At 43.7% G+C, this 72,089-nt stretch overlaps 1 long non-coding RNA gene across 1 annotated transcript; it reads left to right on the plus strand.

Moving 5' to 3' along the window:
• Window positions 1-7,896: 7,896 nt before the first annotated feature.
• LOC134947641 (uncharacterized) lies at window positions 7,897-32,126 on the plus strand. The gene is made up of 3 exons (XR_010182675.1): window positions 7,897-7,989; window positions 23,346-23,499; window positions 31,996-32,126. It is a non-coding gene; the product is annotated as an uncharacterized LOC134947641 (long non-coding RNA).
• The last annotated feature ends 39,963 nt before the right edge of the window (window positions 32,127-72,089 follow it).

The raw sequence follows: 72,089 nt of genomic DNA on the forward strand, positions 1-72,089 counted from the left end.
TCCAAATTGTCCAGCCAGGTGGAGGAATATAAGGTCAGACTGCTGAAGTTTAAAAGAGAAAAATTAAATAAGTCCAAATGGACTATGCATACCACAGAGTATGCCTCTGGTTAGGGGGACCGAATAAACAAGGCAGGAAGGACAACACAAAAAAGTTTTTCAAGCGAAGACCTGGTCTGAGCTTTCAAAGCACATCAGCCAGTGACTCCGATTATTTAAGTAGCTCCAGCAGAGCCTCCAAACTTTTAGGGGTGAAAACACGGACAAAAACAGGGGCCTGCAACGCAAAGTGACAGGAAGAGGAGGACAAAACAAAAGGAAAAGGGGGGAGCAAATCCCAGAAGGGGAGGAAACACTGATATTCAATTAATCATCAAGCCCCCTTTCCAGGCCCGGCGCTTACCGCTCAGCAAAGGGATGTAAAGCAGGTATGCACCAGGCTGGGAGAGGCGCTTTCCCTGCTCTGCATCCCAGCACTGAGTTCCCCTGCTGATGCCGGCTGCTGCGCCTGTCACACTCTATGACAGGCAGCGGTACCGGCATCAAGAAGCCTCCTCACCCCCTCCTCTGTCACATACTCACAGCGCAGTGTGCTGGCTGGATCTAAATGGGGCAGAGCTACATGGGAATAAGGGGCGGAGCTACATGGGAATAATGGGCGGAGCTACACTGGGCCAGGCTGCTGCCTGCAACACAGAAGGATGAGTTGCCAGACTTCTTTATGTAAGTGGCTGGAAAGTGAGTGAAAGTGTGTGTGAGAGTGTATATGTACACAGTATTTGTGTGTGTGTGTGTGTGTATACAGTATCTATGTATATGTATGTGTGATTGTACTGTATGTGTGCAATGTATGCATAGTATGTGTATGTATATGTGTGTGTGACTGTGCAGCGTAATGTGTGTGTAAGCGTCACTGGTACAGGGGGCATTGTGTGTGTAAGCGTCACTGGTACACGGGGCGTTACACGTGTAAGCGTCACTGGTACAGGGGGCGTTACGGGTGTAACCATCACTCGTACATTGGGCGTTACGTGTGTAAGCGTCACTGCTGCAGGGGGCGTTATGTGTGTAGGCATCACTGTTGCAGGGGGCATTACATGTGAAAGCATCACTGCCTCTTGTATAAGAGTCACTGGTATAGCGGGCGTTACGTGTGTAAGCATCACTACTGCAGGGGGCGTTACGTGTAAAAGCATTATGTGCGCTGTCCCTTTGTAAAGTATGGATGGGGCACAAACTTATAGTTTGCAGGGGGGCACCAAATACCCTAGCACCGTCCCTGCCCCTTTCTCTGGCTGAGACAAAAGTATTGAGCAAGGGCTTTCATATGTACCACAAACCATTGTAACGCCTTTAAATGGAAAGTGGATATGTACAAATTCAATCGTACATTGAAAATTAAGGAACATTTTAGTAAATTGACACCGCAAAGCTCTACGTCCTTAGTTCCGTCAGGAGTTCAGAAACTGGGAACAAAATCCAAGATTATTAGACAGTGAAGGGGAAAAGCACGAAAAGAACATTTATCCCAATCTTATGTGGGAAGAGAGACATGCACGTAAACAACTTGGGGATTGACAGGACATTATTATCCACAGTGCGGACAAAGGGGGATCCATAGTGATCCAGGCCATTGGCGACTATAGAACAGAATGTCTTAGACAGTTGTTTTATGGTGGGATCTATATTCTTCTAGATGATGACCCCACACAAAGGTATTATAAAGAACTGGCAGTGTTATTACTTGATGCCAAAAAAGAGGGCATTATTTCAGCTGAGATCCATAATAAATTGCTGACCGAACTTCCTATTACACCCATTTTTTACACAATTCCCAAGATGTACAAAAATGCTCACAAACCACCAGGGAGACCCATTGTGTCAGCCCAAGGGTCGTTATGTGAACAGTTAGCAATTTGTTTGGATTCATATCTTCAACCGTGCATACAAAACACGTATACCTATCTGGCAGATTCCAACATGTTGCTTAGAAAATTTAATGCCATGGCTCATGTCCCAGACAATACTTTACTGGCTACATTAGATTTAGCCAGTTTAAATACTTGTATCCCGCATACTGAGGGGTTAATGGCAGTGAGACTTCTCCTTGTGGGAAATCCATTGTACTCTGGGTCAGACATAGAGTTTTTTCTGCAGTTATTAAGTTTCACTTTAACGTACAATTACTTTATGTTTGACGCCAAGTTTTTCATACAGACAATGGGGTGTGCGATGGGGTCCACAGTGGCTCCATCTTTTGCGAACACCTACATGTGGGATGTTGAGCGGGTGTTGTTTTTGAAGATCAGGAGATTGCACAGAAACTGTTGATCTATTTCAGGTACATTGATGATCTGATTTTAATGTGGATTGGCACCACAGAATCATTGGATAGAATAGCGCAGACATACAATAATTCTGGTAGTCCTATCCTACTGACCCTCCTTCACAATAGATATGAAATATGATTCTTAGACATTATCATCAGAGTACAATATGGCCAGATCAAGACTAGTCTATATAAGAAACCCACTGATCGTAACACCCTCTTAAACATGACCGTTTCCATCCGGCGCCAACAGTGAAATGGTTACCGTATTCCCAATTCCTGCGAGTTTGCAGAGTTAACAACGAAGAGGATGAAAAGAACAGACAGTTAGATGAGATGGAGGCAAAATTCAGCAGGAGGGGGTTATCCGTCTAAATTACTAAAATCAGCCAAAAACAAGGCGTCAGCACAGAACAGGGAGGAATTATTGAACCCTAATAAAAGTGGCAAGTCTGTCAATGTTATACCATGGGTAAATGAATACAATTCCAGCAGTCAGAAGATAAGCCAGAAAGCCAAACAACTGTGGCCCATAGTCACCACAGATCCAGAGCTTCTTTTTGCACGTAATAAGAAACTTATGCCTAGTTACACCAGAGGCAGAAACATTTATGATATAGTAAAAACAGACATCACCAAGTTTAAGAAAACACCTACACATTTTTTTGACCAAATGGAATGGTTGTCACAAATGTCTGGATTGTACCACATGCAGTGGCGGAACTACCACCAGTGCAAGCGGTGCCTTGCACTGGGACCCACCGCTGTCAAGGGGCCCAAAGCCAGCGGCATGTAATGAGTCAAACTGACTCATTACATCCTGCTTGCCGCTGTGGGCCCAGAAACCCCCCCTGACAGACCAATTTTTTTTTGTTATGGGAAGGAAACACTGCCGCGTCCCGCGATTTAAGCCTCACCCACTCCGGCACTTGGCTCCACCCCCTTTTAGAGACCCGCGGGTCATACACTTGTCCTGGGTTGGCTGTCACTGTGTCTTGGCAGCTGCTACAGTCCCTCCATTCCATGCTGCTGTTTCCTAATACTCAGCCTAGTGCCCACTGTCTGATTCTCTTCCTGGAGGAAGGTATTGTTTTAATATATTATAGTGTATCTATATATAATATATTATATATACTGCATATATATATATATATACACACACACACACACACACACACACACACACAATATATGTGTATATATATGCAAGGACACACACACAGATATACATCTGCGTATATATACACACAAACACATGCACACATATCTCTGTGTGTGTATGTATATATATATATATATATATATATATATATTAGTGACGTGCTGTGAGGGCACCGACTGGTGAGGCACGGAGGCACCTTCCCCTCTCCCCCCCCCCCCCCCCCCCCCCCAACCAAATACAATCTGTGTGAGAAGGGGCGGCCAGGGCAATATGTATCTTGCACTGTGGGGTAATTGTGTATCTGGCACTGTGTATCTGACAGGGGGGGAGCTGTTGGGGGGCTGTGTGAGGAGGAGAGAGCTTTGTGTGGCACTGGCGCGGCATCATCATCTTCACCATTTGGGACACACACACGCACTACACAGCATTGTATATACACATAAACACACACACTTTGTATAGCAGCACCCACATGGGACCAAGCAGCAGGTAGATGAGGGCAGCAGGCGGGCAGACTGTACACAAGTCCCCTGGGAGCTGAAGCAGCAGCGGCCGTGACACTGCAGCAGCGCCTCCGTCACACAGGCAGGAGCAGGGGCTCCATACTCCCACCGCCTAGGCACATCCATCACCGCTCTTCTGGCTCTTACCTTCAGCAGGGAGAGCTGGTCCAGGGCGAACCGGGGAGGCCCCTTGTCATCCACGCCGCTGTTCTCGGTCCTCTCCTGTCCAGCAGTAACTTCCGGGTCCCGCCGCCGCTTCTCCCCGCCGCTTATGTGTGATTGGACCAGCGGATCCAGTGCTGGATCCGCTGTCCAATCACATGTGCCTCGCTGGCAGGGGCGTTCTTTCCCTGTCAGCGAGGCACTTGTATAAGTGCCGCATTCGCCATCATTTCTAATGGGCTTTTACAGCCCAGAGCTTGGCCCCGCCCCCTGCTTTGTCCCCATTCCCACAGTCTACGGGAGGCACTAGCTATCAGTGCCTCCCAAACTATTTAAACAGATTAAAATGATTATAATAATATAAAGAGCATACATATGACACAGAATATGTCTTATGTATCTTTTTATTATTTTAATCATTTTGACAGGGGAGGCACTGCTTCCCCTGACTGCACGTCCCTGATATATATATATATATATATGTACATTTATAGTATGTGTGTGGATATATATATGTACATATATAGTATGTGTGTGGATATATATATATATATATATATATATATAGTACTATCTCCACGTGCGGCACTCCTGGGCATAAAGTAATAAGTTCTATTCAGGCAATTAGGGTAACGTTTCAGTGCCCCCTTTATTATATCGGCACTTTCATCAGACAAATGAATACAGAATAAAATCTTACCTAAATAAGTGCTCCCATCACCAAGACGCCAATCACCGGAAGCCAGACAATCCGGCACACCCGGTCTCATCAGAAGTGATGTGATTCCCAGACACGCCTCACTCGGACGCTCCGGTCTCAGTCACCACCCAGTGAACTGATAAAAACAATACAAAGTACAAAACATCATATAGGCTTCACAATTCCTTACAAGTTTCATACTTGTATCAATAATGTTACAAAGTCCAACATATGGCAGTTATGACTGATATCATTATTAAACTGGAGACTTAGTTCAACAATTAGCCAAACTTCTAGCTATGTAGTAAATGCAGAGAATACTATATGATACCTCAAATCATCCAATTTTATTATCCTGCAGTAACAATAATATTTGAGATATATATTATAAGAAACAATTCAGGCCCAGCTGTTCGTTTAACCCCTTGGGACTAAGCGTGTCTAACCTGAATATCCACTCTGACTCACGTTGAAGTAGTTTGAGTGATCTGTTGCCCCCCCGTTTTAGTGGTGCGGGATGAAAGCTCCTACCATGAAGTAAATTATTTCTATCTGTCAACTTCGAGTACAAGGAGGTAGAGATCTTTCCCCCGTGTTTCTCAATCATGACATCTAAATAATGTACCTCGGTTCTGCTAATGGTGTATGTAAATTTCACCGGATGCTCACGCTCATTATGTTGTTCAATTACAGATACAAATGCCTCCTTAGACCCCTGGCAAAAAAATCAGCAGGTCGTCTATGTATCTGGTATAAAATAATATATTTTCAGCCACCTCTGGTCTAGAAATAATTTACTTCATGGTAGGAGCTTTCATCCCGCACCACTAAAACGTGGCTTACCATTTTCTCAGTTGCTCCGCATTCGTCGGATCACATCTGATCCGATTAGAGCGGAAGAACAAATGGACACTATGATCGGTAGATTCCTCAGTAGAGGATATAATTTGGAAGCACTACAGTTAGCAAAGGAGAAAGTCCTTAGACTTGATAGAGATACATTAATTAAGCAAAGTAAAAATAAAAAGGAGATGAACATGATCCCCTGGGTACAGGAATTTAATCAGCATAGTGCTAGCATAAGCAAAGTCTCCAAAAACTTGTGGCCCATAATTCAAACAGATGGTGATTTGAAACTCAGTAACACTAGACTTTTGAATTGTTACACTAGAAGTAGAAATTTAAAAGACATGTTGGTGCGGACGGATGTAAGATCAGAAGCCATTACTAGAGAAACCTTTCTCAAGAAAAAAGTGGGTTGTATGAGATGTGCTTGTACCACCTGTCAATTTTTAATTGCAGGTGATACATTCTACCACCCTGGGTCAGGTAAAAAGTATAAGATCCGACATGCTCTGACATGTAATTCTAAATTTACTATCTATCAAATCATCTGCCCCTGTGGGAAATCGTACATAGGCAAAACCGAAAGAGCCTTCAAAGAGCGTATGGCTGCGCACCGTAGCGCCATTAAGGCAGCCATTACCAAAGGGGGCAGTGAGCAGCCTGTTGCCCGTCACTTTTCCATGGCAGCACATCCATTGAGCACCTTACGATATCGTATGATCGATCATGTACCCCCGATGATACAGGGGGGCAACAGATCACTCAAACTACTTCAACGTGAGTCAGAGTGGATATTCAGGTTAGACACGCTTAGTCCCAAGGGGTTAAACGAACAGCTGGGCCTGAATTGTTTCTTATAATATATATCTCAAATATTATTGTTACTGCAGGATAATAAAATTGGATGATTTTAGGTATCATATAGTATTCTTTGCATTTACTACATAGCTAGAAGTTTGGCTAATTGTTGAACTAAGTCTCCAGTTTAATAATGATATCAGTCATAACTGCCATATGTTGGACTTTGTAACATTATTGATACAAGTATGAAACTTGTAAGGAATTGTGAAGCCTATATGATGTTTTGTACTTTGTATTGTTTTTATCAGTTCACTGGGTGGTGACTTTGAGACCGGAGCGTCCGAGTGAGGCGTGTCTGGGAATCACATCACTTCTGATGAGACCGGGTGTGCCGGATTGTCTGGCTTCCGGTGATTGGCGTCTTGGTGATGGGAGCACTTATTTAGGTAAGATTTTATTCTGTATTCATTTGTCTGATGAAAGTGCCGATATAATAAAGGGGGCACTGAAATGTTACCCTAATTGCCTGAATAGAACTTATTACTTTATGCCCAGGAGTGCCGCACGTGGAGACAGTACTATTGTGAGAGGAGTGGGGGCACCCGGGCTGGCAATATTTGTATATGGAGAGCCGGACCACCGTTGGAGATATATATATATATATATATATATATACACACGCACACACAGATATACATCTATATGTAATGCCCTAACCTCGGGCACACCAGACAAACTGGTAGCCTGTCATTTTCTAGAACAAAAGCATAGCATTAAGGAATAGAATTATAGACCATGCCCCTGACAATATTAGGGGAGGCAACCGCAGCAAAAAGCTGTTACAAATGGAGTCACAATAGTTTTTTAAACTGCAAACAATGCGCCCGAAGGTTTTCAATGACTTCCTAGGGTTAATCCATTTTCTATAGTCCTAAGTCTTTCCAAGGTTGTCACAAGTGAGAAAAGTTTTTATAACACAGGTACTAAAACCTTTATCTATCCGCTGTTCATAGCAACATGAATACTAATAAATATTACTATTTGGGTATGATGTCATATTGAAGTTGAGGTAACGGTAATATAGATACAATATAAGATGATGGATGGCATTCCAATGAGAGTATGATATCCCCTTTATGCTTTATGTTTTTTAATGTAATGTCTTAATGTGATTTTTTTTATGTCTCTTAGATGTGGCATATTATGCACTTTACCACATTATTATTTTTATAGCGCTTGAATATTGTTAAGTCACATATATGTTGCTTCTAGTTATGGCAACATTCTTAAAGTATACACTTTAAGTTGTTCTTATTGTTTTGAGATACGTTGTAACAACTGTATGCTGTGTTGTTTACAGCGTTACCTCGGTCACGCAGCTGGGACCTGCAACGTCACTTCCGCCTGTCAGAGAGATGCAGGAAGTGTCTGGACGGTGCTGCGGGCAGCGTGACTAAGGAAAACTCCGGTGGCGGAGGTCTATGGAGTAAGTGTGGGTATTTATTGCATTTCTTGTCACTTGTGTGTTGGTCTGAAGAACGTTACCGCTTGAAATACACTTTTTTGTTTACAAGTTACAAAGTCTCTAAGCGTCGCCTCATTCATTTGGATATGTATATATGTGTGTGTGTATGTATGTATGTATGTATGTATGTGTGTATATATATATATATATATATATATATAAAATGACTTGTAAGGCAGCACTCAGGAGACTGGATAGATGGCAAAAAGTTTATTTATTGTGTCACACTCCAACTGTGACGCAATAAAGAAACTTTTTGCCATCTATCCAGTCTCCTGAGTGCCACCTTACAAGTCGTTCTACATAGGTGACCAAACCGCGGAGGGCACCGGAGTAAGTAATTCGTGAGAACAAGGGGTGAGTGCCGGGCCAAGTACAAATATATATATATATATATATATATTTAATATATGGGGGGGGGAAAGGAAATACGGCGCCACTTGTGATACAAAATTACCAACGAAAAGTCACTATAGTGACAAGGTTAATTAAATGACAATACATATACACATCCCCCTAGTATATGGGTGTCGGCCAGCCGCTAAGGTAAATAACATCACTGGTAGAGAGCTGTAAATGTGAAATTTGGATATAGAGAGAGAGGGGTACGGCGACCATGTTTAATATAAATGAATGCTCTATGTGACTTAAAAATAGAAAGCTAAAAGCCAGTATCAATAAAAAATATACGTACATTTAATAACATGCTATAAAAGAACTGAGCAACATTACAAATATAATTAAAAACATATATATATATATGTTTTACAAAAATGGGGGTAATAAAATATGCATAAAAACAATAAATACAATAAATGACTGTGTCTGAAGGATAAAGGGACTTATCTCAATGCAAAGTGGAGGTGGATTCTGGGGATCCCAATGCGTTTCGTCCTAGCAGGAATTCATCATATATATGTGAGGTTCCACAAACGTAGAAGGTGCACTCTCACAGAAAACCAGTCTTCACATAAATTCACATGAAAAGATGTAGCCCAAAAGTCATCTGACGTTTCGATTCCAACATGGAATCTTTTTCAAGGAAGGCCATACAGATTACACCATATATAAATATATCCAGTCATATACATCTAGGAAAAAAGAAAACAAAAATGGACTCAGTCTCCAAGGCCCCAATGTGGTAATATCAACAGGTTTAAAGGTGCAACTAAAATGTACCATTCCTGCTCACCACAGGTAGGCGAACATATGAAGATAATATATGTAAACCCACTAGATTACCACAGCAGCTGGAAGGGGTTTGTCAGACCCCAAGAAAAATAAACAATAATTAGGAAATTACCAGCGCTATGAGTTGTATCTCTAAAATAATAAATCCAATGGATCAGTTATATAAAAGATTTTTAATAATAAAAATTAATAATATAAAAACACATAAATGACTAGATAGTTAATTTACATACATATAAACTGAATAAAAAAATATATTGTAAATCACTGGCTCTGAGATAGTGGTGTTTTCAATCTGCTGATAGGAACCAAACCATTCATTTGTGATCCCGGACTTAGTATGGATAGAAATTCACTCCTCCTTATAGATTATTTGCACAGTCAGCTGGTAATACCCTGATAATACCTCATACACAGTTCTACAAGGTGATAGCTGTAATTACTCGTCTGCGTTCAAGGGGTTTCCATATCTTGCTGGATGTACTGAAGAAAGGACCTTTTAAAATGTGTCAGTGAGTAATTAATACACCTGTGCACCTGCTGGGTTACCTGCAAAACATGCACTGTTTGGGCCCCCGAGGACCGAGTTTGAGAACCTCTGGCTTATCATAATATTTTTCATCATCCAATTGTTTTAAAGACTCCACAATATAGTCTTTCCTATTGAGAATTACTAAACCCCGCCCCCCCTTATTAGCCTCTTTTATAACCAAAGAGGTATCCTGCATCAACAGTTTTAATGCTTGTCTTTCTTTTTGGATAGGTTAGATTGTCTACTATTCTGATTAGTCTGTTGTGTATGACAATTTTTTTTAAATCCTCAAGGGTAATCTTATAAAAGGATTCTATACTGTTACTTTTTGATGTAGTGGGATAAAATTCTGACTTTTTCTTGAATAGTTCCACATTTTTAATATCATATCTTTTCTTTGGACTATTTGGATATATCCCATTTTCTTGAATGAGTCCTTCAAGTGTTGCAAGTGCTAATTCATCTGAACTGTCTGATATTATTGAACAGATAAGTCATGCTTTTGTTGTAAAGGCTTATTGGCAAAATAACGTTTTCTGCACATTGTGCGGATGTATCTATTCAAATCGACATATAAATCAAATATGTTTGGTATACACGTAGGAGAGAATTTGTCTTTTTGCAAGGAGGGACAGTTCAGAGTGGTTCAATTCCTTGGATGAAAGATTAAATAAATTAGTGGGATCAATTTTAGCAACAAAAGGTTAAGAGAACACAATGGAGAAGAGATAGGGGATGCAGATCGGGAAGGAGACAATAGATAAAACTCAAATTGATCCCACTAATATATTTAATCTTTCAATCCAAGGAATTGAACCACTCTGAACTGTCCCTCCTTGCAAAAGGGCTAAAATTCCCTCCTACGTGTATAGGAGTATAAATTATTCATTAGTGAGGTATAAAAATGCCTCCCAGTGACTCTGAGATTTACTTCTGAAGAAGCTGAGCAACCTAGCTCAGAGAAATATGTTCAGGTACTGCTGAGGAACCCCAACTTTTGTACCATTTGAGACTGATCCAGATAAGGACTTTTTTGCTTTGACTTGGATTTCCAAGGACCAGGAAATAAACCTCCCCTTTCTTCAGTGCATCCAGCAAGATATGGAAACCCCTTGAACTATCTACGCAGACGAGTCATTACAGCTATCACCTCGTGGAACTGTGTGTGAGCTATCATCAGCTGACTGTGGTATTTCAAGCTGACTGTGCAAATAATCTATAAGGAGGAGTGAATTTCTATCCATACTAAGTCCGGGATCACAAATTAATGGTTTGGTTCCTATCAGCAGATTGAAAACACCACTATCTCAGAGCCAGTGATTTACAATATATTTTTTTATTCAGCTTATATGTATGTAAATTAACTATCTAGTCATTTATGTGTTTATATTATTAATTTTAATTATTAAAAATCTTTTATATAAATGATCCATTGGATTTATTATTTTAGAGATACAACTCATAGCGCTGGTAATTTCTTAATTATTGAACATACGAAGATACCTCATTAAACCTCCTAAACAAACAACACACCCTATAAAATTTAAGGTATCATATGAACCCAGAAACCATAACAACACATTACCCTCAACCCGTGAATGTAACCAACTAAGGACAATCACCACAATAGTGGATAAAATATATACAATTTACCTGGATTGGTGGTTAGCAATTTCCAGTGTAGTGCAATGAATATTCATTATAATTCATATACACTTTGCAAAACTACATCAAAACAAACATAATATGTACACTATGTATCAATCCCCACAAAATATTCTAATAGAGACATCAAACAGAGATTACCTATGCATCGGAAGGGCAGACACAGGGGCAGCCTCCTACAGACGAAATCACGGCAATTGTTTCAAAACAACTACATCAAAGAAACAAATATTTCACTAAATAAATAGGACACAACTAACATCAATACCAATCCAATTAGAGAAAAACTTACTCAGTCAAAACGTCACATCATGTATTAGGGGCTGCTCACCCATGCCTGACTCACTTCTGAACATTTATACTACCTGCAACCGGAAGTAATGGGTGGGACCAGAGAAAAATATACACAGGATCTAATAATACCTCACAAAACCCACATGAAATGTGGGACCTTCAAACCAACATCACAGAAAGCCACAACCGTCCAATTCAGTTCTCACTCTGCCAGTATAATTCACCGCCATCGGTGGCCTCAACTCCGCCGTGATCACTATGTTAACAATGTAGAATATTCCTCATTGTGGATATAAATGTTGTTTTATTTTTTTTCCTCTTCATTATACCAGCTGCGAATTGATTTCCCCTAATGAAGTCCTTATAAGGATGAAATGCGTCAGAAACATAGACTAATTCTCTTCTTAAAGGACAACAAGCACCAGAAAAATCAGACTTGTAGGGGTCAATATACTTGTCCAATTTGTCATGATATTGTGATTCAATAAATATTAATTTAATTTTATGTAATAGATTGCTGGCTGGATTCTATTTTAAGTATATCACTGGTTTTAATTACTCATTGTGCGCCCTCTGAATTTGCTTTATATATATATATATATATATATATATATATATATATAATCAACAACTGGACCCCGGCACTCCGGACTGACGCAAATACTGCTCCGGTGCCTTCCCTTCAGGGCTTACCACCTCTGTTAGCATATATTACCTTGGAGAGGGCGGCACTCAAAGACTTGGCAAAATGATGTAGGTGAAGAAAAAACCCCGCAGGGCAACCTTTATTGTGACGTTTCGGGGACTAACCCCTTCCTCAGACAACACATGTGAGCAAAAAACAGTGTTTAAATAGACAAAACAATTAAGACATCTTACCCTCCTCTCCAGTGTGTTCCCAGGCGTGCCCGGCCGCCGTCCTGCAGGAACACACTGGAGAGGAGGGTAAGATGTCTTAATTGTTTTGTCTATTTAAACACTGTTTTTTGCTCACATGTGTTGTCTGAGGAAGGGGTTAGTCCCCGAAACGTCACAATAAAGGTTGCCCTGCTGGGTTTTTTCTTCACCTACATCATTTTGCCAAGTCTTTGAGTGCCGCCCTCTCCAAGGGTTCACTACGGCTGGCCGGCAGTCGAGCTCCCGGCGACCAGCATACCGGCCCCGGGAGGCCGACCGCCGGCTTACCGACAGTGTGGCGAGCGCAAATGAGCCCCTTGCGGGCTCGCTGCGCTCGCCACGCGATGGGCACGGTGGCGCGCTATGCGCGCCACACTATTTTATTCTCCCTCTATGGGGGTCGTGGACCCCCACGAGGGAAAATAAGTGTTGGTATGCTGGCTGTCGGGCTCCCGGCGCCGGTATACTGAGCGCCGGGAGCCCGACCGCCGGCATACAGAAGACCACCCCCTCTCCAAGGTAATATATATATATATATATATATATAAAATCCACACTGTGTAGCAGCTCTCACAAAATTCCTACACACATATGGCTGGGGTGCAAAAAATCTCAAGCGTTCCACAGAGTTCCTCCATAGTCAGCCATAATATATCCAAATACTTCAGAGTAAGCACTCACCAGTCTTCTTTAGAAAATTCAAGAATAGAGTTTAATTCACATACATTACATCACAGAAGTGCATGGCAACGTTTCGGGCCTGGCACAGCCCTTTCTCAAGACCCAACAACCAGAGTGAAGAAGCATAACCACCACAGTCACAAACTGGTCTATATATACCCCAAAACCAGCAAGGGGCTCCACCCCCACACTACAGAGTGTAGGAAGTAGGCCATAAAATCAATAAGTGTATTACAATCCAATCTAACAGTATAATCAATCATACTCTCTATATCAATAATAATATTCAGGCCAATGCCCAGAGACTTATATTCATATATCAAGGAAATCTTACAGAAAACACCTGATTATCTCAAAACCACGCTGCTATCGCATATACTATTACTGGAAGTACCCACAGCTGAGGAACATCTCATCTACCACAATAGTCCGCCCGGGTATCAAATCCTATTCAGATCATTCCACTGATGCTGCAACAGACGCGCCGTGTCGCTACCATTGCTGGTGCCCTGCGCGATCGTATGCTTTTGCATTATGGCCAGGCGCTAGAGGCTAAAAGCTTCCTCTAGTAACCAGTTTTGCGTTGTACTCGTTTACCATTGGAACGCATGCACCGGGCAGCAGCAGCACTATCAAATAGGTTAACTCATCTTGCTGGTTTGTTCAGGGCATACGTACACCAATCGTGTCACAAAACATATAACCGAACAATACAAACACTAACAAAGTTTAAAACAATACCTATGGAGCCATGGAATATATACACTGAAGACACAGAGAGCACGCACATCCACACATCCAACAATATAGATATGTGAGTGTCCCCCATGCCACCGTGTATTAAAAATGAAATAAGATGATGGCGACCCATCATCTCAGCCAAGGGGGTCTTTGCTGCAGCCCCTGGCAAGGTTTATTGATTATTATTTACAACCGATAGTTAAAACATGTGTGCTTACCTTAAGGACACAGGTTAATTTCTGAATGATCTTAAGTTGGTTGGTTTGCTTCCCCCAAATTGTGTATTATGTACTATGGACATATGCTCCCTCTACACTGTGATCCCTCATGAGGGAGGGATCCAGGCAGTATGGAAAGCACTAGAGTTGGGCCCTTACGATGGTCCACCGAGTGAGTTCCTGTTGTCCATGTTACGTCTGGTGTTAGAAAAAGTAATTTTATGTACCAAGATGAATGGTATATTCAATTAGCAGGGAATGCCATGTGTTCGAATGTGGCGCCCTCATATGCTAACTTACACATGGACCAGTATGAGCAGAAATACATCTTTGGGAGTTTTTCAGATAAATTATTTTTTAGGAGATTTATAGACAATATTTTTATTATCTGGAATAGGGATGCTGTATCTTTTTTAGATATGGTTAATTTTTTTAATAAGTTGGATAGCCCTATCCATTTCACAGCAACGTTGTAGGATTCCTCTCTAAATTTCCTGGATGTCACCATAATGAAAAATGGACCGTGTTTGGACTATACGTTGTACAGGAAGGAAACTGACAGAAACACACTATTTTGGGCGACGAGTCATCATGCGGACGCTTTAAAGTCTAACCTCCCCATATCACAATTTGTTCATATTTTGAGAAACAACTCTATTCCTGAACGTGCAGAGGATCAAGTAGCTGAATGCAGGGAGAGATTTGTCACAAGACGATATAAAGTGAGAGAGATTGAGAGATGCCTCACCAGGGCCAGAAATTTGGTGGAAGACCCACAGAGGGATATGCGGCAAAAGCCAAGTGATCAAGTGATATTGAATCTTTGCTGCAATACAGCATTGAATCCCATTAAGAAGGATATTAAGCGTTATTGGCCTCTTATTATGACTGACCCATCGTTCAAAAGACTGAATCATAACCCTCCATTGCTAAGTGTGACGAGAGGTCAAAATTTGAAAGATGTTTTGCGAAGACCAGATATGCAACCAGAGAGAGGGGCAGTGGTGTCTAAAAACTGGCTGGCGCAGTCCAGTGGATGTTTTAAATGTCTTGGATGCACCATCTGCAGAGCAATGATAACTGGACGATTCTTTTGTCATCCACACAGTGGACGGAAGATATATCTTAAACAAAGGTTCACATGTCAGCTGGATCATGTCGTTTATTTCCTCATGTGCCTGTGCGGGCTTATGTTCATGGGGAAAACCATAAGGACATTTAAAGAACGTATGTCCCAGCATAGATACACGATTCGCTTGGCGTATGAAACTATGACATCGCACAAACCGGTAGCTATCCATTTTCTAAAGGAACGTCACCAATTGGCCACCTTGCGCTATATGATTATAGACTCTGTCCCGCCCCTCCCTAGAAGTGGTGACAGAGGCTGTCTATTCTTGAAGAAAGAAGCAAGATGGATCCATGAATTGGATACTGTTGCACCAAAGGGGTTAAACAAAATCAATCCTTTAAATATTTTTATAAGAAATTGTTCTTTGTGACGCCCGGTTCTGGAGCACACATATACAGTGGGACAAAAAAGTATTTGGACAGCCACCGATTGTGCAGGTTGACCCACTTAAAAAGATGAGAGAGGTTCTTTAATTTCCATCATAGGTACACCTCAACTGTGAGAGACAGAATCTGAAAAAACCCAGGAAATCACATTGTATGATTTTTAAACAATTTACTTGTATATTCTTGAAGAAAATAAATATTTGGACACCTACCAAGCAGCAAGATTTCTGGCTCTCACAGACCTGTTACTTCTTCTTTTAAGAAGCTCTTCTATCCTCCACTCGTTACCTGTATTAATGGCACATGTTTGAACTGATTATCTGTATAAAAGACATCTGTCCACACCCCCAAACAGTCAGACTGCTACCTCTCCACCATGGCCAAGACCAGAGAGCTGTCTAAGGACACCAGGGACAAAATTTTAGAGCTGCACAAGGCTGGGATGAGCTACTCGACAATAGGCAAGCAGCTTGGTGAGAAGAGATCAACTGTTGGCGCAATTATTAAAAAATGAAAGAAATACAAGATCACTGACCGTTTCCCTTGACCTGGGGCTCCATGCAAGATCTCACCTCATGGGGTATCAAAGATCTTGATAACGGTGAGAAATCAGCCTAGAACTACATGGGGTGACCTGGTCAATGACCTCAAGAGAGATGGGACCACAGTCACAAAGGTTACCATTAGTAACACACTACGTCGTTATGGATTGAAATCCTGCAGCGCCCGAAAGGTCCCCCTGCTTAAACCAGCAATTGTCCAGGCCCGTCTAAAGTTTGCCAGTGACCATCTGGATGATCCAGAGGAGGATTGGGAGAATGTAAGGTGGTCAGATGAGAGCAAAATCAAACTTTTTGGTATAAACTCCACTCGCCGTGTTTGGAAGGAGAATAATAATGAATGGCATCCAAAGAATACCATACCCACTGTGAAGCATGGGGGTGGAAACAACATGCTTTTCTGCAAAGGGGACAGGACGACTGATCCATATTAAGGAGAGGATGAATGGGGCCATGTAGCGTGAGATTTTGGGCAAAAACCTCCTTCCCTCAGCAAGAGCATTGAAGATGGAATGCAGCTGGGTCTTCCAGCATGACAATGACCCCAAACACACCGCCCGAGCAACTAAGGAGTGGCTCTGTAAGAAGCATTTCAAGGTCCTGGAGTGGCCTAGCTCGTCTCCAGACCTCAAACCAATAGAAAATCTGTGGAGGGAGTTGAAAGTCCGTGTTGCCCGGGGATAGACCCAAACCATGACAGATCTAGAGAAGATCTGCATGGAGGAGTGCTCCAAAATACCTGCTACAGTGTGTGCAAACCTGGTCAAGAACTACAGGAAACGTTAGACCTCTGTAATTGCCAACCGAGGTTATATTACGAAGTATTGAGTTAAACTTTTTGATTTGTCCAAATATTTATTTTCTGCAAGAATATACAAATAAATTGTGTAAAAATCATACAATGTGATTTCCTAGGTTTTTTTTTCAGATTCTGTCTCTCACAGTTGAAGTGTACCTGTGATGGAAATTACAGACCTCTCTCATCTTTTTAAGTTTGTCAACTTGCACAATCGGTGGCTGTCCAAATACTTTTTTGCCCCACTGTATGAATTTATTCTACCTTGGATTGGATAGATGAAAGGGTATTGGGCTATAAAGGTCAGCATCCTTCATTTAATTTTTAATACACGGTGGCATGGGGGCCAATTTTTGTCCGAGTATTATTGAAAGAAATGCATCCCGAGGGGATCAGAGTTAACAACACGCCCACCATAGGTCACAGAAATCCTGAGTTCTGTGTCCGCTGGTGTGGCATGCTGAACAAGTGTTCTTTTGATTTAATTGCACTGGTTATAGAAGAGGTTGGGAAAGAATTGGAAAAAATAAAGGTCGATATAAAGACCATTGAGAAAGAATCATTGTCTATTTTGAAAACTGATAAATCTGACAACTGGCTTAAGTGGTTACAATCGCAAATTGAGAAATATAAATTAGATTTGATTGCCTTTAAAAGGAAGAAATTGGATATAGTAGAAGGTGACTACCAGAGACATTCAGTCTACTGGTGGCTCTCCGGAGATGGGAGTGGATCAAGGCCTAGATTTAATTCTAGGTTTAGACAAGGTGGTAGATTTGTTAAAGGCGATCAGTATTCTTCATCTGAAATGGAGTCTTCAGAAGGTCTGCCCCCCTCAGGTTCTTCTTTTTTAGAAGCAGAGATAAGAACCACAAGAAGTGGTATAGGCCGAAGACAGCGCGCCCGCACCCACGAAAAGAGAGGAAGGGGTCGCTCAAGGGGCGGAAGGGGTCAGAAGAATTGATATTTAACCTATTATCTTGTGTACTCACTACTGCCGAGGTGTCATTATTATCTAAGGGTTTAACTTTTATTCCCACAAATCCCTTTGACTGGTCGGTGGACCAATTAAAGATTGGCAGAAAGCTTCGCCTCAGGGAATTTTTTGACAATACAGTGAATACTAATGTACAGAGTACTAGTCCTATTTTTAAAAAAAATCAAGTAATTTTGACCCCATATCAAACAATTCTAGTTTAAAAACGTTCCTCCAGATGATTGATAAAGTCGGGGGGCAATGAAGAAAGAGAGACCTTTTGATAACCTAACATCTGATGAAAGAATGGCTTTACAGGCCTTACATAAAGATTGTTTAGTGGTTATTAGAAACGCTGATAAAGGAGGAGCGGTGGTCCTCCAGTATTTCACTCAGTATGATAGAGAGATAAGGAACCAGTTGTCAGATGTGGACACTTATCAGAGGGTAGAGTTTAGCCCTGTGGCAAGGTTCAAAAAGCAAGTGGATAACTTGCTAAAGAGGGGCCTTACCCAGGGGTTGCTCAGTGAGGATGTTCTATTGTTTTTGACGGTGAAGTTTCCAATTTGCCCTATAATTTACACATTACCTAAACTGCATAAAACACTCACTGACCCCCCTGGGTGACTCAACATCTCAGCCAGGGGGTCTTTGCTGCAGCCCCTGGCAAGGTTTATTGATTATTATTTACAACCGATAGTTAAAACACGTGTGCTTACCTTAAGGACACAGGTCAATTTCTGAATGATATTAAGTTGGTTTACTTCCCCCAAATTATGTATTATGTACTATGGACGTATGCTCCCTCTACACTGTGATCCCACATGAGGGAGGGATCCAGGCAGTAGGGAAAGCACTAGAGTTGGGCCCTTACGATGGTCCACCGAGTGAGTTCCTCTTGTCCATGTTACGTCTGGTGTTAGAAAAAAAATAATTTTATGTACCAAGATGAAGGGTATATTCAATTAGCAGGACCGGCCATGGGTTCGAATTTGGTGCCCTCATATGCTAACTTATACATGGACCAGTACGAGCAGAAATATATCTTTGGGAGTTTTTCAGTTAAATTTCAGTTAAATTGTTATTTTTTAGGAGATTTATAGACAATATTTTTAATATCTGGAATGGGGATGCTGTATCTTTTTTAGATATGGTTATTTTTTTGAATCAGTTGGATAGCTCTATCCATTTCACAGCAATAGTGGATGATTCCTCTATAAATTTCCTGGATGTCACCATAATGAAAAATGGACTGTGTTTGGACTATACGTTGTACAGGAAGGAAACTGACAGAAACACACTATTTTGGGCGATGAATCATCATCCGGACGCTTTAAAGTCTAACCTCCCCATATCACAATTTGTTTGTATTTTGAGAAACAACTCTAACCCTGAACGTGCAGAGGATCAAGTAGCTGAATGCAGGGAGAGATTTGTCACAAGAGGATATAAAGTGAGAGATTGAGAGATGCCTCACCAGGGCCAGAAATTTGGTGGAAGACCCACAGAGGGATATGCGGCAAAAGCCAAGTGATCAAGTGATATTGAATCTTCGCTGCAATGCAGCATTGAATCCCACCAAGAAGGCTATTAAGTGTTATTGGCCTCTTATTACGACTGACCCAGCATTCAAAAGACTGAATCATAACCCTCCATTGCTAAGTGTGACAAGAGGTCGAAATTTGAAAGATGTTTTGCTAAGACCAGATATTCGACCAGAGAGAGGGGCAGTGGTGTCTAAAAACTGGCTGGCGCAGTCCAGTGGATGTTTTAAATGTCTTGGATGCACCATCTGCAGAGCAATGATAACTGGGCGATTCTTTTGTCATCCACACAGTGGATGGAAGATATATCTTAAACAAAGGTTCACATGTCAGCTGGATCATGACGTTTATTTCCTCATGTGCCCGTGCGGGCTTATGTACATGGGGAAAACCATAAGGACATTTAAAGAACGTATGTCCCAGCATAGATACACGATTCGCTTGGCGTATGAAACTGGGACATCGGACAAACCGGTAGCTATCCATTTTCTAAAGGAACGTCACCAATTGGCCACATTGCGCTAAATGATTATAGACTGTGTCCCGCCCCTCCCTAGAGGTGGTGACAAAGGCCATCTACTCTTGAAGAAAGAAGCGTGATGGATCCACAAATTGGATACTGTTGCACCAAAGGGGTTAAATGAAATCAATCCTTTAAATATTTTTCTATGAAATTGTTGATGCCCGGTTCTGGAGCACACAAATATATGAATTTATACTACCTTGGATTGGGTAGATGAAAGTGTATTGGGCTATAAAGATCAGCATTCTTCACTTCATTTTTAATACACAGTGGCATGGGGGACACTTGTATATCTATATTGTTGGATGTGGGGATGTGCGTGCTCTCTGTGTCTTCAGTGTATATATTCCATGGCTCCGTAGGTATTTTTTTAAACTTTGTGTTTGTATTGTTCTGTTATATGTTTTGTGACACGATTGGTGTACGTATGCCCTGAACAAACCAGCAAGATGAGTTAACCTATTTGATAGCGCTGCTGCTGCCCAGTGCATGTGTTCCAATGGTAAACGAGTGGAACGCAGAACTGGTCACTAGAAGAAGCTTTTAGCCTCTAGTGCCTGGCCATAATGTGGAAGCATACGATCGCGCAGGGCGCCAGCAATGGTAGCGGGATGGCAACATCAGCGGAATGATCTGAATCGGATGTGATCCCCGGGGGGACTGTTGTAGTAGATGAGATGTTCCTCAGCTGTGGGTACTTCCGGTATTAGTATATGCGATAGCAGTGTGGTTTTGAGATAATCAGGTGTTTTCTGTAAGGTTTCCTTGATATATGAATATAAGTCTCTGGGCATCGGCCTTAATACTATTACTGATACAGAGAGTATGATTGATTATACTGTTAGATTGGATTGTAATACACTTATTGATTTTATGGACTACTTCCTACACTCTGTAGTGTGGGGGTGGAGCCTCTTGCTGGTTTTGGGGTATATACAGACCAGTTTGTGACTGTGGTGGTTATGCCTCTTCACTCTGGTTGTTGGATCTTGAGAAAGGGCCATGCCAGGCCTGAAACATCGACATGCACTTCTGTGATGTAATGTATGTGAACTAAACTCTATTCTTGAATTTCTCTCTGAAGTATTTGGATATATATATATATATATATATATATATAGTTGCTAATCCTGTGTACTATACTATTATTTTTTGTGACACTGCTGGTCAGACCGCAGTGTATAATCATACACTTATTGTGACACTGTAGGTGGTCTGTGCTTTGTTGTACATAAAGTGGTCCTCTGCCAATCTATAGGTGCTCTGTGTATTAGGATTAGGGTAACCCAAACCATATATAATTTTTAAAAATATTTATTTTTTTGGTGCTAAACCCCAGCGTACTATACTATTATTTTTTTGTGACACTGCTGGTCAGACCGCAGTGTATAATCATACATGTATTGAATTTGTGACACTGTAGGTGAAATTAAACTGCAGTGTTAGATTACTATTTCTAACTCATACACATATTGTGTGACACTGTAGGTGAAAGTGAACAGCATTTTTATGATTTTTGATTCATACATCTATTTGTGTGACACTGTAGGTGAAAGTGATCCGCAGCATTATTATTTCTAAATCGTGCACATATTGTGTGACACTGTAGATTAAATTAAAACACAGTGTATTATATATTCGGTCTCATACACATACTGTGTGACACTGTAGGCAGTACATATTTTGAACAAATTATGGTTTGTGCTGTACCCCACTTGGTTTGTGTTTGTTGATAGATATTGAGGATGAACAATTGAGAGGAGAGCAAGAAGCACATACTAGTACTGCAGGTGATGATACAAGTCATCTACTAAGGCCTATGTCCAAGGTATAGAGGGCTTAAGTCAGTGCATGTAAAATGATAGAAGCCATTTTTACAGTGGTAAAGATAAAAACATCAAAAGGAAAGTTAGCTGCAGAGAAACATGAATGTGGCAAGGAAAGACTCAAGTCTTGGTCTTTAAGTTGTGGTTCTACAGCTGTCAGTGAGGCATCCTATTCTGTATCTCATGGTGATGCAAGGACTCTAGAAAGTTGTCACAAATACAAAAACCACTAAGGTAGTAGAACAAACTGTGCATTCAGAACCATCACACATTCATGAGGAATGTTTAGGGGTGTCCACGTCAGTTATGCATGAGTCTGACATTTCTCACGCTATCCTCATAGAGAAGCCTCTTTCACCTCCTTCCACCAATTCTGTACCATCTGCACATGTGGGAGCAGAACAAGTAAAGATGGTGATATTGAGGGCATAATAGAAATTGAGGATCCGTTGTGATAGTGAAACTGGATGAGGGGGATATGTGTGTATTACTCTGAGACACTGAGGATGTTAATGATGATGATGTTGTTTATGTAAGTCAGCCACCAGTGGCTGCAGTTCTTGCCAATGATAAAAAGAAAGCCATTGTGATACCTGGGCATAAGACCAAAAAAAGCCACTACTTAAGTGTGGGATTATTTTTTACCTAAATCCTGACAATGTTTGTGAAGGCATCTTCTCTATTTGTGAGGCCAAAGTTGGTAGAGGTAGGGATGTTAGCCATCTAGGTACCTCTGCGGCAAGTTCCTGAAATGTATTGTACAAGATTATAATGTCAATAACACCCTCCTTATTAGCCTCCTCAGTAGTGATCAGAGGTAGTCCTTACAAAAAAATTTTTTTGTGGGGGGCCCAAACAAAGCAAGCACTTCAGCAACAAAAGTGTCAGACCCCACCGAAGTGCATGGTTTGTTAAACTGTGCATGTCCTTTTTAATATCCAACATAATGGTGGGTGGGAGGCCCCAAGGACAATTCTATCTTGCATTACTTTTAATTTTTGCACTGCTGTGTGGCAATGTGTCATAGATGTGCTATAAACTGCTGTGTGTTTGTGCCGCTGTTGTGTCGGTTAGTAACCTGCTGGCTCGCAGCAGCCTTTGGCCTAAAATGGATGAAAACAATATTGTGAGCAGTGATGTGGTCAAAATTGACTGGAAATGAATGTTATTGAGGTTTATAATACTGTAGTAACATAAACAGGCACAAATTCTGTGATTTTAGCAGTTTTTATGATTTTTTTACATTTGTATTCCCTCTCTTGAATATCTCATCAGTCAATCTCCAATGTCATCTTTATACTGATGACACTTAATCTACCCCTCTTCCAATAATCTCTCTCTTTCCATCATCCTAGATGTCTTTCTGCCATTTCCTCCTGGATGGACCAGCATTTTTTGAAATGTAACATGGCCAAGACCAAGCTTATGTTCCTCTACCACATCCTCTTTTTACATTGACAACATCATAAAATGAAGGGAGGCCAAATAAGGATAAACACAGCAATTATGGTAAGAAGGTGGTCAGCAGGGGTATGGGGCACAAGACTATCCATTTGTATATTACAAGAGACTTCTATCCATTTGTTTCAAGTTAATATTAGACCTGCTGTATAGCAAACCAGGACTGGCTGATAGTTCTGACTCGCAGAGATACATGGGATTATTCAAATTAGATTGCTATTTTGAAAAAATTGCAAATGAACGACTTTCTCAAAACTGCGCATGCACTGTGGCAGCACAGCGCATCCGCTAGCAGTCACAGTGCTTTCTCAACCTGGAGGGCTGCGATCACACTTTGAGTGACAGCGGTGGGCATGATGGGGGCAGCGTTTCAGTGTTGCGAGGGGGTGGTTTGACGAATGCAGGCTAGCTGTACCATTTTTGGGGTGGCAGCGTGACGTCACATGCAGCAGCTCTGATTGAAAAAATGACGGCGGACCACCTGCAAACTCATCCTAGCTGCTGGGGATTGTCATAATTGCTGCAACCGCAATCCTATTGCAATAACATCACTTTTAGGTTGCAATCGCAGCCACGGGGTGGGAGTTATCATGCTGGGTGGCCTTGTCCTGCTAGATTGCTTAGAAATTAGCTGAACATCACTCCATGTGTAATGGTGCCGGCGACAGCAATGCACGATCCTGCGCGTCGCTATCACCAGTGTTAGATTGCATGCAGGCACAGTCTTGCAGGTCGCTGGGTGAAATGAGCGGCCTCTCTGTCCCCCTCCCCCCTCACTCTGAACGGGGAGAGAGATGTGTGCTGAGCGGTCTGTGCTAGACTGCTCAGTACACATCTCTGGGGAAATCTCCCCATCAGTACGGACCTTAATAAAGTGAAAAATCAGTGTGTGATCATATCTGCTCAACATCTGGAATGAAGTACAGCATACAATAAAATCAGATTATCTAAGGAAATAAATGCCTTGGAGAAACACATCTTAAAGGTAAATATAGTAATTCCCACAAAACAAAATAAAGTGGTTAAAGAAGGAGAGTATAGGCCCTTTAAAAGATAAGTTGGGAGTCTTACTAAAAAATTATAATGACATAGCGGACACACTAAATGAGTTTTTTTTAACGGTATTTACCAGAGAAGACCAAATGCAGGGTCTAACACACAATCTCAACAAAAATAATGTCCCACTGCTAAATGCTTATTTAAGTGAGGAGGTAGTCTGTGACCGATTAAAAAATGTAAAGATTAATAAGTCACCTGGTCCCGATGGAATTCACCCAAGGGTTCTCATGGAGCTTCATTCTGAACTAGCAAGACCACTATTTTTGATTTTCAAAGATTCAGTTATATCAGGTATGGTTCCCAAGGACTGGCGTATAGCGGAGGTGGCGCCAATATTCAAAAAGGGAAGTAAAGCCGAACCGGGTAATTATAGACCAGTTAGTCTTACATCTATAGTGGGGAAAGTATTGGAAGGTATTCTAAGGGATAATAATCAGAAGTTCCTTGATGCCAATAAGATCATTAAAAAGAACCAACATGGATTTGTTAAGGATAGATCATGCCAAACCAACTTACTTGGCTTTTATGAAACCGTAAGTGCGAACCTTGATCAGGGTAAGGAGATGGATATAATCTTTTTAGACTTTGCCAAAGCTTTTGAAACAGTACCACACATGTGACTTATCTATAAGCTACAAGAAATAGGGCTAGGTAGCACAATATGCACTTGGGTCAGAAATTGGTTAGATAATAGGGAGCAGCGTGTTGTGGTTAATGGATCATTTTCAAATTGGACTGAAGTGCTAAGTGGTGTGCCACAAGGGTCTGTACTAGGACCACTATTGTTTAACATTTTCATTAATGACCTAACAGTAGGTCTAGAGAGCATGGTGTCTATCTTTGCAGATGATACAAAATTGTGTAAGGTTATAAATACGGAGGGGGATGCCAAGTCTCTTCAGAATGACTTAGTGAAACTAGACACATGGGCAGCTAAATGGAGAATGAGATTCAATACCGACAAGTGTAAGGTAATGCATTGTGGTAGCAAGAACAAAAACAACACCTACATGCTAAATGGGGTAATATTAGGGGATTCTGTACTGGAAAAAGACTTGGGTGTTCTCATAGAAAGCAAACTAAGTAACAGTACCCAAAGTAGGATTGCAGCAAAGAAGGCTAATAAGATATTAGAATGCATAAAACGGGGAATTGATGCAAGAGACGAAAGTGTTATACTACCATTATATCAATCATTAGTGAGGCCACATCTAGAATACTGTGTAAAATTTTGGGCACCATACTTCAAAAAGGATATCCTGGAGCTTGAAAAGGTTCAGAGGCGGGCGACCAAACTAATTAAGGGAATGGAGACGCTGGAATACGAGGAAAGGCTTGAAAGGCTAGGCATGTTAACACTGGAAAAGAGGAGACTAAGAGGGGACATGATCAACATCTATAAATATATAAGGGGACAATACACAGAGCTTGCGCGGGACCTGTTTTTTTTATAAGATCATCTCATAAGACACGTGGGCACTCGCTTAGGCTAGAGGAGAGAAGATTCCGCACAATGCGGCGAAATAGTTTTTTCACAGTAAGGACAATACGTGTTTGGAATACCCTGCCTGATGAAGTAGTAACGGCGGACTTAGTCAACACCTTTAAGAATGGGTTCGATAAATTCCTAATGGATAAGGATATTCAGGGTTATGGTGCTTAGTCACGCACTATAGTTATTAAAACAAAACGTTTGACATCAGCATGAGGCAAAATTAGTCCTAAAAGAAAACTGCATAGGAGACCACCAATAAGTTGAACTGGATGGACAAATTGTCTTTTTTCAACCTTAGATACTATGTTACTATGGTAAATGAAATGCTTAATAAAGGGTGGACAGCAGTCTACAAAAAATTTTTTTTAACTATGCATTGATTTTGACTGTTATGTGAACTGCTGATCCGACAGAAATACCACCATCAATCTTCAGCAGATTGAGTGGGAGTGGGACCTCATTTGCAGTGGCACTGAGAGGGGGTGGGGCAGGTACTAATTGTCTGTGCATGGGTTTGTTGAGCATTTCAGATTACCTGGAATCTGAATCACTCCAAACTTCTGGAATCTAAGTTCGACTTGGGTGTTTTCACCAAATTCTGATTCCAGATCAAGGCTAAACGTCATAGCATCGGTTTCCCACAGATTTTGGATTATTTTTAAGGGACCCGTGTCAGTGACTTGGCACCATTTCACTCTGACTCGGCACGCTGCTGTATGCTGCTCTGTACTCTGCTGGTTCAAGTAGCTGTGCTGTGTTCAGACTCATTAAGTGGCTGCTGTGTCTAGACTCAATACTAGTGGCTTTGCTGTGTCCATTAAGTGACTATGCTGTGTCCACCCAGAACCTATCCACTGTCCATCAGCTCCAGTGCTGCTGATGCACCTACCCAGTGTCCATCTGCTCCAGTGCTGCCTACAATCCTGACAATTGTCCAGACATCTGTAGTGTTTGTAAAACCACAGTAAGTAGAGGTAGGGAAGTTCACCATCTAGGAACTCCTTCCTGTTACGTCATTTGCAGCAAGCTCATGAAAAGTTTTTGACAACATCAGAAACTTTGGCAATTTTTTTTTTAACAACAACCAGTCTAGCATCAGTAGCTCCCTTCTCTCAACTAGATCCCAACATCTGCAATCTCCACCACCAATACCTTCATCCTCAATATCCTCAGTAATGATCGGAAGTAGTCCTGCATCCAATTTGTTAAGGCTATGTGACTTCTCCCCTATCCAGGAATCCTCAGAAGAATCCTTCAACGCTAGGCTTACTGCTGGTGGGGATAGATCTTCAACCCAGAAGGAGACCTAGAAGACTATTAGTAGTATTGTTAAAAAACAATTGACTGTGAAACAATCCTTTGCAAGGCTAAGCAAGTATGACCACTCTCAGTCAATCACACTGTGGATCACTGATTCCATCGAGGCTATGCTACTATTAGAGCTGCATCCTATATCCGCTATTAATACAGTGGGTTTTACACAGCTAAGTGAGGTCCTGTGTCCCTGGTATCAAATTCCATCTCTGTTCCATTTTACCCTAAATGCTGTTCCTCAGTTGAACCAGGACATTAAAATAAAATAAATTATTGGCTTACAAAATGCCATTGTTCTTACTATCCACTTAACCACAGACGTGGACTAGTGATAGTGGGAAAGTAAAGATTACATGACTGGGACAGACCACTGGGTGGGTGAATCATCATCAGCAGCAACAGTATCTAACAAACAACACCAGCTTATTCAGAGGCAGCAGAGCCGGCCCTAACCAATATGATGCCCTAGGCAAGATTTTGGCTGGTGCCCCCTAGCACCCCTGCTGGTTCTGCCTCTGACCTTGCACCTCTTTCCCAGCACCATCACCCCTCACCCATAGCAGTCCTTGTACCCCCTATATTTTACATAGGAACAGTTCGCACATTTGACGCACAGCCCAAAAAGGGGTGTGTTTTTGCTGGCAAAGGGCATGGCCACACAATAGTAACCCCAATTCCAATTACGCGACACAGTACTGCAACTTTATTCACATTTTATCTTGCGATAATGTCCATAATGCATATTACATCCCACAGTAGTATCACTTTACCTTATAAACATTACTCCTCACAGTAGAGCCCCTTATTCACATTACATCACACTGAATTGCTCTTTATTCACATTAGACACAGTAGTGCCCTTTCTATATGCAACGCCACATAGTAGAGCACCTTATACACATAATGCCCCACATTAGTAATGCATTTATACACAATTCCACACAGTAATGCCCCTTACACATATGAGACACATTAATGTCCTTATAAACATAATGCGCCTTACACATTATGACAACCTTTATAAATGCCCTTTTACACATAATGTCCCTTACATATTGCACACATTATTAATGTCATTATACACATAATGACACACATAGTGCCCGCTACACATTTGCTGCACATTATTAGTGCCCCTATACACATAATGACACACATACAGTAGTACCCTGTTACACATATGCCGCACATTATTAATGCCCTTATACACATAATGACACACATAGTGCCCCCTACACATTTGCTGCACATTATTAGTGCCCCTATACACATAATCACACACATACAGTAGTACCCTGCTACACATATGCCGCACATTATTAATGCCCTTATACACATGACACACATAGTGGCCCTTTACACATATGTTGCACATTATTAATGCATTTTTACATGACACACATAATGCTCCTTACACATATTCCGAACACTACTGAACAACCAACCCACTCATATGCACACAGCACTCACACTGCCACTAACACTGTGACCTCTGCCTCTGCTTAGATACAGATGTGTCCTCACAAATCTTGCATCAATGCTAATGTCGGGCACCTTTTTTTAATGAAAATGCATCTTATTTGCATTGCTATGTGTCTAGGATGCACAAGCAGCTTCTGGTGATTAAACTGATATGCAGCATGCCTATATACTGTGTGAGACTGTGGCTGTATCTGCATATGAAATGCTACATACAGAATATAGGCATGCCGCATATCATTTTAATCAGCAGAAGCTGCTGATGCCCCTAGGCATATCAAATGCCCTAGGCAATTGCCTAGGTTGCCTATGCCTATGGCCGGCTCTGAGAGGCAGGCTACTCTGTGTTTCACCAGCTTCACTAAGAGGCATATCACTGACAACCTCTTAGAAAAACTAAGGGATGTCATAGAAACATGGCTTACCCCACTTTGACTTTCCTCAGGATTTGTGATTTCTGATAACACCACAAATATTGTGAAAGCATTACAGCTGGGTAAATTCCAACACATCCGATGTTTTGCTCACACAATCAAGTTGGTGGTACAGGTTGTTGTTTTTTTTTTTAAATGAAAGAGGAATGCAGGAGATACTGTCTGTGGCATATTTTCTGCATTCAGCCACAGCATGCAGGAGATTGCAGAACTTGCAAGAACAGTTTAATTTGCCCCGGCGACAACTGAAGCAAGAGGGGTAACCAGGTGAAATTCCACCCTTTATATGCTTCAACAGAAGCAAAAGGTCATTCATAGTTATACAATAAGCCATGACATTGGGAGAGAAATGGGAGTGTTCCTTAGCCCAATGCAGTGGGGAATACTTTCCTTCTTTTTTAGGTTCTTAAACCCTCCAAAGTAGCCACCTGTGAAGTGAGTTCTAACACTGCTAGCTTGTGTCAGGTGATTCCCCTAGATAAACATAAGAATATCAGCTGGAGAAATTGAAGGAGGAAATGAAACAAAGCTATTCCACAAAGCATGTCAGATTTGTAGATCGAGTCCTTTATTTGCTTCGCCAGGATGTAAGGGTTGCGAATATCTTGAAATCGGATCACTGCATTTTAGCAACCGTGCATGTTCCTAGGTTTACATCATGTCTTTCTTACCAACTGACCCAGATTTAAGAGATGCAAAAAGCTCCTAGTGAGCAAGTTGGCTGCTCAAGTGGTACACAACACGATAAAATCTCCTCCTTCAGTTTCTCCAGAAGCTGCCAGTAAAAAAAACCTCAGCTTTCCAAAAGACCCAGTGGTGATGCAGAGGAGTCAACACAACATTTTGACATCTGGTTGGATCTAAAAGCATGGTCTTAAATTAGTGACCCCTCTACTGTAACTCCATCTGATGCGGTCACCATCCAAATGATGGTGGAGGATTATTTTCATTACACCATACAAAAAGGCATGTCAGTGAGTCCCTTTGGCTACTGGACAGAAATAAGGCAATTTGGAGGGCATTTTTCAATCTGGCTTTGCATTACTTAAGCTGCCCACCCTCTAATGTGTACTCAGAGTTTTCAGCACAGCCAGAAACTTTATCAGCGATTGGTATAAGAGGCTACTTCCTCAAAATGTGGAAAAGTTGATGTTCATCAAAATAAACTACAAATTCCATGAGATAGAACTTTTCCGGCAATTACAGTATGTCAAAGTACAGAGATTTCTATAATGGTGTATTCCAGCGTGGATGAAGTAATATTGTTTGTAGAATGATGTTACACTGATGAGGATGGTAGTGATGATGACATATTGCCACTGTAGAGCTGTTAGCATTGCTGCCTTAAACCCATTTGTAGCTTGTTTTGTGGTAGCTCAAACAAAATCAGCACTTCAGCCACAAAAGTGTCAGTCCCTATTGCTGAAGTGCTTGAAATGTTAAACTGTGCATGTCATTTTTAAAATCCAACATAGGACAATTCCATCTTTCACCACTTTTCATTTCTGCAATTATGTGTGGCAATTTTCCTTAGATGTGCTATAAACTGCCATGTATTTGTGCCGTTGCACTGTTGCTTAGTAACCAGCAAGCTCGCTGCAGGCTTTGGCCTAAAGCAGATCAAAATAATAATAAGAATTGTGAGGTGGTCAAAATTGTCTGAAAATGTATTTTATTTAGGTTAATAATACTCTAGGAACAAAAAAGGTCCAACCTAAGTGATTTTAGCTTTTTTTTGTAAATTTTGGGGGGAAAAGCAATACCAAACCCAGTCACGGCTGAAAACCAAAACTGGACGACGAATTAAAACCAAAACCAGCAAAAATGGTTCTGCGCCCATCTCTGGTTCTACAGTATTTTGTTCTAAAGTCAGGCGTTTGGTTGGTTTTTCATTTGTTTGGCATTTATTAATGTGTGGATTTCAGATCTAACTAAAAAAAAACACCCATATACTACCTTTAGTGAATACACCACGAAGAATGAAAAACAGAATAAAGTAGTTAGAAACACCGAAATGTCTCAGATCAAGGACCAATTGTAGTAGGGTCCAAGTTTTCAAAATGTGTGAGTTTTAAAAAAAAATGTATATAGGGATTAAAAGTATATGCTCTAAATTAATAATGATTTTACACATATTTTGTCCATAAAGAAGTTAAAGAATTATCAGTTGACACTCATTTAGGTTGTTATAGTTGAAATGGAATATTTACACTAGAGATGAGCGGGATCTCAGACATCCGAGCCACGAGGTGGGAACAGGGGCCGTATTCTACTCCAGCCAGGAGCAAGGTGGATACATCTGCTACAAACGGTCCAACCATTCGGACTGAATGAATCATTAGCACTGAATTGCTTTCTATAATGTATTCCTGCTTTGTTGTATTCAGCTCAAGTAGCAGGTTTATTGAGACCACTAAAATTACACTTGTTATGTGTGGTCCATCTGGGCTACACTGTGTGCTTTAGTTTTTCTTGTAGTGACTAATCATCCTGATTAGTGTTTTAGACAGCTCATATAGTATTTGTAATGTTAGAGACTAGCTGCTTTAGATGTGCTTCTTGGTAATGCATTTTTCTCACAGCCCTGAATTGATCTTATCACTATAGTAATATTGCATATAATTAACATAGCAGTTTTCTATATATTCTATATTTCTTGCAGTTGCACAGATAGCACAGTGTGTTATACGATTAGACTGTAGTGTTTTATCCTAGGATTCAGGGCTTTATACGTGGCTGCATCATTGCTGTTTCTTTCCGTAGTTTATCACTAGTTACCATGGTGATGGTCACTCCCCCCGCCTGCAGCCTCTGTGACGGATCCTGGGCGCCGGCGGCTGCCTATGACGTCACATGGATTCTGGAGCGGACGGCGACGGCGGCTCTCCTGTGCACACGTGGTGAGTATACAGTTAGGTATATATATGTTATGTATGTCAGTATGTTTTAAAGTCTTGATAAAGGAGCACCGCTCCGAAACGTTGGCTATTTACTTGGTTTCCTGACTATTTATTTGTATGCTGGAGTGCCATCCATCCCACCTGACCCTATATATATATATATATATATATAAAATAAAAAACAATTTAATAAAAAAAAGTAAAAAACACAAATACTCAAAAATTACACCCCCCATCTCAAATTAGGCAACCCTACATCCATGAAAGAACACATCAGCCTCTACTGTATTTTGTGAAAAGACCACGGCCCAAACAGGTTCAAAGTACCCCAAAGTGCACCAAACATCCCAACCTTACATGATGCAATACCCCGCGTCACTGATTCCGACTGCCAGGTCCTGTCGGGTCCTGTCGGAACAGAAAGCTGTCAGAAACTATGCCGATTCCGACAGCTATTGAATACACCCCAAAGTTTGTCAGATTCTGACTATCGGATTGAATCCGACTATTCCAAACCCCTGTTTCCGATAGCCGTGTCGGAAAAGCAATGGAGACCATCTGGGAGTCATATTAATGAGATAGGGACCCAGTGACACCGCAGACTTTTTTCTATTTAAAGAGAAGTAGCAACAAACCAAATAACTATTGTATTAAAAAAAGAATAAATAAATACATTAAAATAAAATATTAATTTGGCACCGACCTCCATAGCGCAAGCATCACAGGTGGACACTGTACTCCTTAGGCCATAACCGACAATGGTACAGGCAGCCCCTCCGGGTGTATATGTGATGTGTTGTATCTGATTGCTTTAAAAAAAATAAACATATTGAATACGCCTACAGTGTCGGAAAAGCAATGGATACCATTTGGGAGTCATATTCATGAGATAGGGACCCAGTGCATTGTGCATTCAATATTTATGCCCATTTGAAGCAACTGAACCAGAAAGGCTGTCCGAAATATGAATGCTGCTTATGCTAATGCTATCCGGCATTTTGTATACATCGTAACGACAAAATGAAGTGACTGAACAGGGCGGCAGCGTGGCCTTGCATTTTATAGAAGCAGACTTTTTTTTATATAAAGAGTAGTAGCAACACACCAAAAAAGTTTATTGTATTAAAAAATAATAAATAAATACATTAAAATAAAAATTGGTCGACGAACTGGCCACAGCTTTAACATTGTCCCCAACAGTGATCAAGCACAAATGGGTATCGAACCCAGGAGTGCAAGCATTGCAGGTGGACACTGTTCTCTTTAGGCCACAGCCGACCACGGTACAAGCAGGCTCTCCATGTGTATATGTGATGTGTTTTATCTGAATGCTTAAAAAACAACAACCGGATTGAATATGCCTACAGTGTCGGAAAAGCAATGGATACCATCTGGGAGTCATATTCATGAGATAGGGACCCAGTCGCACTGTGCATTCAATATTTCTGCCCATTTGAAGCAACTGAACCAGAAAGGCTGTCCGAAATATGAATGCTGCTTATGCTAATGCATTCCAGCATTTTGTACACATCATAAAGACAAAATAAAGTGACTGTACAGGGCAGCAGCGTGGCCTTGTATTTTGAAGAAGCAAACTGTATTTTCATATAAAGAGAAGTAGCAACACACCAAATAACTTATTGTAATAAAAAGAATAAATAAATACATTAAAATAATAATTGGGCGCCGAACTGTGTATCGAACCCGGGAGTGCAAGCATCACAGGCACACACTGTACTCATTAGGCCACAGCCGACCATGGTACAGGCAGGCCCTCCGGGTTTATATGTGATGTGTTGTATTTGATTGCTTTAAAAAAATGGATTGAATATGCCTACAGTGTCGGAAAAGTTATGGATACCATCTGGTAGTCATATTCATGAGATACAGTAGGGACCAAGTTGCACTGTGCATTCAATATTTCTGCCCATTTGAAGCAACTGAACTGGAAAAGCTGTCCGAAATATGAATGCTTTTTATGCTAATGCTATCCAGCATTTTGTACACACTGTAAGGACAATATCAATAGCTAGCGAAGAATGGGCGGCAGCATGGCTGGAGACCATCTGGGAGTCATATTACTGAGATAAGGACCAAGTTGCACTGTGCATTCAATATTTCTGCCCATTTGAAGCAACTGAACTGGAAAGGCTGTCCGAAATATGAATGCTTTTTATGCTAATGTTATCTGGCATTTTGTACACAACGTAACGACTAGATGAATTGAGTGAACAGGGCGGCAGCGTGGCCTTGTATTTTGTAGAAGCGGTCTTTTGTTTATATAAAGAGAAGTAGCAACACACCAAATAACTTTATTGTCTTAAAAAAGAATAACTAAATACATTAAAATAATAATTGGGCGCCGAACTGTGTATTGAACCTGGGAGTGCAAGCATTACAGGCGGACACTGTACTCGTTAGGCCACAGCCGACCATGGTACAGGCAGGCCCTCCAGGTGTATATGTGATATGTTGTATCTGATTGCTTTTAAAAAAAAATAAACGGATTGAATACGCCTAGAGTGTTGGAAAAGCAATGGATACCATCTGGTAGTCATATTCATGAGATAGGGACCATGTTGCACTGTGCATTCAATATTTCTGCCCATTTGAAGCAACTGAACTGGAAAAGCTGTCCGAGATATGAATGCTTTTTATGCTAATGCTATCCGTCATTTTGTACACACTGTAAGGACAATATCAATAGCTAGTGTGAACGGGCGGCATCGTGGCTGGAGACCATCTGGGAGTCATATTAATGCTATCCGGCATTTTGTACACAACGTAACGAAAAATTAATTGACTGAACAGGGCGGCAGCGTGGCATTGTATTTTGTGGAAAGGGATTTTTTTATAAAGGGAAGAACGTGATTGGCCATTGTGTTCAGCACTGTAGTTTTAACGTGGAGCATCCGCCACCCAGCGCTTAAACTGTGTATTACATGGCGTGGGACACAACGCACGCCATAACGTTATTTCTAACTCGCGACACAGGACCCTAAATAGTGCGCTATGAGCAATGATGTATGAGGATACATCTGTATTTACATTTATCACATTGCATAATAATGCTAAATATTACTTACCTGGGGTCCAGCATTCCTCCTGTTCTTCTGGATAGAGGGTTCTGTTTCCCATAAGCCTCCCCTTGGTGCTGAAAACCAGTACAGTTGGTAAGAGAACAACACTGAGCCCTGTGCCAGCCTTGCCTCCTGAGTATATAATGTCATGATGACGTACTGAATGGGTGAGGCTGCCACCACAGGGAAGTATGACATTTCGGGTGGCTGTACACACTGCAGGGGTGTATGCTTGGAGCAGGGGCGATTGGGATCAAACACCAGCCCGGAAAATTTATGGAAGCAGCCCTAATGGGGGTGGGGTCTGAGGGAGAGGGGTCTGTCAAGGGGTGGGGTCACTCCACAGAGGTCCTGATTCTGAGATAGACACAGTTGGGGCCTCCTTTGCGTTATGTTATGCTAATGTTTACATGCGACTTTATGCATATGCTGCTACAATGCCCTTCCCTGATGTATAGCTGTACGTCTGAATATACAAGGACTGCTGTCATGCCTTTAATCTACTTCTGATTTTATTGATTTTTCATTCTACAAACCACTTTTTTTAACCTTATATGTTTCAAAGTACAGGGAGGGAGAGCACACACTACATATAGCACAGTATAGGGAGGGGGAGCACACACTACATACAGCACAGTACAGGGAGGGGGAGCACACACTACATACAGCACAGTACAGGGAGGGGGAGCACACACTACATACAGCACAGTACAGGGAGGGAGCACACACTACATACAGCACAGTACAGGGAGGGAGCACACACTACATACAGCACAGTACAGGGAGGGAGCACACACTACATACAGCACAGTACAGGAAGGGAGCACACACTACATACAGCACAGTACAGGGAGGGAGCATACACTACATACAGCACAGTACAGGGAGGGAGCATACACTACATACAGTACAGGGAGGGAGCACACACTACATACAGCACAGTACAGGGAGGGAGCACACACTACATACAGCACAGTACAGGGAGGGAGCACACACTACATACAGCATAGTACAGGGAGGGGGAGCACACACTACATATAGCACAGTACAGGGAGGGGGAGCACACACTACATACAGCACAGTACAGGGAGGGAGCACACACTACATACAGCACAGTACAGGGAGGGAGCACACACTACATACAGCACAGTACAGGGAGGGAGAACACACTACATACAGCACAGTACAGGGAGGGAGAACACACTACATACAGCACAGTACAGGGAGGGAGCACACACTACATACAGCACAGTACAGGGAGGGGGAGCACACACTACATACAGCACAGTACAGGGAGGGAGCACACACTACATACAGCACAGTACAGGGAGGGAGCACACACTACATACAGCACAGTACAGGGAGGGAGCACACACTACATACAGCACAGTACAGGAAGGGAGCACACACTACATACAGCACAGTACAGGGAGGGAGCATACACTACATACAGTACAGGGAGGGAGCACACACTACATACAGCACAGTACAGGGAGGGAGCACACACTACATACAGCACAGTACAGGGAGGGAGCACACACTACATACAGCATAGTACAGGGAGGGGGAGCACACACTACATATAGCACAGTACAGGGAGGGGGAGCACACACTACATACAGCACAGTACAGGGAGGGAGCACACACTACATACAGCACAGTACAGGGAGGGAGAACACACTACATACAGCACAGTACAGGGAGGGAGCACACACTACATACAGCACAGTACAGGGAGGGAGCACACACTACATACAGCACAGTACAGGGAGGGGGAGCACACATAAGTAGTGAAACACAGACACAGGGGAGCAGCGCAGCAGAATCTGTCCCAGTGGCCAATCCGCCCCTGATTACATTCATAGCCACCACATTATTACATAAATAGCACCACATTACACGAATAGCACTGCATTACACAAATAGCACCACATAACATGAATAACACCACATTACAGGTATAACACTGCACTATACGAATAGCACCACATTACAAGTATAGCATCTCATTACACAAATAGCACCACATTACATACGTAGCCACCCAGGGGCGAAACCAGAAAAAAAATTACAGGGGGGCACCATAAGCGGCAGCACCAGGCCTCTGTCCTCATCACTTGAGACCCTCCAGGCCCACACCTCAGCAGCAGGCTCCTAAATTCATGGGCCTTCTACCCCCACCCTGGTCACCCAGCAAAACACCATTCACCAGACACTGACGGACCTGACCATGAATGAAGAAAGCAGGGCCTGGTGTTTTCTTACTTGCTGGCCTGGGGGTCTGGTCCGCAGCACCAGTGTGTCTTCTTTCTCTGGTGGCTGGTAGGCTGGGAGTACGTGCGATGTCCCGGATGGTACCCTCAGTGGCGGTGTAACTTGGTGGGCTGACGGGTGCGCTGTCCCTTGTTGGCGGTGCCGGCGGCTGCTGTCCCAGACCTTTGGTGGCCGCGGAGGTGCCAGTGCGCTGTGTCTGGGTGGGCTGCGGCTGCTGGTGCGCTGTACCTCAGCGGCGGCGGCAGGGCTGAAACTGGGAAGCTTCTGCTCGGGTCCTCTGCACTGACTGCACTCACTGCATGTCACATTTCTCCAGGGAGCCAATCAGGAGGAGGAACACACTTGCCTGGCAATGCAGGAAGGTGGAGCAGAGCATCTGACAGTGGAGGGACATCCAGCAGCCTAATGTCAGGTGCGTGCGTGCAGCGCGGCCATTATTTAACTGCGCAGTAAAAAAAAAAATCAATTCCTAAATGACAGGGAGGCATGTGCCTTGGTGCCCCCCTTAAATCCACCACTGTAGCCACCGCATTACGGCCCTCATTCCGAGTTGTTCGCTCGCAAGCTGCTTTTAGCAGCTTTGCACACGCTAAGCCGCCGCCTACTGGAAGTGAATCTTAGCTTATCAAAATTGCGAACGAAAGATTAGCAAAATTGCGAATAGACACTTCTTAGCAGTTTCTGAGAAGCTCCACACTTACTCGGCATCTGTGATCAGTTCAGTCAGTTTCGTTCCTGGTTTGACGTCACAAACACACCCAGCGTTTGGCCAGACACTCCTCCGTTTCTCCAGCCACTCCTGCGTTTTTCCCAGAAACGGTAGCGTTTTTTTCGCACACACCCATAAAACGTCCAGTTTCCACCCAGAATCACCCACTTCCTGTCAATCACATTACGATCACCAGAACGAAGAAAAAACCTCGTAATGCCGTGAGTAAAATACCTAACTGCATAGCAAATTTACTTGGCGCAGTCGCACTGTGGACATTGCGCATGCGCATTAGCGACTAATCGCTCCGTTGCGAGAAAAAAATAACGAGCGAACAACTCTGAATGGCCCCCTACATACATAGCCATCGCATTACACACGTAGCCACCGCATTACATATGTAGCCACCGCATTACATATGTAGCCACCGCATTACATATGTCGCCACTGCATTAGATAAATAGGCCCATCATCATGGACAGACACATTGGGCAGCTATAGAGCTGAAGGTCTTTGCATTAGAGATTATCCCAGGGCTGGCTGTGAGTGCAGACTGATCAGCTGGCATCCTGAGAACAAGGTACGTCCTGCTCCTGTCCAGTCCCCAAACCATACATGACCGGGGATGCCCTAACTCTTACACTATCATCATAATGCAAATAATGTAATTAAAAATAACCTCTCTGCTGGGTCCCCTTCAGTGCTAGAGTGCGGGAGCTAGGGAGGCAGCGGGTGTAGTGAACCCGGCTCCGACCATTGCTATGCTGCTGCTCCCCGGCCGGGCTCATTGAAGAGACCTTTGGCTCGGGCCAGAGAGAGGATGCTGCTAGGCTGGTTAACTTTCTCCAGGTCCCCCATTGGTAGAACAGCTTCAACACTTTTCACGACTAGCGGCACCTGGAAGTGCCCGCTAGCCTAACTTTCGTATTGCGTTCCAGTGAACCGCAAGTACTGGAAGCAGTGTGAGCCAGCCAAGCCTGAGTGTGAATAGGCCTTGCTGAGGGGGATATGGGACTGGCCCATCGGAAGCTGTCATGGTGTCCTGGTGGGCCAATCCACCCATGGCCTGGAGCATTTAACGGACGCTACGTGCGGCACTGCAGCAGCGATACTGGAACAGCACCCTGGCTACCGGATGTAGGACCTGTGGGGCAGTGACCATTCTGCACCCTGGACGATGGCACTGATGTCACACACCTATTTACGGCCCTGTCAAAAACAAATGAATCACTTATCTGTCATGCAGGAACTCTGGGTAGTGTAGTGGGGCTATGAGCCAAAGGTAAGCAGTGTGACAGAACAAACCAATTCTGGCAAGTGTCTCATCTAGGTCATCAGTAGTCCCAAGCACACAACTCAAGAAAGAGGACTGTACTGCAGGCAAATGAGTGAGTGTTGTCATTGTCTCATTTCTTTGTGTGACCTCCAATCAGGGCTGTAACTAGGGTAGTGCCGGTGGTGCCTTGCACATAGTGCATAATCTCTCTAGGTGCAGCACCCACAGGGCCGCTCACCACCACCTCAAGCTGCAGCGCTGCCCGCTGTCATGTATGTAACGGTGCGCTCGGCTCCTTCCCTGCTGTAGACACCACTACATACAAGACAGCAGGACGTGCTGCAGCTTTCCCCCACATGCTCCGCCCTCTCCCAGCTTACCCTATCTTTGGCACAGTGTCATCATATCTTTACCATCCCACAGTGCCCTGTGTCACAAGGAGCCGTGGCGTTTGGGCGGGAGCAGTGGGCAGACCTCTAGTGAGTGATCTCAGCAAGCAGCCACTGTTGCACTAGGGAGGGGTGAGTGGGTAAGAATTAGTGATAAGCGGGTTCGGATCCTCGGGATCCGAACCCCCCCGAACTTCACCCATTTTACACGGGTCCGAGGCAGACTCGGATCCTCCCGCCTTGCTCGGTTAACCCGAGCACGCCCGAACGTCGTCATCCTGCGGTCGGATTCTCGTGAGATTTGTATTCTATATAAGGAGCCGCGCGTCACCGCCATTTTTCACTCGTGCATTGGAGATGATCGTGAGAGGACGTGGTTGGCGTCCTCTCAGTTTCTATGTTCAGTGGGCTGCAAATTGTGCTGCAAATATCTTTTTCTCAGTGTGCTGCAAATATCTGTGCTCGGTGTGCTGCAAGTGCAAATATCTACGTTCTCTGCCTGAAAAATGCTCCATATCTGACTGTGCTCGGTGTGCTGCAAATATCTGTGCTCAGTGTGCTAATTGCTTTATTGTGGGGACTGGGGACCAGCAGTATTATATAGTAGGAGGACAGTGCAGAGTTTTGCTGACCAGTGACCAGTGACCACCAGTATTATATGTTCTCTGCCTGAAAAACGCTCCATATCTGTGCTGCATTGTAGTATATAGTAGGAGGACAGTGCAGAATTTTGCTGACCACCAGTATAACTATATATATAGCAGTACGGTACAGTAGTCCACTGCTCTACCTACCTCTGTGTCGTCAAGTATACTATCCATCCATACCTGTGGTGCATTTCAGTTTTGCACAGTTTGCTGACCACCAGTATATAATATATAGCATTACGGTACAGTAGGCCACTGCTCTACCTACCTCTGTGTCGTCAAGTATACTATCCATCCATACCTGTGGTGCATTTCAGTTTTGCACAGTTTGCTGACCACCAGTATATATTATATAGCAATACGGTACAGAAGGCCACTGCTCTACCTACCTCTGTGTCATCAAGTATACTATCCATCCATACCTGTGGTGCATTTCAGTTTTGCATAGTTTGCTGACCACCAGTATATACTATATAGCAGTACAGTACAGTAGGCCACTGCTCTACCTACCTCTGTGTCGTCAAGTATACTAGTATCCATCCATACCTGTGGTGCATTTCAGTTTTGCACAGTTTGCTGTCCACCAGTATATAATATATAGCAGTACGGTACAGTAGGCCACTGCTCTACCTACCTCTGTGTCGTCAAGTATACTATCCATCCATACCTGTGGTGCATTTCAGTTTTGCACAGTTTGCTGTCCACCAGTATATAATATATATCAGTACGGTACAGTAGGCCACTTCTCTACCTACCTCTGTGTCGTCAAGTATACTATCCATCCATACCTGTGGTGCATTTCAGTTTTGCACAGTTTGCTGACCACCAGTATATACTATATAGCAGTATGGTACAGTAGGCCACTGCTCTACCTACCTCTGTGTCGTCAAGTATACTATCCATCCATACCTGTAATGCATTTCAGTTTTGCACAGTTTGCTGACCACCAGTATATACTATATAGCAGTACGGTACAGAAGGCCACTGCTCTACCTACCTCTGTGTCGTCAAGTATACTATCCATCCATACCTGTGGTGCATTTCAGTTTTGCACAGTTTGCTGACCACCAGTATATACTATATAGCAGTACGGTACAGTAGGCCACTGCTCTACCTACCTCTGTGTCGTCAAGTATACTATCCATCCATACCTGTGGTGCATTTCAGTTTTGCACAGTTTGCTGTCCACCAGTATATAATATATAGCAGTACGGTACAGTAGGCCACTGCTCTACCTACCTCTGTGTCGTCAAGTATACTATCCATCCATATCTGTGGTGCATTTCAGTTTTGCACAGTTTGCTGACCACCAGTATATACTATATAGCAGTACGGTACAGTAGGTCACTGCTCTACCTACCTCTGTGTCGTCAAGTATACTATCCTTCCATACCTGTGGTGCATTTCAGTTGTGCGCAGTATATATAGTAGTAGGCCATTGCTATTGATATATTACTGGCATATAATTCCACACATTAAAAAATGGAGAACAAAAATGTGGAGGGTAAAATAGGGAAAGATCAAGATCCACTTCCACCTCGTGCTGAAGCTGCTGCCACTAGTCATGGCCGAGACGATGAAATGCCATCAACGTCGTCTGCCAAGGCCGATGCCCAATGTCATAGTAGAGAGCATGTAAAATCCAAAAAAATAAAGCTCAGTAAAATGACCCAAAAATCTAAATCAAAATCGTCTGAGGAGAAGCGTAAACTTGCCAATGTGCCATTTACGACACGGAGTGGCAAGGAACGGCTGAGGCCCTGGCCTATGTTCAAGGCTAGTGGTTCAGCTTCACCTGAGGATGGAAGCACTCATCCTCCTGCTAGAAAACTTAAAAGAGTTAAGATGGCAAAAGCACAGCAAAGAACTGTGCGTTCTTCTAAATCACAAATCCCCAAGGAGAGTCCAATTGTGTCGGTTGCGATGCCTGACCTTCCCAACACTGGACGGGACGAGGTTGCGCCTTCCACCATTTGCACGCCCCCTGCAAGTGCTGGAAGGAGCACCCGCAGTCCAGTTCCTGATAGTCAAATTGAAGATGTCACTGTTGAAGTACACCAGGATGAGGATATGGGTGTTGCTGGCGCTGCGGAGGAAATTGACAAGGAGGATTCTGATGGTAAGGTGGTTTGTTTAAGTCAGGTACCCGGGGAGACACCTGTTGTCCGTGGGATGAATATGGACATTGACATGCCTGGTCAAAATACAAAAAAAATCACCTCTTCGGTGTGGAATTATTTTAACAGAAATGCGGACAACTGGTGTCAAGCCATGTGTTGCCTTTGTCAAGCTGTAATAAGTAGGGGTAAGGACGTTAACCACCTAGGATCATCCTCCCTTATACGTCACCTGGACCGCATTCATCAGAAGTCAGTGACAAGTTCAAAAACTTTGGATGACAGCGGAAGCAGTCCACTGAGCACTAAATCCCTTCCTCTTGTAACCAAGCTCCTGCAAACCACACCACCAACTCCCTCAGTGTCTATTTCCTCCTTAGACAGGAAAGCCAATAGTCCTGCAGGCCATGTCACTGTCAAGTCTGAGGAGTCCACTCCTGCCTGGGATTCCTCCGATGTATCCTTGAGTGTAACGCCTACTGCTGCTGGCGATGCTGTTGTTGCTGCTGGGAGTCGATCATCATCCCAGAGGGGAAGTCGGAAGACCACTTGTACTACTTCCAGTAAGCAATTGACTGTCCAACAGTCCTTTGCAAGGAAGATGAAATATCACAGCAGTTATCCTGCTGCAAAGCGGATAACTCAGGCCTTGGCAGCCTGGGTGGTGAGAAACGTGTTTCCGGTATCCACCGTTAATTCACAGGCAACTAGAGACTTGATTGAGGTACTGTGTCCCCGGTACCAAATACCATCTAGGTTCCATTTCTCTAGGCAGGCGATACCGAAAATGTACACAGACGTCAGAAAAAGAGTCACCTGTGTCCTAAAAAATGCAGTTGTACCCAATGTCCACTTAACCATGGACATGTGGACAAGTGGAGCAGGGCAGACTCAGGACTATATGACTGTGACAGCCCACTGGGTAGATGTATTGCCTCACGCAGCAAGAACAGCAGCGGCGGCACCAGTAGCAGCATCTCGCAAACGCCAACTCGTTCCTAGGCAGGCTACGCTTTGTATCACCGCTCTCCATAAGAGGCACACATCTGACAACCTCTTACGGAAACTGAGGAACATCATCGCAGAATGGCTTACCCCAATTGGACTCTCCTGGGGATTTGTGACATCGGACAACGCCACCAATATTGTGCGTGCATTACATCTGGGCAAATTCCAGCACGTCCCATGTTTTGCACATACATTGAATTTGGTGGTGCAGAATTATTTAAAAAATGACAGGGGCATGCAGGAGATGCTGTCGGTGGCCCGAAGAATTGCGGGCCACTTTTGGGATTCAGCCACCGCGTGCCGAAGACTGGAGCTCCAGCAAACAGTCCTGAACCTGCCCTGCCATCATCTGAAGCAAGAGGTGGTAACGAGGTGGAATTCAACCCTCTATATGCTTCAGAGGATGGAGGAGCAGCAAAAGGCCATTCAAGCCTATATATCTGCCTACGATATAGGCAAAGGAGGGGGAATGCACCTGACTCAAGCGCAGTGGAGAATGATTTCAACGTTGTGCAAGGTTCTGCAACCCTTTGAACTTGCCACACGTGAAGTCAGTTCAGACACTGCCAGCCTGAGTCAGGTCATTCCCCTCATCAGGCTTTTGCAGAAGAAGCTGGAGACATTGAAGGAGGAGCTAAAACAGAGCGATTCCGCTAGGCATCTGGGACTTGTGGATGGAGCCCTTAATTCGCTTAACCAGGATTCACGGGTGGTCAATCTGTTGAAATCAGAGCACTACATTTTGGCCACCGTTCTCGATCCTAGATTTAAAACCTACGTTGTATCCAGTGGCGTGCGGTGAGGTCAGAGGCTGGTGAGGCACTACAGCTATAATGTCCGCCGAATCCTGCCGATGACCCCTACCGCTGCCGAGCCAATACCTGCTACTGCCTCTGAGCCGATGCCTGCTGCCACCGCCAATGGCTTACAAACTCGCCCACCATCAACTGACCCAGCCCTCCGCCACTAATTTGCATCTCAATCCGATGCCGCCAATGCCCGCTGCCTGCCTGCTCATCATACTTGTGATATATTGTACATTTTTATTGAAAAAAATTAAAATTAGTGTTTGGGAAGGGAGTGGGAGGAGGACATGAATGCAATTTTGTTGTCCAGGGCTTTAATTAACTTAATGGAGAAGGGTCTGAATGGGTTAAAAAATGTAAAAAAAAAATGCGTGAGGTCCCCCTTCCTAAGTATAACCAGCCTCGGGCTCTTTGAGCCGGTCCTGGTTGTTTAAATACTGGGAAAAAATTGGACAGGGGTTCCCCGTATTTAGACAACCAGCACCGGGCTCTTAGACCGGTCCTAGTTCCAAAAATACGGGGGACAAAAGATGTAGGGGTCCCCCGTATTTTTAAAACCAGCACCGGGCTCCACTAGCCAGGGACATAATGCCACAGCCGGGGGACACATTTATGTAGGTCCCTGCAGCCGTGGCATTACCCCCTCAACTAGTCACCACTGGCCGGGGTTCCTTGGAGGAGTGGGGACCCCTTAAATCAAGAGGTCCCCCCCCTCCAGGCACCCAAGGGCCAGGCGTGAAGCCGAGGCTGTCCCCAGCACCCCTGGGCGGTGGGTGCCGGGCTGATAGCCATAAGTGTGTATAAAAAAGAATATTGTTTTTTGTTGTGGAACTACAAGGCCCAGCAAGCCTCCCCCGCTTGCTGGTGCTTGGAGAACCTCACGTACCAGCATGCAGGGAAATAACGGGCCCGCTGGTACCTGTAGTTCTTCAACAACAACAAAATACCCAAATAAAAACACAACACACACACCGTGAAAGTAAAAATTTATTAAAACACACTTACACACTCACACATACTTACCTACATCCCACGCCGTTGTGAGCCTAGTAGCTGTACCCCTAGTAGCTTTGTCCCCTGTAGCAGTGCCCCCAGTAGCAGTGCCATGAGTAGTTGTGACCCCTGTAGTTGTGCCCCCAGTCGCTGTGCCCTTTGTAACTATGCCCCCTGTAGCTTTGCCCCTTGTGGCTGTGCCCCCAGTAGTTGTGACCCCTGTAGCTGTGCCCATTGTAGCTGTGCCCCTTGTAGCAGTGCCCTGAGTAGTTGTGCCCCCAGTCGCTGTGACCCCTGTAGCTTTGCCCCCAGTCGCTGTGCCCCCCGTAGTTGTGACCCCAGTCGCTGTGCCCCTTGTAGCTTTGCACCCAATAGCTGTGCCCCCTAGCTGTGCCCCGAGTAGTTGTGCCCCCAGTCGCTGTGCCCCCTGTAGCTTTGCCCCCAGTCGCTGTGCCCCCAGTCGCTGTGCACCCTGTAGCTTTGCCCCCAGTAGCTGTGCCCCCAGTAGCTGTGACCCCTGTAATTGTGCCCCCAGTTGCTGTGCCCCTTGTAGTTGTGCCCCCCAGTTGCTGTGCCCCTTGTAGTTGTGCCCCCCAGTTGCTGTGCCCCTTATAGTTGTGCCCCTGTTGCTGTGCCCCTTGTAGTTGTGCCCCTTTTGCTGTGCCCCTTATAGTTGTGCCCCTTATAGTTGTGCCCCTTTTGCTGTGCCCCTTATAGTTGTGCCCCTGTTGCTGTGCCCCTTCTAGTTGTGCCCCTTTTGCTGTGCCCCTTATAGTTGTGCCACTTATAGTTGTGCCCCTTTTGCTGTGCCCCTTATAGTTGTGCCCTTTTTGCTGTGCCCCTTTTGCTGTGAACCTTATAGTTGTGCCCCTTTTGCTGTGCCCCTTATAGTTGTGCCCCTTATAGTTGTACCCCTTATAGTTGTGTCCCTTTTGCTGTGCCCCTTATAGTTGTGCCTCTTTTGCTGTGCCCCTTATAGTTGTGCCCCTGTTGCTGTGCCCCTTGTTGTTGTGCCCCCCAGTTGCTGAACCCCTGTTGCTCTGCCCCCAACACACACACAAAAAAAAAACCACACACACATACTTACCGCTCCAGCAGCGCAGCTCCATTAGCGCTGTCCTCCGTCTCCGTCCGCCGGCTCGTCTCTGCTGTACTATGGGAGAGACATCATGACTCATGACGTCTCTCCCATAGTAGCGCCGCTCAGCGGCGCCGCTCAGCGGCGCTGGCTGCAGCGGGCGCCCACACAGCCCACGGCGCCCGCTGCAGCCGGGAAGGGGGCTCGCTAGTGATTGGACAGCGGATCCAGCACTGGATCCGCTGGGCCAATCACATTTGGGGCACTGACAGGGGCGTGCATTCATCGGGGCTGAATGCACGCCCCTGTCATTGCGGCACCAGTATAGGTGCCGCTTCCCCATTCATTTTCAATGGGCTTTCACAGCCCATTGCTGCGCCCCGCCCCCTGCCCGCCCCCCGCTGCCCGGACTTTTAGTGTTAGCAGCGGGAGGCACCTCTCCCGCTGCCTCCCACCCTCACAAGCAGCCACAGGGGGGGGAATTATTAAAATAATGAAAAAAGATATTTATAACAGACTGTGTTATAAATATCTTCTTTTTATTATTTTAATCATTATGACAGGGGAGGCCCTGCCTCCCCTGACTGCACGTCCCTGGTTGTATCTCTCTTTCCGGCAGACACAAGTCTGCAGAGGTTCAAAGACCTGCTGGTGAGAAAATTGTCAAGTCAAGCGGAACATGACCTGTCAACAGCTCCTCCTTCACATTCTCCTGCAACTGGGGCTGCGAGGAAAAGGCTAAGAATTCCGAGCCCACCCGCTGGCGGTGATGCAGGGCAGTCTGGAGCGAGTGTTGACATCTGGTCCGGAATGAAGGACCTGCCAACGATTACTGACATGTCGTCTACTGTCACTGCATATGATTCTGTCACCATTGTAATTGTCACGCATCCAAGTAGGCACGTCAGACAGTCCGTACGTATACTGGCAGGAAAAACAGGCAATTTGGAGGCCCTTGCAGAAACTGGCTTTATTTTACCTAAGTTGCCCCCCCTCCAGTGTGTACTCCGAAAGAGTGTTTAGTGCAGCCGCTCACCTTGTCAGCAATCGGCGTACGAGGTTACTTCCAGAAAATGTGGAGAAGATGATGTTCATCAAAATAAATTATAATCAATTCCTCCGTGGAGACATTCACCAGCAATTGCCTTCAGAATGTACACAGGGACCTGAGATGGTGGATTCCAGTGGGGACGAATTAATAATCTGTGAGGAGGGGGATGTACACAGTGAAAGGGGTGAGGAATCGGACGATGAGGAGGAGGTGGACATCTTGCCTCTGTAGAGCCAGTTTGTGCAAGGAGAGATTGATTGCTTCTTTTTTGGTGGGGGCCCAAACCAACCAGTAATTTTAGTCACAGTCATTTGGCAGACCCTGTCGCTGAAATGATGGGTTCGTTAAAGTGTGCATGTCCTGTTTATACAACATAAGGGTGGGTGGTAGGGCCCAAGGACAATTCCATCTTGCACCTCTTTTTTCTTTCATTTTTCTTTGCATCATGTGCTGTTTGGGGACTATTTTTTTGAAGTGCCATCCTGCCTGACACTGCAGTGCCACTCCTAGATGGGCCAGGTGTTTGTGTCGGCCACTTGTGTCGCTTAGCTTAGCCATCCAGCGACCTTGGTGCACCTCTTTTTTTTTCTTTGCATCATGTGCTGTTTGGGGACTATTTTTTAAATCTGCCATCCTGTCTGACACTGCAGTGCCACTCCTAGATGGGCCAGGTGTTTGTGTCGGACACTTGTGTCGCTTAGCTTAGCCATCCAGCGACCTTGGTGCAACTCTTTTTTTCTTTGCATCATGTGCTGTTTGGGGACTATTTTTTAAATCTGCCATCCTGTCTGACACTGCAGTGCCACTCCTAGATGGGCCAGGTGTTTGTGTCGGCCACTTGGGTCGCTTAGCTTAGTCATCCAGCGACCTCGGTGCAAATTTTAGGACTAAAAATAATATTGTGAGGTGTGAGGTGTTCAGAATAGACTGGAAATTAATTTTAAATTATGGTTATTGAGGTTAATAATACTACGGGATCAAAATGACCCCCAAATTCTATGATTTAAGCTGTTTTTGAGGGTTTTTTGTAAAAAAACACCCGAATCCAAAACACACCCGAATCCGCCAAAAAATTTTCAGGGAGGTTTTGCCAAAACGCGTCCGAATCCAAAACACGGGCGCGGAACCGAATCCAAAAGCAAAACACAAAACCCGAAAAATTTCCGGTGCACATCACTAGTAAGAATGAATGTAATTTTATATTCAAAATAAATGATAGTAAGTGCAGTGATTTGATTGGGGGGAAGTAGGATTATAAAGGAAAGTTAGGTTATAAATGAAAGAAAATTAAAGAAAGCCATAAGGAGGGGGTTTAAGTGGTTATTAATGGACAGGCAACATTTATAAATTTAGAGAGAGTGAGGCATAGTGAGGTGGCTTGGGGGGGGGGGGGGGGGGGGGGGGGGTGTCCCTTCGCATGGCCGTAACTAGATTAGTGCAGACTGTGCCTTGCGTATTTGTCCTGCAGGCGTGCTGTCTGCATCCACCTCAATTGGTGCTAGCTGACAGCTGCAGTTCTGTACAATACACTGTATTGTACAATACAGCAGGCAGTGTGTCTGCGGCTGTGGACTGCTGGTGTTCCAGATACAGGAAGAAGTCATGTAAGCACAACAGAGATGCTCCAGGGAGGGGGTGAGGGGGATTAAACACACACACCTCTCTCAGAGCCGGATTTAGGGGTCAGGCCGCACCTAGGCAAAATGATATTGCCCTGCCCCCCCCAAGCACAGTGTTATCGGCCGCTGAACATCCAAACCCCCGTCCCCTGCTGCTTTGATGCGGCGGTGGGAGGGAAGAATGCCGTGCTGCACCGCTGCTCTGATGCGGGGGTATGTGTGCGAGGACTGCTGTTTGTACCAGGCAGTACTGCTGATTATGCCAGGTAGAGCATCTTATACACATTGCGTCAGGTCGAGCCCATTATACACATTGCGCCAGTAACATAGTAACATAGTATCTAAGGTTGAAAAAAGACAATTGTCCATCGAGTTCAACCTATTTGTGGTCTCCTATGCAGGATTATTTGGTAAAATTTTTTGACTGATGCTGATGTCTGTCGTTACGTTTTATCCCTCTTTTTTATAACTATAGTGCATGACTATGCACCATAACCCTGGATATCATTATCCATTAGGAATTTATCTAACCCATTCTTAAAGGTGTTGACTGAGTCCGCCATTTCAACTCCCTCAGGCAGGGAATTCCAAACCGTATAATCCTTACCGTAAAAAAGCCTTTACGCCGTATTGTGCGGAATCTCCTCTCCTCTAACACAGCGAGTGTCCACGAGTTCTCTGTGTTGATCTAACCAAAAACAGGTCCTGCGCAAGATCTGTGTATTGTCCCCTTATATATTTGTAGATGTTGATCATGTCCCCTCTTAGTCTCCTCTTTTCCAGTGTAAACATGCCTAGTCTTGCAAGACTTTCCTCGTATTCCAGCGTCTCCATACCCTTAATTAGTTTGTTCGCCCGCCTCTGAACCTTTTCTAGCTCCATGATATCCTTTTTGTAGTAAGGTGCCCAGAATTGTACACAGTATTCAAGGTGTGGCCTCACTAGTGATTTATATAACGGGAGTATAACACTCTCGTCCCTAGCATCAATTCCCCGTTTTATGCATGCTAATATCTTATTAGCCTTCTTTTATGCAGTTCTACTTTGGGTACTACTGCTTAGTATGCTATCTATGAGGACACCTAAGTCCTTTTCCAGTACAGGATCCCCTAATTTTACCCCATTTAGTATGTAGGTGTTATTTTTGTTCTTGTTACCACAGTGCATTACCTTACACTTGTCTGTATTGAAGCACATTCTCCATTTCGCTGCCCACACTTCTAATTTAACTAAGTCATTCTGAAGCAACTCAGCATCCCCCTCCGCATTTATAACTTTACACAATTTGGTATCATCTGCAAAAATTGACACCATGCTCTCTAGACCTTCTGTTAGGTTGTTAATGAAAATATTGAACAACTGATACTGAGCCTTGTGGCACACCACTTAGCAGTTCAGTCCAATGTGAAAAAAAACCCATTAACCAAAACGTGCTGCTCCCTATTATCTAACCAATTTTTGATCCAAGTGCATATTGTGGTTTCTAGCCCTATTATACACATTGCACCAGGTAGCCCACTATACATGTTGCACCAGGTAGCCTCTTATATGCATTGCACCAAGTAGCCCCTTATACACATTGCAGAAGGTAGCTCATTATACATGTTCACTCACATTACATCATACAGAAGTGTCCGTCACTCACATTACCCCGCACAGCAGCGTCCTTCAGTAACATTACCATACACAATGGCGTCTGTCAGTCACATTACACCACACAGCAGTGTCCATCACTCACATTACACCATACAACAGCATCTATCAGTCACATTATACCGCATTACAGCGTCTGTCAGTCACATTACACTGCACTATAGCATCCATCAGTCACATTACACCACACTACAGCATCCATCAGTCACATTACACCACACTACAGCATCCATCAGTCACATTACACCACACTACAGCATCCGTCAGTCACATTACACCACACTACAGCATCCGTCAGTCACATTATACCGCATTACAGCGTCTGTCAGTCACATTACACCACACTACAGCATCCGTCAGTCACATTACACCACACTACAGCATCCATCAGTCACATTACACCACACTACAGTGTCCGTCAGTCACATTATACCGCACTACAGCGTCTGTCAGTCACAACAGCGTATTTTATTTCCTAGAAATGATATGCCACCACAATTTATATTTTAAAATGACCAATGATATCCCATTACACCATGAGTGGAGGAGGTAGGGGGGTGCTGCGGGTGGAGGAATGCTGTGGGTGGGGGAGGGGGTGTGCCGCGGCCCGCGGGTGGGATAGGGTAGGTGCAGCGGCCCACGGGTGGGGTGGTTGGAGTGTGTGTGATATGGGGTTGGGGGTGTAGCAGAAAGAGCAAGATAGGAAAGCAAAGTGGCCAGCCAAAGGAGTACAGATATCACTCACCCTGCGCGTGTGCTGCGGGGCTCCTGGGAACTGGTGACTGCCACTGGAGGAGCTCTGTCACGTGAGATGACTGCCTATCATCAGTGCCAGAGCTCCCCCTAGCTGTGGCCCCTGATAGGTGCTGACGGCTAGCAACTATAATAGTGAGTGACGCGATACTGGGCGCAGAGCCACATGCGGCAATGTGCCCCACAGTGCACTCGGCCTCCCGGGGACGTTCCCGGTTACATTAAAGCCCAATCCGTCCCTGAGTATAGGTGACAGGAGTCAGGCAGGGACAGGGAAGTGCAGACGGAGCACTCCCATAGCTCCAGCTGCCGGCCGGGTGGAGATGGTAGAGGAGTAGGAAGCGCGCTCGGGTACAGCTGGCAGATAGTGGGGAAAGTTTGGCTTTGTGAGATCAGCACAGCCTCCCACATGCTCACCCTGCCCTGCTGTGCTGCTGCGGAGATAACTGGTGCCCACCTGCCATCCATGCCCGCTACATGCCCCCAAGCCTCCTAACAGCCAACTTACCGCCTCCTCAGCCAGCACCCCGGGAGGAACCAATTCTCAGATGGCCCCCAGCAGACACAGTGCGGTCAGAGCGGCCACCCACCACAGTGACTATTACTACTATGAGGAAGTCAGCACGCAGCCGCTTGCAGAGCCACTGGTTTTTGGGGGGAATGCTGTGTCGCCTCCAGCCGGTGCCGCCCTTAGGCACGTGCCTCACGTACCTAGTGGGAAATCCGGCCCTGACCTCTCTCACTCTCTGTAGGGGTTCTACCTGGTGTAATGAGGATTAGGGGCTGGTGTAATGTGTATAAGAGGCTCTTCCTGGCATAATGTGGATAAGGGTCTCTAGCTGGTTTAATGTTTATCAGAGGATTCACCTGGCATAATGTGTATATGAGGATCTACCTGGCGTAATGTGTGTAAAGGGCTCTACCATGCATAATGTGTTTAAGGGGTACTACTGTGTGGTGTAATTTGAATGACAGACACTACTGTGCGGTATAATTTGAATTGGTACTATTATTTGGCCATGCCCCTTCCCCATCAAGCCACTCCCCTATATTTTTGGCATGCGCTTATAGCGTGCGCTGTCCCCATTTTAAATATGGAAGGGCGCACCGAATCTCATTCTGGCACAGGGAATCAAAATGTCTAGTTATGGCGCTGCCTCCAATCATGTCAATAACCCTATACAAGTTAGGTTGCTTTTACTATGCAAAGTGGCAGTCCACCACCAAGCATGGGTATATGTAATGGGATCCGGATTGAAAGTTGACAGTAACTAGGTCGACAATGTCTAGGTCGACCACTATTGGTCGACAGTAACTAGGTCGACAGGGTCAAAAGGTCGACATGGTCAAAATGTCGACATGTTCTAGGTCGACAGGTCAAAAGGTCGACATGAGTTTTTCACAATTTTTTTCTTTTTTTGAACCTTTTCATACTTAATGATCCACGTGGACTACGATTGGAACGGTAATCTGTGCCGAGCGAATCGGTAGCGGAGCGAAGGCACCATGCCCGAAGCATGGCGAGCGAAGCGAGCCATGCGAGGGGACGCGGTGCACTAATTGGGGTTCCCAGTCACTCTACGAAGAAAATGACACCAAAATAACATTAAAAATTAATGTCGACCTTTTGACCTGTCGACCTAGAACATGTCGACCTTTTGACCATGTCGACTTTTTGACCCTGTCGACCTAGTTACTGTCGACCAATAGTGGTCGACCTAGACATTGTCGACCTAGTTACTGTCGACTTTCAATACCACACCCGTATGTAATACTGGACTGTGATTTCATATTTGTAAGTTTAAACAAATACCTGCAGCTCACTACAATGGACCTGCAAGAGAGTCATACATCCTACATGATAATAGAAATGCAGAGATGTCCATTACATACATTTGCAAACATATGGTAAGCCACTAGCTACGTAAAGGCGTCCCTGCTGTGGTGGTCCTATACTACATAATAATAGCACCACTTTTGGTCATACCTTGATGTATTTCTCAGTAGAGAACCAAATCACATGGAGGCACCCGACAATCTTCCAACATGGCACTACAAGGATCAGCAAACTGTCCGGCTACTGGCACCATACATGCCTCCTAGAACAGTGATACATAGAATGGTGGACAGTCACATCAGCGTCATCACTCCAACCACAGTGCAGTTTGGAATATGGACCTGATTCAGCTTCAGTTGCAGTTTTGCTAAATTAGAGAGAATTGAGAGCAAGAGAAGATAAAGAGAAGGTAAAGGGAGGGAAAGTGTGACACAGGGGCAGAGAGATGGGGGAAGAGGGAGAGATATAAGGAAAGGTAGAACGATGTGGGTAGAGGGTAATAAGAGTAGTGGACTGTGGGGAAAAAGGCGGAGGCAATGAAAATAATGTGCAATATTATAGTTTACAATAAATATATACATGCAGATATACAATTGGAAGTAGTTTGCATCCAAAATGCAGATGTACAATGAGGCCTCAAAATAAATAAATAAATGCATCTAACACTGCCAGGAAAGAACAGCATACCCTCCAACATTTTACACATACAAATCGGTACAAATTAGGAAAGGGGACGTGACCACGGGTAAAGGGGCGCGTGACCACACCCCTTTTCCTATACTTTCAATGGAAAAATGGAGAGTCACAAATCGGTACAGACCATAGAAAAAAAGGTATTGTACCTGCCAAAAAGGTACAGTTGGAGGGTATGGAACAGTTATTAATAAATAATAAAGACACAAATAAAAAAAAGTGCATATAAATACTAACATCCATTATTGTCCTTTAATAAAAAAATATATATAATATTTGAAAGCACCTGTAAGTTACAGTATATGCCACCTAATAGGTGCATATAGAGATGTAGACATGATCATCTTTGCTGCAATGTGGCATGTTGTGTCGCAAGCTGATCTGTGACTATTTGCAGCTGGCGACTGCTCCATTAATTCCAAATGGAATTAATGGAGTGATCGGCAACTACGAATAGTCACAGCCTGGCATGCCGCAGCAAGATGAGTACGCTACATCTGTATATCTGTGTTCCAGTCTGCGTGAGCCCATATGCTATCACAGCCCGTACCACACCCATTCCTCATATTTATGCATAAGGAGACATAAGCACAAAATATGACTGAATCATACATGCTTCTTCACCAAAAAGGCGCTGGCATCTATCTCTTAATCAGCCTCATAGTGTGGGTGATTCAACCAGGCAGTAAAACATATGCAGAACTGTATTTTTCAGGAACTTTGCAGTCATTGCTACAAAATTCTAAGTAATCTAAGCAAGTCAATTCATTTGTATATCTAATAATGAATCTTGCATGCTTGTTTTTAAATATTAGCCAGAGATGTATTTAGTATTACACTTTTTTCTTTTATTAAGCTAAAGGTATCCATCCACCATAAAAAATGCTTCAGGAGGTGTATGCTGTAATCACCATATCATATTCACTTCTAATTTAAGTGTCCCTTGGGGGCTTCCAAAGTTTACTCTTTGTACGTGTGCCTTTGATCTTAGAATTGTCCTACTTGCCAACTCTTTCAAGATGTTTGATATACAAAGGAGTACTGGTTTGAACTTTTTTCTTTATAGATCATTATAGGTCAGTTTTATTGAAAAGAAAGTTGTGATTTGCCCTTAAACGGTGTAAACTGTCCCAATTTTATACAAACCCTCCACTACTATACAGCAGCAAAAAAGGATTTTGTGTGCAATTCCTTCTTGTCTCTATATTACTGCAATCTAATGAACTGTAGGTAATGTCTCTTAAACAGAAACTGCAGGAACTCTCATCTTCAAATAATAAAATTAATAAGAATTTAAAGTTTATTTAATTTATTTTAGCTCTACTTATAAGGGGACTGCTTGCTGACTTGGAAAAGAAGCTGAAGGTAGACAGCGTATTAGCCGTTAGTAGCTGTTATTGCATCACAGCAAACCTTATAGTTCAGTGGTTCCCAAACTCTGTCCTCAGGACCCCCAACAGTTCATGTTTTCCAGGCCTCCTCACAGAATTAAAAGTGAAATAATTAGCTCCACCTGTGGATCTTTTAAAATGTGTCAGTGAGTAATGACTTCACAGAGTTTGGGAACCACTGCTGTAGTTAGAAACTATAACATGCATGTGTACAGCAAAAGCTTTTTAAGTAGCAAGTATTAGGCCTCAAAATTCTGATGCTACCTGTAACTAGAGATGAGTGGGTTCGGTTCACAGAGAACCGAACCACCCCAAACATCCCGTTCCGAGCCCGGATCCGAGTCCAGCTTGGGACTTCCCACCAGGCTCGGAAAACAAAATGAGGCAAAATGTCATCATCCCGCTGTCGGATTCTCGTGGGTTTTGGATTTCATATAAACAGCCGCGCATTGCCGCCATATTCACTCCAGACTTGGAGAGTGAGGGATACAGGCCTCTGTCTCTCTGTGGGTGGTGGTGTTAGATGGGGTTAGTGTGTGCTCTGTAGGGGTGCTGCTGCTGTCATTGTTGTGTACCTGTGCTGTGTTAGGGGTGCTGTCCACCTGTCAGTGGTGTTTGTTTCATGTGCTGTTATGGGTGCTGCAGCTGTACATGGGTGTAGCTGTCCTCCTGTATGCTGTAAAAATACAGGGGTGCTGCTGTTAAAATAACATTGCACTGGCCCTGGATGCTGTAAAAATTCAAGGGTGCAGTTGTTACAAATTAAAAGCACACTGCTCCTCTATGCTGTGAAATATAGGATTGCTGCTGTTAAAATAACATTACACTGGCCTTGTATGCTGTAAAAATTCAGGGGTGCAGTTGTTAAAAATGAAAAGCACACTGCTCCTGTATGCTGTAAAAAATATAGGGGTGCTGCTGTTAAAATAACATTACACTGGCCCTTTATGCTGTAAAAATTCAGGGGTGCTGTTCAAATAAAAGCACACTGGTCCCGTATGCTGTAAGAATACAGGGGTGTTGTGAAAATAAAGGGGCACTGTTCTGTGTGCTGTAATAATAAAAGAGTGCTATCCTGTGAAATGGAGAACAATTTGGAGGAAAAATAGTGGAAGATCAAGAACCACTTCCAGTTCCTAGTACTAGTGCTGAAGCTGCTGCTGCCACCACTCATGACAATGATGATGCAATTCCATCAACGTCGTCTGCTAAGGCCAATGCCCAATGTCATAGACTGCATGTAAAATCCAAACAGCAAAAATTAATGACCAAAAAAAATATATATATATCTGATAAGAAACGTAAAATTGACAATATGCCATTCATGACACAAAGTGGTAAGGAAAGGCTAAGGCCTTGGCCTATGTTCATGACTGGTGGCTTAGCTTCTCGTGAGGATGGAAGCCCTCCTCCCTCTCAAAAAATTAAAAAAATTAAGCTTGTTAAAGCACAAGCAAAAACAAGTGTGCGTTCAGAGATATCACAAATCCCCAAGGAGAGCCCAAGTGTTTTCATGGTTGCAATGTCTAGGCCTGACCTTACCAAGACTGTATGGAAAGAGGAGGCTCCTACCACCATTTGCATGCCCCCTGCAAGTGCTAGGAAGAGCACCGCCAGTCCAGTTGCTGATATTGAGATTGAGGATGTCACTATAAACGTACAGCAGGACGAGGAGGATATTGGTGTATCTGGTGCTGAGGAGGAAGTTGACGATGAGGATTCTGATGGTGATGTGGTTTGTTTGAATAAGGCATCAGTGGAGACAGTTGTTGTCCGTGGGATGAGAAAGCCCATTGTCATGCCTGGGCAAAATACCAAAAAAGATACCTCTTCGGTGTGGAATTATTTCTCCACAAATCCGGACAACAGGTGTCAAGCCGTGTGTTGCCTTTGTCAATCCGTAATAAGTAGGGGTAAGGATGTTAACCAGCTAGGAACATCCTCCCTTTTATGTCACCTGCAGCACATTCATCAGAAATTATTGTCAAGTTCAGAAACTTTGGGTAAGAGCGTAATCTGTCCACTGACACCTAAATCCCTTCTTCCTCTTGTACCCAAGCTCCTGCAATCCACACCACCAACTCCCTCAATGTCAATTTCCTCCTCAGTGAGGAACGTAAGTAGTCCTGTAGGCCTTGTCACTGGCATGACTGACGAGTCCTCTCCTAACCAGGATTCCTCCGTAGGATCCTTGAGTGATATGCCTACTGCTGCTGCCGCTGCTTTTGTTGCTGCTGGGAGTCGATCGTCATCCCAGAGGGGAAGTCAGAAGACCACTTGTACTACTTCAACTAAGCAATTGACTGACAACAGTCCTTTGCGACGAAGATGAAATATGACAGCAGTCACCCTGTTGCAAAGCGGATTACTGAGGCCAGAACATGGTGTTAGATGTGCATCCGGTATCTACCATTAGTGCAGTGGGATTTAGACAGTTGATGGACGTACTGCGTCACTGGTATCAAATTCCGTCTAGATTCCACTTCACTAGGAAAGTGATTCCCGGACTGTACAGGGACATTAAGAAAAGTGTCCTCCGTGTCCTGAAAAATGCAGTTGTACCCACTATCCACTTAACCGTGAACATGTAGACAAGTGGAGCAGGGCAAACTAAGGACTACATGACTGTAACAGCCCACTGGGTAGATATATTGCCTCCCGCAGCAACAACAGCAGAAGCACCAGTAGCAGCATCTCACAAATCCAACTCGTTCCTAGGCAGGCTACATCAACGGTTTTCATAAGAGGCATACCACTGACAACCTCATACGGGACATCATCGCACAATGGCTTACCCCACTTAGGGGTATGTTTACTAAAATTCATATTTTTCTGAATTAGGTTAAAGTTCAAACACGAATGACATCGAATGTGTGAATTTGCAACTTTTTGAATTATGTACGCCTCATTTACTATGCTGTCGTATTCTGCATTTTCGTTTTTTCCGATAGCGATATCATTCGTATTTTCGGCCAGTGTTTTACGGGAGTGAATAGTAAAACACTGCCGAAATTAACACAATGAATCTCGGCCGGATCTGTGAGATCCATGCAGGGCTTCATTGTGCACCTTTTTAAAAAAAAAGTATAAAAAGTATTAAAAATCAAGAAAAAAATTGACAGGGGTTCCCCCATATTTTAACAACCAGCACCGGGCTCTGCGCCTGGTCCTGGTGCAAAAAATACGGGGGACAAAAAGCGTAGGGGTCCCCTGTATTTTTTGAACCAGCACCGGGCTCCACTAGTCAGAGAGATAATGCCACAGTCGGGGGACACTTTTATCTTGGTCCCTGCGGCCCTGGCATTAAATCACTAACTAGTCACCCCTGGCCGGGGTACCCTGGAGGAATGGGAACCCCTTAAATCAAGTCCCCCCTTCAGCCACCCAAGGGCCAGGGGTGAAGCCCGAGGCTGTCCCCCCCCCATCCAAGGGCGGTGTATGGGGGGCTGGAAGCCATAGTGTTAAAAAAAAGAATATTGTTTTTTGTAGCAGTACTACAAGTCCCAGCAAGCCTCCCCTGCAAGCTGGTACTTGGAGAACCACAAGTACCAGCATGCGGGGGGGGGGGGGGGGGAAACAGGCACGCTGGTACCTGTAGTTCTTCTACAAAAAATACCCCCAAAAAACAATACACAGACACAGTGAAAGTATAACTTTATTACATACATGCACACTTACATTCATACATACTTAACTATGTTGACACGAAGAGTCGGTCTTCTTCTCCACGTAGAATCCTGGGGTACCTGTAAATAAAATTATACTTACAAAAAATCCTGTGTAGATCGGTCCTCTTCTTATAAATTATAATCCAGGGATTTGGCAAAACAATAAAATGCAAAACCCGAACCACGCACTGAAAGGGTATCCATGTTTACACATGGATCCCCTTTCCCCGACTGCTGGGACCCCCCATGACTCCTGTCTAAGAGGGTCCCTTCAGCCAATCAGGGAGCGCCACGTCATGGCACTCTCCTGATTGGCTGTGCGCTCCTGAGCTGTCAGTCAGGCAGCGCACGGCAGAGATACAATGTAGCGCATAGGCGCTACATTGTATCCAATGGTGGGAACTTTGCAGTCAGCGGTAGACCACAAGAGTGACCTTACATAACCTCGCGGTCTACCGTTGACTGCAAAGTTCCCACCATTGGATACAATGTAACGCCTATGCGCTACATTGTATCTCTGCCGTGCGCTGCCTGACTGACCGTTCAGGAGCACACAGCCAATCAGGAGAGTGCCATGATGTGGCGCTCCCTGATTGGCTGAAGGGACCCTCTTTGACAGGAGTCATGGTGGGGTCCCGGCAGTTGGGGAAAGGGGATCCATGTGTAAACCTGGATCCCCTTTCAGTGCGTGCTTCGGGTAATGCGTTTTATTGTTTTGCCAAATCCCTGGATTATAATTTATAAGAAGAGGACCGATCTACACAGGATTTTTTGTAAGTATAATTTTATTTACAGGTACCCCGGGATTCTACGTGGAGAAGGGGACCGACTCTTCATGTCAACATAGGTAAGTATGTATGAATGTAAGTGTGCATGTATTTAATAAAGTTATACTTTCACGGTGTCTGTGTAATGTTTTTTTGGGGGTATATTTTTTGTAGTAGAACTACAGGTACCAGCGGGCCCGTTTCCCCCCCGCATGCTGGTACTTCTGGTTCTCCAAGTACCGGCTTGCGAGGGAAGCTTGCTGGGAATTGTAGTACTGCTACAAAAAACAATATTCTTTTTTTTAACACTATGGCTATCAGCCCCCCATCCGCCGCCCTTGGATGGGGGGACAGCCTCGGGCTTCACCCCTGGCCCTTGGGTGGCTGGAGGGGGGGACCCCTTGATTTAAGGGGTTCCCACTACTCCAGGGTACCCTGGCCAGGGTTGACTAGTTAGTGATTTAATGCCAGTGCCGCAGGGACCAAGATAAAAGTGTGCCCCGGCTGTGGCATTATCTCTCTGACTAGTGGAGCCCGGTACTGGTTCCAAAAATACGGGGGACCCCTACGCTTTTTTTACCCTGTATTTTTTGCACCAGGACAAGGCGCAGAGCCCGGTGCTGGTTGTTAACATATGGGGGAACCCCTGTCAATTTTTCCCCCATATTTTTACAACCAGGACCGGCTCAAAGAGCCAGAGGCTGGTTATGCTTAGGAGCGGGGACCCCACGCAATTTTCCCCCCTGATTTTTAACTATTTCACACCCCTTCCCACTGATAAACATACACGGATCTCACTGATCCGTGCATGCCTATCAGAACACGGTAAAAAAAAGCAGGTCTATTTTAAAACTGCTTTTTTTTTTACGATTTGTATTTTTTCACGGCAGTGTTTGGCTATTGCCGGCAGTGTTTCTGAATTCGAATTTTTAGTAAATTACCGAGTTGTATCAAATAACAGGCGTATTTGACCGATGGTGTATTCATTCATATTTTTTTTCTTTGCCTTCCAATAAAATACGAATGCCCTCATCACTGCCGAGATTTGTGTTTAGTAAATTCCCGAGATGACACTTTGAAGAAAAAACACCAAAGACTCTCTTGATGATTTGTGATATCCGACAATGCCACCAATATAGTGTGTGCATTACATGTGGGCAAATTCCAGCACATCCCATGTTTTGCACATACAATTAATTTGGTGGTGCAGAATTTTTTGAAAAATTACAGGGGCATGCAGGAGATGCTGTCGGTGGCCAAAAAAATTGCGGGCCAAAGACTGGAGCACCAGCAAACACTCCTGAGCCTGCCTGGCCATCACCTGAAGCAAGAGGTGGTAACGAGATGGAATTAAACACTCTATATGCTTCAGAGGATGGAGGAGCAGCAGAAGGCCATTCATGCCTATACATCCACCTATGATATGTTGGCACAGGAGGGGGAATGCACCTGACTTAAGCACAGTGGAGAATGATTTCCGTATTGTGCAAGGTTCTCCAACCCTTCGAACTTGCCAAACGTGAAGTCAGGTCAGACACTGCCAGGTTGAGTCGGGTTTTTCCCCTCATCAGACTTTTGCAGAAGCAGCTGTAGAAATTGAAGTAGGAGCTAAACTGGAGTGATTCCGCTAAGTATGTGGGACTTTTGGGTGGAGCCCTTCATTTGCTTTGCCAGGATTCAAGGGTGGTCAATCTGTTGAAATCAGAGCACTACATTTTGCCCACCATGCTCGATCCTAGGTTTAAAGCCTACATTGTATCTCTCATTCCGGCAGACACAAGTCTGCAGAGGCTCAAAGACCTGCTGGTGAGAAAATTGTCAACTCAAGCGGAACGTGACCCGTGAACAGCTCTTCCTTCATTTTCTCCCACAACTGGGGCTGCAAGGAAAAGGATAAAATTTCCAAGCCCACTCGCTGGCAGTGATGCAGGGCAGTCAGGAGCAAGTGTTGACATCTGGTTTGGACTGAAGGAGCGGCCAACAATTACTGACATGTCTACTGTCACTGCATATAATGCTGACACCATTGAAAGAATGGTGGAGTATTATATGGGTGACAGCATAAAAGTAGGCATGTCAGACAGTCCGTATGTATACTGGCAGGAAAAAGAGGCAATTTGGAGGCCCTTGCACAAACTGGCTTTATTTTACCTAAGTTGCCCCCCCTCCAGTGTGTACTCCGAAAGAGTGTTTAGTGCAGCCGGTAACCTTGTCAGCAATCGGCATAGGAGGTTACTTCTACAAAATGTGGAGAATATGATGTTAATCAAAATGAATTATAAATTCCTCCAGGAAGACATTTCCAGCAATTGCCTCCAGAAAGTACACAGGGACCTGTGATGGTGGCGAACTATGTGAGGATTACACTAACCCTTTTGCAATCTACATGCTCCATTGCTTATGCAGAAGGCTGTATACCATCTACCATTAAGTTCAGGGTTAGACACTTATTTTCTTCATTAATGAACGAGATAACGTTCATATCGTGCAGTATGGAGGCTCCAGCGATGAACGATGTGCAGCCCTGCGCTCGTTCATCGCTGGTCCCCCGTCGGCTGTACATGCAGGCCAATATGGATGATCTCATCCATATTTGCCTGCATTTCAGTGCAGCCGGGTGATGGGGGGAGTGAAGAAACTTCACTCCCCCCGTCACTGCCCCCCCCCGCCGTCGGGTCGGCCGTATCCGCCGTCGGGTTGGCCGTATCCGCCGTCGGGCAGCTCGGTGGCAGATCGGCCAGTGTGTAGGGCCTATGACAGGAGGTTCTTCTAGAGGTGCTGCTCCCACTCTCTCACCTAGCACCACTGGGTACCTTTCTCTCTCTCTCTCTCTCTCTGTGTATATATATATATATATATATATATATATAAAATATATATTTATTAGCGTGAGGCTGGTAAATGATGACAGTATTGAGAACAATCAATCAATTATATAAAGAAAACATTCAAGTATTTGTGCCTAGGTCAATCTACTTGTGTTGGACGGCCAGTGCTCCTTGTCTGTTAAGTGCACCAGCTCCTCCAATCTGAAAAAAAAAATAAGACAAGAGTGCCTCCTAGTGCAATAAGTCTTAATACCACAACAATTCAGTGTGCATAAAGGGGCTATGAGTGAAACCGTACCATGTGTATAAAGTAAGACGGCTTACCTCATATTCCGCAATGAAGGTCCTTAGTAAGACCACTTCACTTCAAGACCACATTTAGTGATTTATTAGCACCATCAATCTGAAAGTAGATGAAAAGAAGATCACTTCCTAGTGCAATAAATCCTAATACCACCAATTAATATAAAAGGGGTTAAAATTAACTCGTACAGTAATAATCATCTTATCTCATATGCATTTATGAAGGTCCTCAAGAAAGGTCACTTGACATCGGTTCATTTTTTAAGTTTTGATAAGAATACAAAAGCATATAAAAACCATAAAAGGCAAACATAGTGTAATACAGTTTTAAAAATCATAGTTTCAAGTATTATAAGTGAATACCTGTACATTAAAGTTATTAAAAATTGCTTATCAGAGATTCAGCATATCTCATAGTATCCAACGTGTTTTGTCCAGGTGGAGCCGTGTACTGTCCTCTAGACCTCCTCAGTACAGGGTGATTCAAAAGTTACAGTACACCCTTTTGTTTCAAAAACTGTACAGAAAATAGGAAAACTGACTTAGATTCAAGATGGCACCCATGTCCGGTACATACCCTAAAAGATAGCCCACCTCACCCATACCTTAATTCAGTTTTCCCATTTCCTGCACAGTTTTTGAAACAAAAGGGTGTACTGAGACTTTTGAATCATCGTGTGTGTGTATATGTATATATATATATATATATATGTGATGTGCACCGTAAATTTTTCGGGTTTTGGATTCGGTTCCGCGGCCGTGTTTTGGATTCGGACGCGTTTTGGCAAAACCTCCCTGAATTTTTTTTGTCGGATTCGGGTGTTTTTTTACAAAAACCCCTCAAAAACAGCTTAAATCATAAAATTTGGGGGTCATTTTGATCCCATAGTATTATTAACCTCAATAACCATAATTTACACTCATTTTCAGTCTATTCTGAACACCTCACACCTCACAATATTATTTTTAGTCCTAAAATTTGCACCGAGGTCGCTGGATGGCTAAGCTAAGAGACACAAGTGGCCGGCACAAACATCTGGCCCATCTAGGAGTGGCACTGCAGTGTCAGGCAGGATGGCAGTTCAAAAAAATTGTCTCCAAACAGCACATGATGCAAAGAAAAACAGAGGCGCACCAAGGTCGCTGTGTGACTAAGCTAAGCGACACAAGTGGCCGACACAAACACCTGGCCCATCTAGGAGTGGCACTGCAGTGTCAGACAGGATGGCACTTCAAAAAAATTGTCCCCAAACAGCACATGATGCAAAGAAAAAAAGAGGCGCACCAAGGTCGCTGTTGTGACTAAGCTAAGCGACACAAGTGGCCGACACAAACACCTGGCCCATCTAGGAGTGGCACTGCAGTGTCAGGCAGGATGGCACTTCAAAAAATTGTCCACAAACAGCACATGATGCAAAGAAGAAAAGAGGCGCACCAAGGTCGCTGTGTGACTAAGCTAAGCGACACAAGTGGCCGACACAAACACCTGGCCCATCTAGGAGTGGCACTGCAGTGTCAGGCAGGATGGCACTTCAAAAAAATTGTCCCCAAACAGCACATGATGCAAAGAAAAAAAGAGGCACAATGAGGTAGCTGTGTGACTAAGCTAAGCGACCCAAGTGGCCGACACAAACACCTGGCCCATCTAGGAGTGGCACTGCACTGTCCTCCTACTATATATACTGCACACAACAACTAAAATGCACCACCAGGTATGGATGGATAGTATACTTGACGACACAGAGGTAGGTAGAGCAGTGGCCTTCCGTACCGTACTGCTATATATACTGGTGGTCACTGTCAGCAAACTGCAAAACTAAAATGCACCACAAGTATAGAATCTAGATGGATAGTATACTTGACGACACAGAGGTAGGTAGAGCAGTGGCCTTCCGTACCGTACTGCTATATAAACTGGTGGTCACTGTCCGCAAACTGCAAAACTAAAATGCACCACAGGTATAGAATCTAGATGGATAGTATACTTGACGGCACAGAGGTAGGTAGAGCAGTGGCCTTCCGTTCCGTACTGCTATATATACTGGTGGTCACTGTCAGCAAACTGCAAAACTTAAATGCACCACAGGTATAGAATCTAGATGGATAGTATACTTGACGACACAGAGGTAGGTAAAGCAGTGGCCTTCCGTACCGTACTGCTATATATACTGGTGGTCACTGTCAGCAAACTGCAAAACTAAAATGCACCACAGGTATAGAATCTAGATGGATAGTATACTTGACGACACAGAGGTAGGTAGAGCAGTGGCCTTCCGTACCGTACTGCTATATATACTGGTGGTCACTGTCAGCAAACTGCAAAACTTAAATGCACCACAGGTATAGAATCTAGATGGATAGTATACTTGACGACACAGAGGTAGGTAAAGCAGTGGCCTTCCGTACCGTACTGCTATATATACTGGTGGTCACTGTCAGCAAACTGCAAAACTAAAATGCACCACAGGTATAGAATCTAGATGGATAGTATACTTGACGACACAGAGGTAGGTAGAGCAGTGGCCTTCCGTACCGTACTGCTATATATACTGGTGGTCACTGTCAGCAAACTGCAAAACTAAAATGCACCACAGGTATAGAATCTAGATGGATAGTATACTTGACGGCACAGAGGTAGGTAGAGCAGTGGCCTTCCGTACCGTACTGCTATATATACTGGTGGTCTCTGTCAGCAAAACTCTGCACTGTACTCCTCCTATATAATACTGCTGGTCCCCAGTCCCCACAATAAAGCAGTGTGATCACAGATATATGCAGCACACTGAGCACAGATATGGAGCGTTTTTCAGGCAGACAACGTATAACACTGGTGGTCACTGGTCAGCAAAACTCTGCACTGTACTCCTCCTATATAATACTGCTGGTCCCCAGTCCCCACAATAAAGCAGTGTGAGCACAGATATATGCAGCACACTGAGCACAGATATGGAGCGTTTTTCAGGCAGACAACGGATAAAACTGGTGGTCACTGATCAGCAAAACTCTGCACTGTACTCCTCCTATATAATACAGCTGCTCCCCAGTCCCCACAATTAAGCAATAAGCACAAATATTTGCATCAACATTAATAAACGGAGAGGACGCCAGCCATGTCCTCTACCTAACATTTCCAATGCACGAGTGAAAATGGCGGCGACGCGCGGCTGCCTATATAGAATCCGAATCTCGCGAGAATCCGACAGCTGGATGATGACGTTCGGGCGTGCTCGGGTTAACCGAGCCATACGGGAAAATCCGAGTATGCCTCGGACCCGTGTAAAATGGGTGAAGTTCGGGGGGGTTCGGTTTCCGAGGAACCGAACCCGCTCATCACTAATATATATACACACACACACACACACACACACACACACACACACACACACACACACACACACACGTGCTAGAAAGTTCATGAACACTTCAGAATTTTCCCTTCAGAACTATTCTGAATTATACCAGAATATTCTAAAGGAAACCGTCAGGACATCTGTCCACGAGCTGCATCTCAAGAGAACGTGGGTTATGCAGCAAGACAGCAACACAAAGCTCACAAGTCATTTGACCAAAGGATAGTTAAAGAAAAATAAATGTTAAGTTTTGGAATGGCCAAGTCAAAGTTCTGAACTTAATCCAGTTGAAATGTAGTGGAAGGACTTAATTGAGAAGTTCATGGGAGGAAACCCACCAACCAAAGAGTTGAATTTGTTTTGTATGGTGGAATGGTGTAAAATGACTCCAAGCCGATGTTCAGGACTGTAAATACCAAATTGTTTCCTTACAAATATTTAAAATGCCCGCTCTAATATATATTGTAAACGCCTGCACCTCTTATTACCATGTGCCATGAATGTGCGCTATACATAGCAAAACATTGCATCCCATAAGAGAAAACAATACACCCACACATTATCTGAGTTCCAAAGCTCATTGATGTATATATTTGTTATTAAAAGGATATATATTCAATATATTACAATGTACAGTATACCTATAGTTACATGGTTACAACTCATACAGTAAGCAGTTAATACATACAGTTACATACAGTTACAGGCCAGCATACCATACCATTCCCTCAATGCATCTTATATCTCTCTCTCTCAGCAAATAAATACAGAAACTGGTCTGGCAGCAACTCCATCATCATCTGAGACAAAACAGCAACTACCTCCTGTGTGATCAGCAATGTGTTATCTAGTTTGGGGGAGGGAACTTTCTCATTCATGATGAGTCACTAGTCTGTGTATATGCTAAACAGGTTCAGCCTTGACAACATCAAAAGGGGCTGGCCTGAGCTTCCTGTCCACTACCTGTTTGGAATATCTATTGTTCTAATAAAAGGGATTTTAGCTTTCATACATTTAATCATAACTATTTGTTGCAATGTCCTACAACTTAATAACAAGTATCAAATGAATCTACACATTAATCTGCTTGCTTTAATACCAAATATGACAGGTGTATCTGGCTTCGTTCCCATAATACACATACATGACATTACTTCATTATATATAATTTTAAATCATCATGATGTCTGGCGCCTGATATTATTATAATTATGTACTGTATGAAATAAGTGTCGAATCCATCTCTGTGGCATGTCCGTGTAAATGCATGTGTTACCATATATTGCTGTGCTCGCTGCGCGTATTTGCAAGTATAGTATAATGTGTGTAGTTTGTATGTTCTTTTTATGTAATATTTTTGACTTTGACAGTCCACCCTTTGGCAGTAAACAATAACTGCCATCAATTATTAACATAAGAAAAAAAAATATTTCATACAATAATCGGTGGCCTAGACAAAAATATGTATTCATTTCGCAAATCAGACACTTGACTATATTTGGGGAAGACAGGGAGGAGGACGAGACATCCTCTATATGCACTCGGCAGTCACGGGACCACTGGTTGGGTGTGGGACAACATTCAACCTATAGAGTATGCTGGGACAGTGCTTTGGCCTATAATGTCTGATTTGCGATGAACATTTCACACATACATGTACCTACGTCTTTGTACACTGATGTTTGGATTCGAGTGAGGTTCTACTGGGTAGATGAAGAAGACACAAACAAATCGTGACAGTGACATATAAAATTTTCATGATCTACATATTCCTATCATTTTCTGAACATTGTTTCCATTTCTGGAACGTATGCTAGGTCTGTTTAATAATTGAACAAGGGTTATAAGTAGTGTCCTTCCTAAATAACATAAACCTTCGGAGTTCGGGGAGAGCCACTCATAGACCTTTCTTCCATATATATTAATGAGCTCTTTATCTGCAATGTGTGAATAGCCATTGTCTGATTGTTCCTGATTACCTCTGAACTCCATAACTACTAGACCTTTGATTTTTCTCTGACTTTAACAAACTGATCCTGGGATCCTATAAGGAAATCACTACTTCCTCCAGAACCAGTTCCAGTCCCACACTCGACTCCTCATAAAAAAACCTTGCAAAAATTGAATATCCTGAAAAAAAATATTTGTCAGCGGGAAAGAGAGAAAATAGAAATAGAACAAAACAACTCTTGTTCATAACAAATCAATTACAATGACTGGTCTTTCTGCAATCCTTTAGTACGCTCAGGTAGTGTTCAACAGTGCCGCCTCTCAGTCTTCACGGAACAGAGTCTCTGGTGATACTTTTGCGATCTCACTCCAATTATGAGTTCCTTCCGGACTACCAACTTTCCTGCAATGGGAATCGTGGACCCAAGTCTCTCTCAGCTACTTTCACTGGGATAGTGCTGTCAACAAAACTTGGTATGGTCCTTCCCACCTGTCTATTAGGCAACCTAATCGTAAGAACAATCACACAGTCTCTTGGTTCACAATCAAGACAGTTAGTATTTGGCATACCAGCAATCAACAGTTTCAAGTTCTTTTGTCAAGTTCTGAAATGCTGGCTCATCTCAATAAGGTACTGTACTGTCACCTCATTGGTGTATTTCTGATCATTGTGCAGATCAATCATGACATGAGGTTGTCTTCCAAAAACAACCCAAAAAAGACACAAATACCAAAACCAAAACAAAAACAAATTTCGAAGAGGGTGATTCGTTAAGTGAAGATCTGGGAGTGGTTCCGATGCTACATAATACTAGTGGCAGTATCTATGATCACAATAGTACAATTTCAAGTTTTGCTCCTACTTCTAGGAGTACCATTATCTACACACAAATTTCTGCACAATTTTTCTTTGCGGTAAACACCGCAGCATCCGTGGCGGCAGGAAATGCCTCTACCCAGTTTGAGAAAACATCAGTGCACACCAATACATAACAATAATTCCTAAAGGGTGTTAACTGTACGAAGTCGATTTGTATTTCCTGAAAAGATCCGTCTGCAGGAGGGATATGGGATGGCTCTGTTGGTATTGCTTTACCAATATTCTTCCTCAAGCAAGTAAGACAGGTCATTGCTCTCTTACCTGCATGAGAATAGAATCCTGGCGCACACCAGTAGGCTCTCATCAGCCTGCACATACCCTCTTTGCCTAGATGAGTCAGACCGTGTGCCACCTCAGCTAGACTTGGAAGGTATGCTCTGGGGGCTACTGGCTTACCGTGTCCACCTGTCCACAGTCCTGAGGACTCCTGGCCATACCCCTTTGTCCTCCAGATTGCCTTTACCTGTAGGGAACACAAATTTTTCTTTTTAATTTACTATCGTGAGTTTGCAATGTAGAGTATCATGAGCATAACTAAAAAAAAAAAAAAAAAAGATACATCTCTAGAGGAGAGAAAGAAGAAAATGAAAAAGAAAATGTCAGGTTTGCCATTCACCAACAGGCATATCAGTGTCTATACAAAATTTCCCTTCACCAGTATTCCCATTCTCCACCCTTTGTGCATGACAAGGCACACTGCAGTAATACTGGTGTTATTGTGCTGTTGAGATATACTGGGTTTGGGCAGAACTCTGAAGGACCTAGGCATGTGGAGTTTGAACTGTACTTGGGTCCATGTATTGTACCACCCTGTGTGAATGCAAAAGATGAAGAGGAAACTGTAGAGAAACAGAATAGAGGTTGGTGACAGATGAGTTTGTAGAGGTGGAGAAGATTTTATAAAATTTTTACAACTGGATTGGGCACTACGGGGAAGTGATTCTCTACTTGGTCTGCTCCCCTTAAAAAAATTCTGTGTTTATCGTATCGCTATTGGGACTATCCCAGCCATCAATCCAGTGTCCTGTCCATCCTAAGTTCATAGGGAACCCGGTATCTGTGAGATAATTTCCTCTACCTGTGATGGACATGCATCTAGAACAGTAGAATGCGACATTAGCCTTTGAGGGGTGTCTAGTATATCTTGTACTTCTTGAGCATGGTTCTCAGGTATATCAAAGAAGACACCCTCAGGAGTACAATATATGACACACCGCATTTTACACAATAAGTCTCTGCCGAGTAGATTAGTCGGAGCCGATGCAGCCAGCAGAAAAGAATGTTTGGTTTGCAAGGGCCCTATCGTAATCTCTGCAGGTCTACTCAAAGGGTATTGTTGCACCGTTCCTGTTACTCCCATTGCCCGAATCTGTGTTTTCTATATGGCTTATGATTCCTTACTATATGTCCCTTGGTCCCATCTATGTGTTTAATAATCTGGCTTGTGTTTTCTGTCTAGGGGGTCTATAATGACTATGTGTTCTACTACTCCTACAATCTCTGGCAAAATGCCCTTCCTTCCTACAAGTGTAACATATTATTGACCATTAGGGATCTGGGGTTTGGACTGATGGGTCTTTCCTGTATGTGCTAGTATACTTACCGTCCTCAACCTCTCCACCTGTTGTTCTCTGCGCCTAGCACTATTCTTGTGATGTTCAATAGCACACTTTCTAAGATTAGCTACTGTGACCCCTTTCCAATTTTGCAAAGAAGTCTCACCCTGACCCTCAATGCCTTATTGAGCCCGTCCATTAGCACAGAGACAGCCACCTCCCATTTGCCAAATTAGTGTTTACCAGTGATCTTATCCAGAGACAAAAAAAAAAGTTTAACAAGCTTCTAGGTCATGCGAAGTATTCATTCAATCCTTCTCATCCCGTATTAAGGGTCTGTACATGGTCCAACAAACATTTCTGAGCTCATCTTGACTAGGGGCATTACTAGGAATGAATACTTCTTATATGGTAACTGAAAGAAATACCCGGGGGTTACCTTGTCTCTGTCCGCTTTCCTACTGGCAAATACAAATGTGCGGACAGATTTTTCTCCATTTCTGATGTTACTTTCTTGATTTTTTTTGTTTTGTTTTATTTTTGGGTTTTACTATATATGTACACGAATGATACCATACTTACCTGTTCCACTGGTCTCAGCCACTTCCCCCACAGGCTACTGCTCTTCTTTTACCGGTTGGATACTCCTCTGGGTGCATGAGAAATGGCTGAAAACAATCAGGTCACCTTCTCCTCCTAAATAAAACTTCAACATTCATTAGTACATATATAGGTTACAGTCATATTTTTCATATTTTTATTATTTTCTATAGTTTGTATGCTGGCCGTAACTGCTTCCACATCTACATAAGGCGGTGTACTTGCATTCTCATTTTTCTTCCTACTTGTTTATTGTTGCTACAAGTTCAAACAGTTCTTATATTTCCATTCATGTCTTATATGACTTTGATTAGACATACCACCAGCAATACCTTAGGATCAAACTCACCAACCCCTCTTGCTGCCACAGGTTTAAACAATTTGTATGTCTGACCCATTGTTTTTTGGATATTATCAGACATATCCTTATCCTTAAGTTCTGCAGTACCTCTGGTTCAAAGCTGCCCACCCTAGGGAATGGTACCCTATCTTTGTCAGTCATACGTAACCATTCATTGCAAAAAGCCTCCGTGTGTGAACCATATTTTTCACACATAATAAACCTTGCTGACCCTCTCGGTTGCAATTCTGACCTTTTCGGTCCCACTTCTTCAGCCTGAACCCTAGCTACCAAATGCCCACTGCTTGTGCAATTGGATCCCATCGCGGACTTTTTGCCAA

The sequence above is a fragment of the Pseudophryne corroboree genome, chromosome 8, assembly GCF_028390025.1.
Source record: "Pseudophryne corroboree isolate aPseCor3 chromosome 8, aPseCor3.hap2, whole genome shotgun sequence".
In the NCBI taxonomy this organism is placed as follows: Eukaryota; Metazoa; Chordata; class Amphibia; order Anura; family Myobatrachidae; genus Pseudophryne; species Pseudophryne corroboree.